This window comes from Electrophorus electricus, chromosome 12, assembly GCF_013358815.1.
Source record: "Electrophorus electricus isolate fEleEle1 chromosome 12, fEleEle1.pri, whole genome shotgun sequence".
Taxonomy (NCBI): Eukaryota; Metazoa; Chordata; class Actinopteri; order Gymnotiformes; family Gymnotidae; genus Electrophorus; species Electrophorus electricus.
Genome location: NC_049546.1, coordinates 14,729,040 through 14,801,128, shown reverse-complemented (window position 1 = coordinate 14,801,128; position 72,089 = coordinate 14,729,040).

Below are 72,089 nucleotides of genomic sequence, written 5' to 3'. Positions count from 1 at the left end.
ATTTCCCATACCACTTGTGTTATTTTCACCAAAATGAACATTTTACCAAGAAAGGTGAGAGGCATGTGTCACAGAACTGGCAACCCTGATCATTGGAAGGTTGATGCAAAATTGTTTATTTAAAAAATAATGGCAATTTCACTGGCCAGAAACTCAGTGCTGCAGTACATGATGTCTGAGATTGTGTTGCTTATGACAGTACTGAAAAATATTGTGTCTGCTATCAGACTTCTTGCTAGTATTATCTAATGAAGTCTACTCATACTAGACCACACAATAAGGCTTGATACACATGGGAAATAGTTAGCTCTTTTAAACAATTATTCAGTCAAGAGAACCATCCGATAAACAGAGGAGCTGGGATCTCCAGGTGGTGGAGATAAAACAAATAGACAATGCAGCACCTGTGGTTGAGCATGAGGAAGTGATCCTGGACTGACAAATAGCATGCTCATTTCCCTAATTAGAAAATTCTCAGTTTGCTAAGTAACTACAAGGCAAATTTCAAGCATCTAGTTTGATGCCTGCACAGTATGATAGGGATCTTCAGATAAAACATAAATAGTGGAGTTTCCTGTGTCAGATTATGCTGAATTTAATCAAATGCCTCCAAATTCTAATCACCTTAAGTGTCTCCATTTAGTCAAAGCTTGGAACAACATCCACATGGAAAATTATGTTCAAGAATGTTAGTGCAGGTTTTTGTTAATTCTCCTTATGTGTCATATCAAAGTTATGTAAATTTAGCAGAGCTTTATCAAAACAACATGAATAAATCTTGAGTTAGGAAAACACAGACCAGAGTAAAGAAGTAAGTTAATACATTCTTAAATACATTGTATAGAAATGCACATTGCAAAAATCTACTGCTTACTCCAACAATGTATCTAAGGTGCAAGTTAGTGTACATTAGGAGTGATTTAAACTACAGCAAAACTAATTCAAGAGAAACATTTACTGTTGTACAGTACCTTGCTTACTAGCATGAATGGAAATTTCACCACTCATAAAACCAATGTTGCACAGGTATCACAGTCTTAAAGGCCTAGTTTTCTCCAGTGGATAATGCTGTAGCATGGCTTTTATTTAGTCATTATTTTTTGCTTTCTCTATAAATTAAATTTTCTTAATATTCTAACCATATTAATATTAGTCATATTTACTTAAGTAGCATTTGCTTTAACTGTGATGAAATAGTAAGATGATTTTGTGGTTTTCTGGAATAAGGTAGGTAATAAAGCAGAACCACAGATCATGGTTTTGAAAAAGCCTTAAATGTCAAAGGTGCAAGCTGTTGGGAATCATTTAAATTTGGAGCCATCAGCAAATAAAACACACAGAGTAGCCAATGTGTTTCTGAAACATTTACTAAACATTTTGCACCACGAGAACTCCAGCAATTGGTCAGCAGGCTGGTTGGCTGAGGATCTGTCCAGTATCTCAGGTGCTTACAACTAGCATACTGCAAACTATCCCATTCTAGTTTCAATGGCTCCAAGCTTCATACATGTTTCAGAGATATTTGATCTGAAGGCTTAACATGAGCCTTTCCATTACAAGGTGTGAGGCTTTATAGATAAATGTTTCATATGCTAAATTTTGTAAACACTGGGTTCAAGGTTAGGATTATAATTATTGTTATAATTGTCTTATTCCACTGAACTCTCCTGACAAAAATCTTTGCACAGGGCTTTACCGCAGATAACCATTTACTGAATGCTCTAAACTATAAATATAGAGGCCTGTATTTCTTTAGATGAATAACACAATGGAGATGGGACAAAATCTAAAATTATACAGCAATAGCACAGATTGGCTGATAACAAGGTTAAGCGTTGATAGGATTTATGGAAAACGTCAAGCTGCTTTTGTGCAAGGGTGACTACAGCATTGCCCTTTGGTGAGGAATAATGACTTTCCTTTCAGGAGAATGTGAAATTGGATTGCTCATACAAAGTGCTTGCAGAGGATAAACCTGTGTTATCCAATTATCCCACCAAACTACATTAAGAAAAGCCTTAGATGGAGAGTCCAGGCAAACCTGTTCCTCTAAAACCTCAACAGCACAGAGAGAATCTGCCAAAGTGGAGGGAAGTGCTTTCAGATATTTTAATAGGAGATCCTCACACTCACAGCTTTCGCAGCATCTAGGCATCACAACATTTATAGTCAAGCACAAGAAAACAATTGAGGTTACAGTACAATTTATATAATTGTACAATTATCCATTCACAATTTTGTTTTACTCAGTGACATTATCATGGGGCGTAATAAGGAAATATCAGCTTTAAACAGTACAATTGCCTATAGCTCTGTGGAAGCTCTATTAAGCTCTAAAAACATAAACACCATATGTACATGTAAAATAACACAACAATAGCTATTGTTGTGATTAGGATTTATTTCTTTATTGATTTTTGTTGCTATTTTCCCCCAACTAATTCAAATGGACATGCCTCAAATGTAGGCTGAATTCCTACCAATAGAGGGCAACAGTCTATTACTTTATACAGATCACACTCACACCTGATGTTTCCTAATGATTCATTATTTTGGAACTACTTGAGCCCTCAACTAGTCATCAACTCTTAGATTTAAACTTTGCTGCAAAGTCTGTTAGTCAACACTTCACTTTTTCCAGACCAGTTGAAACAAATTATTACATCTACCCCCAACATGTCAAACATTCTGTGCTGCCTTACTGATCGCCATGAATAGAAAGCAAGTGCCAATAGATTTACTGATTGCAAATCAGGCTTTTGTAGGAAAAGCCTGTTGGAATGAGGACCTCATATTTATTCAAAGAGTGTCCAGTCAGTTTGTGCTAGATTAGGGGTATTTTATCAACACCATCAATATTATATTGATAATAATACCCTGTTCAACCCTGTCTCTCTTTACTGCCTACAACCTGTCATGAATTTCAACCTCCAGGAACTAAAGGTCTGATTCAAGATAAGATTTGTTCACAAATTAGAGGGAAACAGCTATTTAATCTGTAAGAACATATGTTTATTTTATCATTTTGCAGCCCACACTATAAAAAAAATAAATTAAGACAACAAAGCAACTGGCTGCAAATGCCTTTGGGTCAACTATAGGCCTAATTTTTAGTGTGAAAATGTTTTTTTGAAGTTGTAATATTATTTATTTATTTTATTTTGATATTCAAACTACTAAAAAAAATTAAAACATTGAGAATTATGAATCATTGTGAATATTCATGTGTACTTATCAGAATGTAAATTTAGGGCTTATAAATAAAACACAGCTGCATTTATATTGGTATTTAAATGTCTTCCATGTGCCAGAAAGCAGCATTGGAGTTGGAGTTGGAGTTAATCTTCCTTTTAAACTTTATAATATATCATGTAAATATCTGATTTCTTTTACCTTAATGTTTAGGTAAGACTTCTAAAATAAACTCATCTATAGTATTAGGCCCATTGAATTTGTTTCTTCTTTTTTATGTAGAGCATTTACAGTTAATTTAGAGCATTTACAGTGCATTTAAATTAAACTTATGCATTAAACATCCTTTTACACTTCTATTAGCATCTATGTATTGTAAAATAGTATGCAAAATTTACTTGTTGCTATGATTTCCTTCAAGGGTATTTGATTAGTACATTTTATTTGAAGAATTCTTGAAAAAATAATAAAATTGAATTATTTTAAAAAAATACAACATGCTTTTATAGTTGCTCAATGAGAGAAGTCTGCTCTTTCAAATATGTTCCTTATTTAAAAAAAACTGTGTGCACAATAGTCTTAAAAACGTATAGAAATAAAAAATGTAAGAAATGTCAAGCTTTCTCAGTTTGTTTAGATACTTTGTGCTAATGGCAAGAAACATTAAAGCCGCTTTTATGTGTTAACTCAGCATTTTATCAAAATGGTAATTCAGCTAAAAGGTTTAGAATAACAATTTAGATTACTTTTTTACAGTGCATAAAATCATGCTGAAAAGAATAAATGAATGATATATTATCACTATCAAATCTATTGCAAAGCTAAACCATTTTAATAATAGTTTGCACAGGCACACTTAGAAAGCCTTTGATATTAGATATGTAGCCTGTAGTCTCTATAACAATGGCCTGTGGCTCTTCTCTGGGTTTTTCAGCTTTTGCCAATGGCTATTATTTAAATTATCTTCATATTTCATTTTTGCCATTTTAAACTAGTTCAAAAACCTTATCTGGCATCTTCATGAATCAAATAGATTAGGAAATAAGGTGGGAGAGTGGGCTGGTATGAGTTACACTTACAGAATTTAGCTGACTCTTTTTTCCAAAGCAATTTACAATTATTACTGAAAACTATTTGAGCAATTGAGGGTTAAGGGTCTTGCTCAGGGGCCTACAAGTAATAACATGGCAGGGGAGTTTGAACCAGCAACCTTCTGATTACTAGTCAAGTACCATAACCACTGCCCCATATAAGAAACAGATGTAAGAAACACAGTGATTTACTTATCAAACATTAACTGACTGTCATTACTGTTTTTCTTCAAAAACTAGGGGATTAGAAAATAATAGGATGTCCCCTCACTTTTGAACTGAGGAATGATCTTAAATATAACACTGATCATCTAGGCTGCCATTTTCCATGGCTACATTATGTTAAACTCATTTCACTGAAATGTCAAAACATTAATACAAGCCAACATGATTTTTCAGAGAGCAACATGATGGTGACTTGTTTAATTAGTAGGGCTGAGGAAGTATAATTAGTGAGGATGCCACTTTTTCACAGTCATTTACTGAGTACAAGAGCACTGGGTCTCTCATATATGACCTGGTTCCTCAAAGTTTGCACCCTGGATCCATGCCCTTACACAACCACTCCTTCTAGGGTGTGTAAATTGTTGGTAAAAATGTGCAGCAAGCTCCCAGCTCTGGGAGCAGAGGCGCAGGATAGGGGGCCTGTGAGGAGCTCTTTGAAGGACGCACCACAATGACCTCTCCTTGCTGCACGCCCTCTGAAAACTGCAGGCTGCCTCTGCGATGGTGCTCACAGATTATGACTGCATGCGCCGTGGTAGCAGGGCAATGTCAGAACCACAGGGTCGCCCTTGTTAGTGTGGTGTGTGCTGATCATGCCAAGCCACTGACAGGTATGCCAGTGGAGTCAGCCTTACTGATGGCTTTCTGACAGCCCCTTCAGAAAGCTGCTCAGCTGTTGGTCACTGGCAAGCTTAAATGCTGCCCGAGTGAGATACTGATATGATGTTGCCAACATGTCTCTGGCTGCACATGCATGATCACTCTTGGATCCCTCCAAAATGTGTTCACCCCCTCCTGCTTCATGTTTTTATAGATAATATCTTTTCCTTGCACCTATGTTAAGGATAAATGTAATATGAAAGGCAACAGATTGTAAGAAAATCCACTAAGAAAAAGTGATTCAAAATTAATGAGTTGTTATCATTGTTTTTTCACTGTGGGGGACAGGATATGATATAAAAGCTGGTAATCTACTTTCAGTCTTTTTAGAAAAAATAAACAAACATGAGCATTGTTTAATTCATAAATCTCAGAATTTACAGGCGTCTACTATTTCTTGTTAGCCACTATTGGCTGTCATTTAAATGTAACCATTTTGTAGTAATAGTCACTATATGATGAGTAATTAAACAAAAGAAAGCTCAGTTGCATTACAAATATATGCATGTTTATACTTCTCGCTTAAAACAAGAAATGAAAATGTGTTTTGTGCTGCTAGTCTTTTTAGCCACACATTACAAAATTTAATCATGTAAGTGAAATAGAAAATGCAATAAGTGGCGCTTCTGCATGTGCACCTGTCAGAACAAATAATGGCAATTAAATAATGGATTGGCTTGTTCTATCAAATCAGAAAGGAAATTGCATTTCTAGAGAGTCATTGAGGGTTACTATGCAGAGGGATGTCTTTTTAGCTAAACATTGTCAGTTAAAAAACAGATTCTGCTATTTATTGTGGAGGGCAGTTAATGTATTTGGTTCCTGGTGTTTCAATTAGTGCTGACAGTCCTAGTGGTCTACATTGATGTGAGTCATCAACTCACATGAGCCCAGTGCCTACAAGGAGCAAGGGAGCATTCGTTTAACTGTCAGGTGACTCTTCTAGAATGCTGCTTAGTGTTGAGGGGCAGACTCAGAAGTCTGTACAGTATATCCGTGTCTCCTGATAAACTGAAACACTTGTCAGACTGTGTCTGACCTGGTATAGGAAACAAGATAAGGGTGCATTCTAAATTGTAATCTTGATATTACAGTACTTAGTAATGGGTTTTTTACATTTACAGAAGCTTATGTTGTGATGAAGTAAACAAATAAATAAATAACTACAGTCACAGCATAAAGGGTTTTTAAAATCTTATGCAGTGAGCTGCACCACAATATATTACTGTGTCTATCATTGCTAACACAAACACGGGAATATTTATACATAAAGTATGAACTGATATATTTGGTAATGACTAGAAATATGTTGAAGCAGTGGCAAGAGAACACAAATTAGAGGCTTTTTTTAATCAGGAATGTAAATCTAGTGCAGTAACAGTTTGATAAGGTAAGAGACTACAGCAGAAGGGCAGGAAGGAGTAGATTCTTGTCCTGTGTCATGATTAGTCCTGCCCAGCTTCCGTGTTCTGTGTTTTCCCTATCTTGTGTATTTTAGTTCAATGCCATAGTTTAGTTTTCTCCGCCCCTCGTTTGAGTGCTTACACTAGTCCCTTGTTTCCATCTTGTTAAGTTCATGTATTTGTACCCTGTTGTGTTCCCTGTGTCTTGGCTGTTCATTGTTTATTCGATTGGTTGTGTTTCTTTGTACTCCATGCCTTTATTTTTATCCTAGCCTTTGTTATAGCCTGCTTCCCCTGTTTGCCTTCATGTGTTTTATTTAATCATGTATCCCCATGCTCTCCGTGTTGGCTCTATGACCCTGGACTGCCCTAATGACTGATTTTGGATTTGTCCATAATAAATCTCGCTCTTCTCCGCATATGCATCCGCCTCCTTACCGCTCACCATTACATCTAGTTTTGCCTGCCAAACTGCATGAACTTATTTAATGGTGTCAGCCACACAGATTGTGTGATGTGAATATTGCTTTGTGAAAAAATGCTTTTTTTTCCCTCTTTATGAGTAAGGTTGAAAAAGTCTGCAGCCTTCAGAAGCCATTTGTCCTTTAGAGTTTTATTTAAACAGATTAAAGTTTTGATTAAGTTTTGAAGTTCATGATTAGTTCACAAATCAGGCTATTGGCCAGCTGAAGTCATTCTAAAATCTAAATGTGGTGAAACTGTAAATGTAATATGTGAACTGACATATTTCATAAGCATACTCAGTTGTAAACCTTATCAAATTAAGGCATGTTTTGCTACAGGAAAAATCTCCAATCTCCTTTTGCTTGATTCAATCACTGACACGTAAAGGAATTCAATCACATGAACATGAAAGGAATTTTCTTTGGTCTTAGTCTTCTGTGCTCCTGAACCCAACTCAATAGCTTGTCGGACATATAAGGATGGTCTTTTGTTGCACAGTATTAAAGGTGACCTCTGCCTTTCTTCTAGTGATGGTGCCACTACTAATATTCCTCACTGGAAAGTACTAGAAGATTGCTGTGTGACATCGTAATTCACTGAGCACAAAGAGGGTTACGACCTGTAATTTCCCAAATGCCACTGTGAGTGAAGAATCAAATGTATAGTTAAAATTAAAAAAAAAACAAAAAAAAAAAAACACGCTTTACTGTACCAGTGGCAAAGACTAAAATGTAATTATACCCTTACTTCTTCAGATACTGAAAAACAAAATGCTACCTTGAACATATGCACATGACTGGACACATACATAATTGTACATATCGTTTATTAGATAATGCTACACAATACATCACTTTCATTTATATGTACTATTAATTGCATAAAAAAAACAAAGGTCCCAAGACAATTTGTGTATCAATTGTGTATCAAATCTAAAAGCTGTGTCTTATATCCTTTATGCCCCAAATTACATAGCAGCAAATATTTTACACTTCTAAAATCCAGAAACAACTCTAAAATTGCCCTCCGTGCAGTCTTCCTCACATTCCACCTCTATCTATTTTTGTTGCTTTGTTTGTTCTTACCACAAAAAGCATTTATTGGGGACATGTCTGCCTTCATATAGCTTGATTGCCTTTAGAGGCCTGGAAATACAATAAGTATCCAGGTTTCCACATAATCATTGGAATTCAGTGTATTGTATTTGTTACTGGGCATTCTGAAGTCAACCACAGCTTTGTGCATAAGAAACAGGCAAACAATAAAAGTTCAATTAACAAGATGGAGCAGAGACTGAGGAAAATCTGCCATCCCTTTTTCCTTCATGGATTTATACTCTTCCAAGTCTGTAACTGATATTAGGTTTGACATAGTTTGCTTGCACCTGTGAGAGCACAATTACCAAAGTATCAACATCTTAGAAAATATAATAAGGGAAGTCAACTAATTTTGCTTCCAAGAATAGCTCCAGAAAATTCGCAATGTTTTACATCTACCACTCTCCGCTATCATTAGCACAAACAAATAAATATATATACATTATCACATTCATTCCATTTTCATATAAAGGAAAGTAGGTGAAATGTGCTAAAATAAAATTTGAAAAGACCATGTAACAACTAACAATTCAAATGTCCCATGTTACTGAATATGTGACATAGCTGTAATTTGAGTCATTATGCTGTAATGTGTTATTAATGACTATATCAGTCACAAGTAGAGGGAAAAAGCTCATGGATATTACCTAAATGCAATGAAGCATATCTCCTTAATACTACAATTAAAGTCTATATAGGGAAGGCAAAGATAATGACCTTTAATGCCTTTATAATGACATTTTCTGAGGGTATGTCCTCATAAAGTGTGTAAATCTAGCTTTCATATGTGTGAATCAATACACATATTAATATCTGTAGATATTAATATAAGCAAACTTGAACACGTTTTCTTAAGAAATACTGATCAAAACACATATCTTTCCATGCTAACTTTCCAGTTTCCAGAAACATTATATAGGGTTTTCTTAAACATGTTTAAAATAAAATATTGATTTATTGTTTGGAGTTATTCATACATTACATATGGGTTGCCAGACATAGAAAAAGCTTAGTATTGCACTAATTATAATTTTTGGAGTCTTTAATTGTTTTTATTATTTTTTTGTTTAGAGTCATATCGTAAAATAAATAATTAATTTTATGTCTGGACATGAACAGGGTCAAGAAACTATGACCAAAAACAGTATATTTAAATTCATTAATATTTTTCATATATTCATATTAATGGTAGTAAGTTTCCACTGGATTATTGTCTGCCATATTGCTTATCTATTTGATAGACTCATTCATTCTAGAATCATATGATAATGGTATAACCTGGAGGAACAAAGTTGATGTAGTGTATTTAAGATTTCTTGAATTATTGTACAGTAAAGCACTACACAGAAAATTTCACTTCAAGGCAAAAAGATGTTATCTTTCTGATGAGTAGAATACAAATTATGCTCTCTGTTTGGCCTGGAGGGCCAGAGGATCTTCTGACTCATCAAAACTTCTATTTGAAACATTTCTCTCACTTTTTATAAATAGTTCTTCATATTCACATGGTGGTACATATTAATATGACAAAAACCTTATTAATATTATTTACACATAATCACATGTTTAACCTTTTGATTGTCTTTATAATGGGCTACAAATCAACAGCTACCTTATTTTAATGTCTAAATGTTCTCTTTCACATTCCATGGGTTTCAAGTAAGTGATAAGGTTGTGAATCACCTCCTGGGCACCATCATCAATATATCCGATCAAGCACAATCCTTTAATGCTCTCTTCTTCTATATCCTGACTGTGGTACTGTATTCATCTCTATTTGTTCTGAAGTAGCCATTTAAATGATGTATTCTTTACATTAAAGGGCTGTTTTCACAAAGCAGTTACATGGACAGAAGTAGTTGCAGACATAATTGTATAGCACTCTATACCATAATGGTTCTTAAGCTATAGTTGAAGTCAGTCACTACCACCTACTATCCTGTGTGTGGTGTCAATGTTTTTATTAAGTGCTAAATCCTTTCTCATGTTAGAAATTCTTTGTCCTGCTTTTCCACAATTGGGCCTTTTAATTCAACATGTCACTTATTATAAAATTAATTTATAGTCAGACCTTTTGTGACTTCAGGCTTGTAATCTAGATGTCTCATACTTCTGGCTGATCACACAAACTTAAAAAAGAAAAAGAAATAAAAAGAAACAGTGAATTTCAAACACATATCAGCAATTATAATACTATATCTTGCTTCAACCAATAACTAATTTTTCAAGCAAAGCAATATATCATCCAACAGCCCTATATCAAGTAAGATGACAAGAAATACTGTAAATGTGCATTTATTATTCACTATATCATGGCAATATCAAATAAATTATAGGATATATTATCTGACCGATGTGTTATTTTTCCCTTTTTGTTTATTATTGAACAAATAAAATAACATCTTTACTTGCTTTCCAGGATATCACTATTATATTATCCAGTTTGAGTTGCACCGATACCTAGGATGATCTAATTTCTTTGTGTACAGTTAATAGTTATCTAAAATTAGTCAAGGAGCCAGTGTAAAAGGGCCAGTGATTTTTAAAAGTATCCATTGCACAAAATGCATTGGCACTTTGTACAGGTCTACTTTACACAGGGGACTGAAATTGAGAAGAAGTGCTTGGGTGGCTTTGTAGCTTTTTAAAGGTGTCCTCTTCCCTGCTCCATGCTGGCTCCATTTATGCAGTTATACACCATTTCAGTCGCATGATGTTCATCTTAAGCATCAGCAGTCCTTGACACACTGGTACTTTGAAATGATAGGAATTGTAATACAGAACAAAGGAGGAATGAATGATAATGTTTTCAGTGTTAAAACAACAGACAAATTCAATAAATTTTTGTAATACGTTTAGGTTCTATAATTATATGACCCATAATTACGTTAGTATACATATATGTACAGCATGTATGTTGGTCAAAAGAAAAACAACAACAACAACACCAACAACAAAACAAAAAGAACAAATAACTTGTTATATTTATTTATTTATTTATTTATTACCTGTACTGATTGTATAGAGAAAAACTTGATTTTGCATATAACTGCATGATTTCTGATCAGCAAACCAATTGTCTAATGTGCTGGCAGAAGAATGAATGTAAAGGAACTTTTTGGTTTTCAGGGTATACATACCTAATGGGAGAATAAGAGTAGGTGGTGCAAAATTGAACAGCTGTGATGGTAAATAAGGTTTATGTGACAGAGGAAATGCAGCCTTCTCTCCATCACCAGGGAAACAGTAGAAATTGTTAATCCCTTGAGGAAGCTAGATTGTTGCCTCTTAACACTTGTTTTCCTCTCTACAACCAAAAGCCCACAAATCTAATTATGATTATAAGAAAACTCTCCTTTGCTGATTAAATGTACCTTCTAATGCTCACACATCATACCTCACGCATTTTGGATTTCGAACAATGACCTTTATTACTTTATGAAGACATAGAAAGATGGGGATGACTGCATATCAATGTACACATTGGAAAAATAATTTTTGATGTATTTTTGATGAGTAAAAGACCAGTGAGGCTGCCTGTGGATAATTTCTACATATGATTTCCATCTCTGACAAGTGTAACAGCACATCATATGTACCATTAATAGTGATAGACTTTTTGTTAAAAGCAGTCAGCCTAATATACTTCAATAGCAAATCTCTGGAACACACCAGGCTATTTTTTTCCAGGATTCACTGTTATATAGGTGTGAACTGATCAGATAGACTATGCAAACTTTCCTGGGGCTGAACTTTACCTTGTTGATTTTTTCCAGTTTGAGAAGCCCAAATCTACTTGTACTTTTAGGCTTATTTAAGTTTTTCAGAGATACTTGGATGGATTCCCATAATTGCGCTTGAGTGGATTTATATTCAAATTTTCAATATCAACACGATGAGGTGCCTTTACATATTCACTACCTAATATATGGTGTTAAAACAATACATGGAATCATGTCAAAGTCTAAATTGTAATGGCCCAAGTGCTGCAGGGCAAGGAGCAGGACGTACAGACTCACTCAACGGAGACAAATGTTTATTAACATACAGTACAGACAACGGCATTCACGTATAACACAAACTGTGAACGTGAACATGATCAATAACCAACAATAATGCATACACTGGCAAGGGTTTAAAAACATACAAACGTGACAAGACTAAGCCGATGCGAGTGTATGCTAAACAACATAGGCGTGTTTACTAACAACACAGTCAACGAAGAACTCCAACATCACACGGCGGGCCATACCACATGACCAATGGAAGGGGAGCGTTCCGTGACATAAATGATAAACACAGTTAGTTTATTTAATGTTTCCATATAGATGGTAATGGCCTTTCTATGGCCTGTGATAAGTCTATAATTAACCATTGTAATTAACAATTATACTACTAAAATAGACCCTTGGATGCTTGCTATCTGGCAAGCACTTACTTTATCGTTAACCACTGACTAAAAGCAATACAATTTACTTCCATATTTAACAAAGATTTTACCAGCAAACAACAAGCAAGTAAACAAACAAGCAAACAAACAGTAGAGTCAGTAAACTGCCATCTTTGGGTCATATGGTACTCTCCAGTCCAATCATTCATCAAGGTTTCATCACACTTTTCATGTGATATTGATTTTTTTTCTTTATTTCTTGGTGAACATGGATCAACATGCTTATTTCAAAACATTTCATTTCAAAGAACCAAGACATAATATAGATAACAGTTGGGAGACCTCAAGCATGATTTGGCTACCTTGTGAAGTCATTGAACTCTCCTGGTCCTGCATGCTTGTCTGCCTGTCCACAGGGCAAAGTCTTTGTACCTGCAAACACTCATTAGTCAGCTGTACAAAATCACTGCATTAAGTTGTGTCACATTCAGGTGGCAATAGTTATCACTGCACTACATTAGTTTTTGTACTAACAGATAGGATATGAATATCTTTATAAAAACACAACAAAAGACTTCTATTTATGTGGGTTGCTTTTCTACCACTTACAGGAAATAACTTATTACTTAAGATGTGCTCTATAAAAACATTTGAAGAAAATATGCTGAAAGAAAAATGGCAAAAGAGCATACTTTCTTCTTATTCTTGTTCACTTAACCCTCTTGAACATATTAGTAGTTTTTGTAGACTGTTAACTTATACTTCATATAGAATATCTTTCAAATAAAAAAATAAAAAAATAAAAAATAAACCCTCAAAGAGCATATGGCGTGCCCTTATTCTTGCTCCCATTTAAAGCCATAAGTCAATGCCGTGGTTCCTTTGAGATAATAAGCCAGTGATAAATTATTAATTACTGGTGATGAAGAGAATGTCATGAAAAGAAGAAATCTGTTTACAACGGCCATAACTTCCTGTGCATTTACTGAAGGTAGGGAACATAAAGCAAGAAAGGTATTTGATGCCAGTCACAAATCCTGCCATATAGCCCCAGGCCATATTGTAATGAAAGTCCTGACATTCCACATATGCCATATGAGTGGTTGTGAAAAAGACAGAATAAAATGGATTAATTTTGTTCTTATTGAAAATATTCACTTATCAATAAAGGAGTATTATATGACTAGAGTAGGTGAAACACATAAAAGCTACAAGATATTTGATGTTTAGAGAAAATAAAGTAAAAACTCACAGTTGAGTTTAGTCAAATCATGATTTTCTTGAACAAAACAATTTCTAAATTTTAAAAACCTTCATATTTAATTGTAAGCTGCTATTCTATATTTATGTCTTGACACTCACTGATTTCCAGCTTTTATTATCAAGCTGTAATGTTTTACGGGTTAAGGAGGATGCAGGAACAAGGCACGTTAAACAAAAACATATGTTTCAGTATCAATGTAACATGCACGACTCAACACACACAAACACAATACGTGGGTCAAACACTGACAACTTCAACGATATGACACGAAGTGTATATACACGCAAAACAATTACACATAACAAGGATCAGGTGAACGACACGAGAGGGCATGGCAATACAGACACACACACACACACACACACACACACACACACACACTTGAGGGGAGAGGGGCCGTACCGTGACACAAGCAGGTTGTAAGTTTATCATATATCCAATTTAAAATAGTAACATTGTATATATGAAAAGGGAAGGGAAAACTATCACTAAAACATTACCTTTATCTTAAATTACAGATATTTATATCTCTGACTTTGAAAATTCCCCTTACTTCTAATGGATTCAGATAAAGTCTCATTACATATATGAGTCCATGATGCAGAAACACACCCTTTCACTTCACAAAGATAAACATGGGCAAGTGCATTCCTCTTATGGAAACAAACAGTTGAATCTCAATAGACATAGTATCATTAATTTTCTGATCTGAAAAAGGAAATACATCTTTCAGTAGGTGCCTGCAGTTAACCCTACACTCATTCTAAGAGACACATGCTTCAGGAAGCTATCATTATAAGGCACACCATGAATAGAACTAGGTTTTGCAAAGCCTGCACCTTGGGAATTTTGCACAGAGGGTTCCTAGTGCAGGCAAGTATACAAAGAAAGAGAAGAGAGATTGAAATATCCAGCACATTTGTTACATTTATTAAACCTCATATATGCGTATATACATGCCTATCTTATCCTTCTAGTGGGTGGTCATATCTTTTTTCCTCAGTCTTTTACCGGGTGCTGGGAATTTGAGAGTGTGGTGCAGTATTTTCTTTGTTCCCAGGATTGCACTCTTCTAGACTGATATTGATGTTGTCATACCTGGGATCTGTGAGAGCCACTCCTCTAGCTTATGGGTCACACCCATAGAAGACACAAGACATCAAGAGAGATCATCATATATTCAGTTTTACAAAGGAGAAACCTAGTCTGAATTATTACTGTTATATATTTATGTTTTACTGGGAAAACCTATTCATTCTGTAAGAAATAAATGCCAACACTTTTATACAACTTAGCTGAAGTGATGTTGGAAGATGTCATCTTTTTACTGGTCTGTCAACCAAGCCACCTAGCTAGCGACCCCTTTTCTGACTTGTAAAGCTAGTTATGTCCATCTAGATAAGCAAAAAAAAAATTAACTGGATTCTAAAAGATATCATTTTCAGCCCTGCTTCACCTTCTTAGCTAAATGTTTAATAGTTTTACTTAACAATAGCTTTAAACTATTGTTTTTGTCATGAAGCAAGTATGTTTTCAAACATGCATTGTGGTTTAAAACAATTTTTAGCGTCAGTAGTTATTCATTGTTGTTGTGATGTTTTAAAGCGTTTGTCTGATTTATATCATTGTGGCTGAATTTATCGATAATGTCATGCCTGCAGACCGTAGAGTCCCCCGTTTCCCTGGCAACCTAATCACTGCCTTGTTTTCTCACTTATCTGCTGATCCTCATTTATCTTTCATTAGAGTGTCTATTTAAACGCTGTCTCTTTGTCTTCTGTTTGCTGGTCATTGTTTCGTTATATCCTGCTTGAGCTCTCTTTTTCCTATGTACTTTTTCCTCGTGTTCCAAGTTGTTACCCCTGTCTGTGTTGCTTTTCCTGTTCATGTTCACTAGTTTTCTGCTGTTCACTCGTCTGTTGTACTTTCTCTGTGTTTTCGTCTATGTTGTTTTCCCTGTGTTTTATTCCGCTCTCTTTCTGCATCAGGTACTCTCCCGTCGCTTCGTTTCTGTTTACGTTTTTCTTCCCCTTTTCATATACACAATTGTTGTCTGGTTTCCCTTTCAGTTCTAATTACCTGTGTCTTTTGTCTTGGTTAATGATTGTTTTTTTTTTATGAAGCCCAGTTCTGTGTATTCCCCACTTGTCCTAGTTTCATACCTCATTGTTATTCTCTGTTAGTCTTTCCTAAGTGTTTATTTCCTTTGTTGCCTACTTCTTAAATTTATCCTAGTTATTAAACTTATTATTTATTTATTCTATTCAATCCATCTTGGTCATTTTGACTTCCCTAGTTAGTAGTGTCATCACTTCGCAAGTGTGTTTGCTCTTCACCTCTCCTATGTTACAGATAACAATTGCTAAAGAGGGGGTTGTTTTAAAAGTGAATATTGACTTAAATTAAGTGTTCTAATTGTATGTCTATTATTATTTTAACCATTATCAGATTTTAAAAATCAAGTGTTAAAATGTTACTTTGTTATTTCTGGATTTTTTTTTTCCATGTTATTTACCCAGCTGGAAGTAGTGGAGGGACGATGCCATTTTAAACTATTGGCCTTCGGCATTCCAGCCACTGCATTTTAGCCATCACAAAACGGCCTGCTAAAATAATTTCAGTTATCTTCTAGTTAGCTCAGTAGAAAGAATTAACGAGGTCAAGGCAGCTGATTTAATTCAACCATATATTGAATCATCAAGAACTTCAAGGAGAGAGGTTCAATTGCATTGAAGAAGGCTTCAGAGCAACCAAGAAAGTCAAGCAAGTGCCAGGGCCATCTCCTAAAGAGCAAGTTGCAGCTACAGGATCAGGACACCACCAGTGCAGAGCTTGCTCAGGAATGGCAGAAGGCAGGTGTGAGTGCATCTGCATGCACAGTGAGGTGAAAGCTTTTGGAGGATGGCTTAGTGTCAAAAGGGCAGAAAAGAAACCAGTTCTCTCCAAGAAAAACATCAAGGACAGACTGACATTCTGCAGGAAGTATAGGGATTGGATTGCAGAAGACTGTGGTAAAGTTATTTATGTGCAATTATAAAATTAATTTGTAATTATTGACAATGCATGATAGTTTTCCTCAAATAAACCATAACATTATATATATATATATATATATATATATATATATATATATATATATATATATATATATATATATATATATATATATTTTTTTTTTTTTTAATGGGCCACTGTTCCAAATAGTTTATTTATTATCAACATTGCTTGTTTGTGGTGTTAGATTTGTGGTTCTGCCACTAATTGCTAACTGTGCAGCTCAGTGTTACCAAATGAAGTGATGTTTTGGGATAGTTAGAGATATATTTGTAAATTATTGCCAGAGCCGTTGGCACAAGAGGGTATGGAGTGAATTTCATCCAGAAAATTCAAAGTTAGTTGTGGATAAAAACTCAATGCTGATAATAATAGGGAAAATATTGGTTAGCCATTATGAGACTATGAGATGAGACTTAGATCTCAAAGTCTGGTAGGTAGCCAGACAGTTTCCACTTTGCCCTTAATCACTTGTCTGATTGTCCAGGTCCATCTGTAACTATACCTCCAGTTCTCACCATTTTTCTTTACTTGGATTCAATTGGTCTCATGAATGAGGGAATAGGTGATTCTTGTGTCCAGCACTGCTGATGGCTGCAGTGCAAGAATTACAGGAGGTAAAATGAGCTGTTCTTCTTGTTGAGGCACTGTTTGGACCATGTGTTGGGCTTACAAGTGGGTCTTTTGGCATTTTTCCCTTGGTTGGCTTTGTACAAGTAGTGTCTGGCTTTTAGTTAACATATCTACTTACCCACATTCCCTTTCATGTAGCTTGTGAGTTGGGGATCACAGTTGCTCAGAATAGCTTCTCTCTCAGAAATGCCCCCTTTACTCTCACAAACTCCTCATATCATCTTTTGAAGGTGTCTTCTGCCTTCTGCCTCATAATTGTAGAATATCAAGACCTGGAGGAAGATGTTTTTGAACTTCACCCATGTTTTGACTGATTCTTTTTTTGCCACCAGTCCTTGCCATTTCCGGAAAACACTTCCAGAGACTGTGCATTTTGCAAGCAATAAAATGAAAAGGGACGCACACATCGATCACATAGATTTTTTATGATATAAATGTATATAAATCTAATGTATAATGTATAAAATGTACATAAATATAAATCTAGATAATGTAATTTTCCATTTAAAAAAGTTACAGAATAAAATTAAAAATAAATAAAAAAGTAAAAAACAAAGAAACAAATGTTTATCATGCATTTCATGTATATTGCAAATTGTATGTACTTTTTTTCTTTGTGTTCTTTTATGTTTCCACAGACTGCTGAAGGGAGACAAACAAGGTATAACTGTAATTAGCTGCACAAACCCCATAGTTTGTAACTGTGCAACCCAACCTCTTATGCTGGAAAATCAATCATCTTTGAAGACCCTCTTTCAACTTGAAGCCCACATTTTCCTGGCAAAATTACCTCTTGTTTTCTCAGTTTAAAATCTCAGGAAGAGCAACATTCATGATATGATTTTAAGCATGTGATACACATACTATTAAAATTGGCAGAACTTATTTTCATAAGATTGTGGCATCATTACAGTGTTTAAGTATTTTCGAGTAATCCACTTTGGCTTTGGAAAAAATAAGTGTTCCTTATATTCTGCTATAATATCTCACTCAGAAAAGTAAGATATGCACATTGCATTGAAAGAATGGGAGAATATCCATTTTGTAGCAAGGATACTGGCCATATTGGCCCTGAACAAAAAACTCCAAGGTCTGGTTTACTGAGAGATTTAACAATCTCAATGGATCCTAGAGGAGCAAAAAAGTCAATTAAAAATATGTCCACAATATGCTAATCATATAGTTGACATATTGTCATAGTATTAAGTCATATAATAATCAAAATTAGTAGTTTTTCTCTCACAATCTAGTTTAACAATTTTTGAAAAGGTATAACATGTCAACTGTTTTAATGTACATCCAAAAAGAATAATAAAAAAATAATTTTGTAATATTTTGATCAAAATAAGACCAATTTTGTTAGTATTTACATCTCAGTGACATATTGGAGCATATTGGAGCAGCCCAAAAGAGTCTCCAAAAAATAATAACATGGTTTGTAACATCTCTGGCTGCCAGACATCTTTGATATCTTAGTTTAAGGACAAGGATCATGATAATTGTGACTATAGTGCTCTATAGCATTAAATGCTTAGAGGAGTAGAACACTATCTAACAGGTGACACAACTGTTATTACAACAGCCATAAAATAGCCAAAAAACAAAAAACAAAAAACTGTTTAGAGCTTGGTGTAATGTAAGTAGGCAAAGTAGGCTGTGGAACAAAATTATCACTGTAATGGAAAGTATCAATTTAGCACTGTGGAGATAGTGGGCATAATGTAACACATCACTAGAATCCTGTATTCTCTTATTTGATACACATCAAACCTGTCCATAATTCCCTCCTTGTTTGCAAAAACAAGCTAAATATGTAACAAAATGATTATACAGGCACGTATTAGGTGCTGCATGTGTTTAGAAGTGATTTTAGGTATGAAGATACATTCAACTTTAAAGGTATAATATAATCTTGAATTGATAACATAAATGAACCAGAGAATAATATTCAGCAATAAAGTCTATATATTGCTACTCCAATGTGTCAAAGAAAGGAAAAAAAATGATGCCTTTGGGAAAATATTACTCTCCCAGCGTTCCGTAAAACAAGCTCATAGCACATCAGGATGCAGAAGTGTAGGACATCAATGACTTCTTTTTGTTTTTTCTACCATATACTTTAATTGGTGCAATGAACATTTAAAAAAAGAAAATATTTTTGCTTTTATAGATACTTAAATGGGATCTGATGCTTTCTGCTTTGCCCTTTCTTCTTATGTGTCATATAGTTTTTTTGCATGTAAACAATCTGCAAAATAAATAAATATTTTGCAAAATAAATCTGCAAAATAAAGTTCATGCCAATGACAAATGATGCAATGTCATAACACTTTCTGTATTGTCTGTCTACTGGCAAGATTGGCACACCATCACACAATGCATACCAAATACTGGAGACCATGTGTAGCAAACAAAAAATGATAAATTATTGAAAAAGGGCACCACTCTAAAATAAGGAAAATACATCAACTATCAATGGTGAGGTATCGATGGCTTATTAACATTATATTAGTCTCATACCTAAATTAGTTCATATCTTGTGCAGTGACTGAATACCATTGCTTCAAATATATTTGCCACGACAACCAACTTGTTGAATAAATGTTTATTGAACAATGTATATACAAATTATTGACATTGTGAAACAGGTGCTATAGACTACTATGACTGTCTTGGCTCAGGTATACAGAATACCTACTGAGTGACAACTAAATGAGAAAAGAACGGGGGCAGAGGAGATAAAGAAAATGAATCAAATAATTATAAACCACCAACAAAAACAAGAACTGGGATGAGAAGGAAGAACTTTTGCACAAGCCAGAGAACTGTTTAGCTAGGGTTCTAAATAAGACAAGCCTATCCCAAAAAGTTAACAGAGCTAGCTGTGAAAGTCACTACTCGAGGGATGCCTAAAAGAGCAGGATATTCCTATTCCTATTATTGTATCAACTAACAAGGTGAGAAACCCTGAACAGGATTATATCTAGGAGATGCAACTTACTGTAGACACCCCGAGATAGCATACAAATGGAACAAATATAGCCCTTCTGTCAATTTCCAAGGACACTTGTTAATTTGGCCGGTCCATCTGCACAAAAGGGATCACTGAAGTTTAGCTATGGTAGGATGGAAATACACCTAATCCTTAATATTCCAGTGTTCTGCCAAAGACCTGGTACCAAAAGTTGTCGCAAATTGGCAAGCCTGAGCATCATCAAGAATGTAGAGCTAAGATGGATGATTCCTTGACTTCGCAGGTGTCAATTCGAGAGTGTATCCTAGACATAGTTTGTAGAAAGAAGGATGGCTAATTAGTACCAGTTACTGTTGGCCAAACAGGATTCATTTTATCTTTACCAACGATGCAAAACAAAAATTCAAAAGGTTAGGGTTAGGGTAATCTTGACAGAATAGTGGAAAACAAATTAAATGGTTTAAGACAGACTAACACAATAGACATAAGATGAACATAAAATAGACACGATACTAAGTACTTAATTCTTCTCGCCTTTTCTGGATTCAACTTTCTTCATGTTTAACCACCTAAAAAACTTTTTATTTGTCTGACCCTTTGTTCCTGAGCATTGATGTTTATAACTCTTACTTGGGGAGTGGAATAGATCGTTCTCAGGTTTGCATATGCATATTCATGCCTTTTTCTCATCTCAGGCTTTGGCATGTAAAAAAAAGAATGAAAAAGAAAAGAAAGGGGAATAAAACAAATAGGTAGTGATATTTGGTTATGAGAAATACATGTCATTTAAACTATAACATGTGGGGTGAGTTACTGTCATGTCCACAGACCGGAGCGTTCCCCGTTTCCCGGGCAACCTAGTTACTTCTGGCTTTTATGTCAGTCTATATGGTTCCCTGTCTCCTCCCTCCCCTGATAGGGGAGTCTTTTTGGTATGGCTAATATGGATCCACAAATCTTGCCCCGACACCTTTACAGCTGTAACCTCTAGTACGATCCACACTACCTTAGCTCTACGCAATCCTTTAGTTTAATGTTTACCAACACCCTGTCCACTGGCTCCAGATCATGTCCCCACTTCAGGTTGACCAATGGCTGTGCTTCCTTTACTACAAATGGACAGAATGAGAGACAAACACAATGCCTTTGCATATGTTAATATGCACTATAATGAAGTACAATTTTAAGCATTTCATACGTTTTTAACTTTTTATTGACAACCCATTCTTGCCTATTCAGTGCTTGGAGTTGATCAGAGTTTCTGTGTTTTTGTTTGTCCCCCCTCTTTTTGAGGACTGACCACAGGTTCTCAATGGGATTGAGATCTGGAGAGTTTCCTGGTCATGGACCCAAAAGTTGACACCAAGCTATCCTCCAAAAGCCTTCACTTCACCGTGCATGCAGATGCAATCACACCTGCCTTCTGCCATTCTGGAGCAAGCTCTGCACTGGTGGTGACCCGATGTTGTAGCTGCATGTAGACTTTCTTGGGTGCCCTGAAGCCTTCTTCACTGCAATTGAAGCTCTCTCCTTGAAGATTTGATAAATGGTTGATTTAGGTGCCATCTTACAAGCTGCAATGCCCTTTAGATGCAATGCAATGCAGTGCAATGATGACAGCACATGTTACTTTGGAGGTAAACATGGTTAACAAAAGAAAACTTCAAGCGCCACTACCAGTCTGCTCTTCTAATCAGCATAACAGTGATATCAGCTGCCTTGTCCTTGTTAACACTTTTTACTGAGCTAATAAGATCATCACTGAAATGATGTTAGCAGGCCATTTTGTGGCAGGGCTGAAATGCAGTAATTTTGTGATTAAGTTAATTTTCATGGCAAGGAATGGCTTTGCAATTAATTGCAATTCATCTGATCACTTCACAATCTAGAGTTAATGCAAATTGCCACCATAAAAACTGAAGCAGCAAACTTTGTGAAAACCAAAATTTGTGCTAGTCTCAACTTTTGGCCATGATTGTAGTACTGACATACAGTGTTGACAGAGAACACCAACCCAGTGGGATGCCATCTCAGACCATTCCCTAATTTCATTTGAACTATGCATGAGCCACAATATAGTAATCTCACCTCGCTATCATACAAGATGTATGATCAGGTCAGCCACTGCACCTAGATTTAATGTGAATCTACCAGACTTATCATTTGTGACTAGGATACCCTCAAAACCCACGGAACTTGATCAATTGACTGAATACGTAGAATTGCTATTCTGCTGAACATCCAATGATATTGCCGCACTTAAGAATTAAAAAAAAGAAGATAATTAGGGACACAAAAATTAGTATAATGAATGTGGTATAATGACCACATTCACAATTTAAAACAAAACACTTGAAAAATAGAATGGAAATGGCACCACACTAAGCTTATATGGAAGGAGAGCCTTCTCATGTATAGAAAAGCACTTAACACTCTTTTTTAAGTGCTATTGCTTTGCAAATATTGCAAAGTTAGGGCAGTAGTAGCTCAATGGTTAAGGTACTTGATTAATGTGTAATCAGAAGCTTGCTGGTTCAAGCCCCACCACTGCCAAGTTACCACTGTTGGGCCCCTGAGCAAGACCCTCAAGTTGTACTCAGTCATAATTGTAAATTGCTTTGGAAAAATGCATCAGGTAAATGAAGTTAAACTTGATCTCAAAATCCTCTTGCTTACTAGATTCACTGCCCACACACTTTAAGGAAATTCTACCTGAAGTAATTGAACCTTAGTAAATTTAATAAACTTGAACCTTGGCTACATTCCTAAATCATTCAAATTAGCAGTTATCAGAGACCTGTCAAAAAATATAACCTATAACCATGTCAAACTACCGGCTGATCTCAAACCTTCCATTTATTAGATCCTGTTGTTGGCTTCTCACCAGGGTTATGTCTTGGCTTATATTGCTTGATCTGAGTGCGGCATTTGACACTATAGAGCACAACATTTTACTAGATAGACTCAACAATGTTGGGATTAGGAGAATTGCCATTTCCTGGTTTAAAATCTTAAACTGGTAGCACCCAGCTAGATAACAAATGGAGACTTCTCAGCATACAACAAGGTTAGCTATGGTGTCCCACAAGCATCTGTTCTGGGGCCTTGCTTTTTTCATATATATATAAATAATGTATGTATATGTGCTACCTCTATGAGACATATGTAGACACTGTGGTAGTTTCCACCGCTATGCTGATGATACGCAAACTAAATCATCTGCTCACTTCAATATCACTTCAGTACAAAATTCAGCCATGAGAATCCTCCTTCATATTAGGAAAACAGCCCACATCACCCCTAGTGTACATAAGTTACACTGGCTCCCCATCCCTGAACACATTCAGTTTAAAATACTCCTCCTTACATTCAAAGCTCTGCACGGTCTTGCTCTCCCCATGAAGCTGATACTAATACACTCATACTGCCCTACCCATACACTTCAGTCTTTTGATGTAGATCTCCTTTCCATCCATAAGTTTAGATTGGTCTCTGTAGGAGGCAGATCCTTTAGCATCATGGCCCCAAAATTATGGAACACTTTATGTCAATCTCTCTATCTACGCTCTTCAAATTACAACTTAAAACATACCTTAAGTCTGTGAAAGGTGCTATATAAATAAAACCTCTACAGGTGATTACATATTGCAACATTTGGTGAAAATAGAATCAAATGCAGTACAACCCCTGGGTCAAGGAACATGTCTATCATGATGAGAGGTATGAAAGTTCAGGAGCATTGAAGGGTCCAACACATCCCTTCTGGGGACCCAGCATCTCTCCTTGGGTCCATAACCCTCCCAATCTATGAGATATGGCAACAAGATACTGTCTCCTGGAATCCAGTATCGCTCTTATGGTGCAAGCTGGGGAACCATCAATACTTAGAAGTGGGGGAGCATTCTCAGATACAGGAGCCATTAATGGTTCTGCAACATAGGCTTCAAAAGTGACACATGAAATAGTGAAATGCGATATGAACTGTGTAACTTTAGATGGTAAATAACTTCTCTTCCATTCAACTAAGAAAGGGCCTAGGTTGTTGTAACTTATGGCTACCTTTAAGGCACATATTCCTGATGGATAACCATACTCTGTCTCCTGGTGAATACATCAATGCAGATGCTCTTCTTCAGTTGGCCTGACACTGGAAAGGAAATATGGCTTGGTGGATTTCTTGGTGCATGTTCTCCCATACCTGTTCACTCTCATCCATTCATCCACTGTCAGTGATGGTGAGGGCTCAGGATTCCAAGGCACAAATGGTGGTTGGTAGCCTAGGATGCAATGAAATGGCATTAATCCAGTAGCAAAATGTACGATGGAGTTTTGTTCCATATTTGCCCATATTATATACTTAAACCATTCCTGATCTTTGCAGTATAATCTTAAACTTTCCCAGTTCCTGGTTCACTCATTCTACCTGACCATTTCTTTGTGGGTGATAACTAGAAGTCAAGCTGATATTTACACCCAGCTACTCCATGAAAGCTCTCCATACCTGGGATGTGAATTCAGGTCCTCGGTCTGACAATATTCTCAGATATTTCATAAATCCTGAACACATACCAGAACATGATTTCTGCTGTCTCAAAGGCAAAACAGAGAGAAGATAACGATACAAATCTCACTGCCTTAGAAAAATGGTCTAGCATGGTTAGAACAGTATTCTTGCCTTCTGTCTGTAACAAAAATCTTTTACAGCCTGCAGGAGCCCCATGGTGTCTTGAGTAGAGCAAGACAAAAAAATAGAGCTACTGACTGCAGATGGAGGAAGCATGAATGCACTGGAAATTTCTACCTCGCTGCTAGTTAGTGTAGCCAAATGATGCAGTAACTCTGTTACCATGGGCACCGAGTTGCTGTGTTTGCCTTGTAAGCTCTTCTACCATGTTACTCAAGGTTTCCAGTCACTGATGATGCTGACCTAACAGCTGGCCCTGAGCTATTTGTCCAGACAAAGACCTGTACCCGCTGACTCAATGATTGGCAAAGCCTTCTGTGATGTTTGCTAAACAGGGACAAAATTGAATAAAACAGAGTATTTTAAAATTGAGTAAAACTAAGTATTTTATTCCAATAAGGGCAATCCAAGTTGTAGTAATTAACCAAAGTCAATCCAGTAAGGAAAGCAAAGCCAAAGGGGTACGGGCAAAAAGGGTTATAGGATAGGATTGGATAATGAGATACAGATGAGACTGGGTGGGTGGGTAATGCAATTCTTGGAAGTCAGTGCCCTTGTGGCAGAGTAGCGGAGTCATCCTAATTTAACAGTTCACTAAGTGCTGAGCCTGCCCCCTCCCCCCAATTCACACCTAATGCCAAGGCAAAACTACATCTGCAGTGAATAATTATAGCTAACAGCAAACAAGCAACTAGATTCAGAAAACAAGCCTTGAATTTAACAGAATCTAAGGAAAAAATAAATAAACTCAGAGTCCACCTTAACCAACCAGATGATAATTCAAGAGAAAAAAACAAAACAATGCACACTGAAATCTGAAGATAGAGTGTAGTTGTGCCTAGTTGTAAGCTTTTTTGATGCAACATGCATAAACTTCTCTTTGAAAAATGGTCTTAGTTATGACCAGTTTAGCAAATCTTAGTTAAAACTTATTGGTGCAACCAGCCCCAGTGATGGACGCTGATGTATAGGAAATATATTTTTTGCTTTACCTGAATTATATTGAAGACAAATGCACTAAGCACAATATTGAAAAGGTGAAAGTGCAAAGAAGTTGTTTGCTTTTTATTGTTTGCTACCCTTTTGCCTACATAAACCTATGTGCTTATGATTCACTAAGCACCCCAAATAGTGTAAAGCTTAGATCAATACAAAGAGACCTTTAAGGTCTATATACATCTTAACAGAAATATTTCCTATGCCTGGGTTGCTGGAGTAGTATATGTAATGTGGCGGACAGTAGTAAATATGGATCTGTACATTCTGTAGATTGTGTACATATATACACAACCATATACATTGTACATTATGTATATAATCATAATATACATATATTGTACATACATTTGTTAATATATTTTGTACATATATAGAATATCTATATTTCTCTATGCACACCTGTTTTCTTTTCCTCAGTTTGGACAGAGCACTCTCCACCATTTCATTGCGAGTTATACTGTGTATGACTATGTATGTGACGAATAAACCAAACTTGAAATATAATGCATGAAAAGGATGCCAGACATTGGGGCGGTCAAGTAGTAATTGAGAGTCAGCTTGTACTATTAAGGCAGCACATGCTGCAGACCGACTAGCAAGTCCTGTGCCACAGCGCCAAATCAAAAGCTATAATAAGCACATGGTGTCTGTTTGGCCCCTTGTTCTTGAATTAATATATTGTATGAGAGCAAAACCTCCAGGGAACTTGACTGATATGGCTGTGTCACTGCTTTGCTGATAACAGTAGGTATTTCTATATACCCTATAGGAAGCTGTGGCCAAGTTTTGAGACTAGCACAAATTTTAGTTTTCAGAAAGTTTGCTGCTTCAGTTTTTATGGTGGTAATTTGCATTAACTCTAGATTGTGAAGGGTGATCAGATGAATTGCAATTATTTGCAGTGTTATTGCTTCCTATAAAAATGAACTTAATCCCTGCATTTCAACCCTGCCACAAAATGGCCTGCTAACATCATTTCAGTGATCTCGTTAGCACAAGAGAAAGTGTTAATGAGGACAAGGCAGCTGATATAACTCTGTCATGCTGATTAGAAGAGCAGATTTGTTGCTTTAAAGCCTGGTGGTGCTTGACGTTTTCTGTTGTTAACCTTTACGCACCAGCAGTTTTAAGATCATTTTTGAATGATTTGTACTTGTTCACTTTAAAACTAGGTATCTGAAATTGTATACATTGCACAATGATCATTCAGGATTCAAATTGGAGTAGACACTTGGGATTAGACATCCATTCACATCCAGGCTTATTTGTCCATCATTTAGGTTCCATTTGAGCTCATCTAATACAGAAGAAAATGTCAAAAAAAACATTAAATGCCTTTGGGTTTTTTGGTGTTGCGGAGTTTCAACCCTACTCCAGGTGTTCGTGTATGTGGGGAGAAGAAACACAATCCTCAAACACACTCGGGTACACAATTAATTGCGCCTTTATTACAGAGAGCTCCGGAGAGCCACTACACCACACCAAGCTAGCAGCACCCAAACAACTCCACAAACTTCAGCTAAAATAAGCCTCTTCCTTTCCATGATGTCCAAACGTATTGGTAAAATCATTCTTATGGTTGTATGAATTTCGCCAAACAGCATCAAACCGATGCCCTAGGCTATCTGCTAGGCTAAGGCAGAAAGTTGTAGGGGGTTCTTCCTTCAATGCTCACTGGCTTTCAAGCAGCAGCCATCTTGGTTCCCCACAAAGTGGCGTACATCATCTCCTTTCTGACTGGGCGGGCTCTGGCATGGGCCACCCCATTCTGGGAGCACCAAACTGACATAGGTTCTACTACAACAGAATCGAAAAAGAGCAGTGGCTGATTATGCCATCGAATTCTGCACTGTGGTGGTGGCAGAGTGGATGGAACCTCACAGCTTTCCACCAGGGCCTCAACAAAGCCCTGAAAGTTACTCCCAACTCTCTCAATGACCTGATCGATCTGACAATCGCATGCTGCAGAGGCGCAGAACACAGGGACCAGAGATCAGTTGAGGCTCTTGTGGAGCTCCATGCATCCTTAGCCCTGTTCATGTGCATGGGGGAGTCCCAGCCAATGCAGCTTGGACACACCCACCTTTCCTGAAGTGATCACGACGCTCGGATGTGGGAAGGGAGGTGTCTGTACTGCGGAAGCTCGGGTCATCTCCAGGAAAAAAATGGACCCAACCAGAGCTCAGGGGTTGTTCCTCAGCACCACAATGGCTTGGGGAACAGCTGAAATACGTCTACAGGCATTTGTGGACTCTGGGGAAGTAGGCAATTTTCTCGACACTGGGTTGGCCAACAAGTTAGGTCTGCCACTGGTCCCACTTGGCGAACCCCTACCCATTGCTACCATTGATAGCTGGTCCCTTGAGCCAGGGGTTGTTAGTCATCAGACCCATTCAGTCACATTGCGAGTCGGAGCACACACCAAACATGTTGTACTGTTCATTATCCATGCACCCGTCTTGCAACTCATTTTGGGGTACCACTGGCTTCAGCAACATAATCCTCAGGTAGACCAGCTGAGCCAGTCGGTGCTGTCATGGGGTTCGACATGTCAGACCTCCTGTCTGCAACCACCCAAACCCCAGTCTGGGGCTGGTTACAATCCCGGTGGTCTGGATCTGTCTTGAGCCCCCCAGGAATACTGGGACCTTAGGGAAGCCCAACTATTGCCCCCCAACCGGTCATACGACATGGCCATAAACCTCCTCCCGGGCTCCAGTCCCCCTAGAGGCTGTCCTGAATGTCAGGCAATGGAGAAATATATCCAGGTAACCTTAGCCCTAAGATTCATCTGGCCATCTGCTTCCCTGGCTGGTACAGGGTTTTTTTTGTCAGGAAGAAAGATGGTGAGTTATGCCCCTGTATAGGCTATCGTGGCTTTAACAAGGTGACTGTCAAGGACTGTTATCTGTTGTCCCTCATGACCTCAGCATTTGAGGCACTGTAGCAGGCCTCCATTTTTACCAAATTGGACCTGCACAGTGCCTACATCCTAGTGAGAATCCAAGAGGGAGACGAATGGAAGATGACGTTCCTCACCCCCTCTGGACACTACAAATACCTGGTTATGCTGTTTGGGTTGATGAACACACCTGCCGTCTTCCAGCGGTGCATCAACGAGGTCCTAAGGGAGACCCTTGACAGATACAGGTTTGTCGACTTGGATGACAGATGTCAACCAAGTTAGGTGGGTCCTCCAGCTTCTGCTCGAGAACCACCTCTTTTTCAAGCTGGAGAAGTCTGTTTTCCATGCCCGTACCACCTCCTTTTTGGGATTTGTCATCTCCCACAATAAATTGTGCATGGACCCCGCCAAGGTGTGGGCTGTAGAGAACTTGCCTAGACCCACCTTGGTGCGTCTGGCCCAACGCTTCCTGGGCTTCACGAATTTTTATTGCAGGTTTGTTAAGAACTTTTAGCGCAGTTGTAGCCCCACTGATCGCATTGATCAGGAAGGTGTTGGGTCGGTTCTGTTGATCCACCGAAGCCCAGCATGCGTTTGATTGAACTGAAACACCATCTGATCAAGGGCCATATTCTGCAGCTCCCTGATGCCGAGCTTCCATTTGTCGTTGAGGTGGGTGTTGGTACAGTTCTATCCCAATGGTCTGGAGCGGACAAAAAACTGCATCCCTGTGCCTACTTCTCTCAACGTCTGTCCCCAGCAGAATGGAACTACGATGTGGGCAACTGTGAATTACTGGCAGTCAAGCTTGTACTTGAGGAATGGAGGCACTGACTGGAGGGGGAAAAAACACCCCTGCCTGGTCTGGACACACCACAAGAACTTGTCTTACATACAGCAGGCCAAGTGACTTAATCCGCACCAGGCCAGATGGAGACTGTTCTTTACCCGGTTTGATTTGACCATATCATACTGGCTGGGCACTATGAACATTAAACTGGATGCCCTCTCCCGCCAGTGGGAATCTTCGCTGCCTTCTGCTCCACCCTCGACCGTTATCCTTGGGGACCACATCATAGCACCAATCCAGTGGAGGATTGAGGAGGCAGTACCTCAGGCTCTCCTTACTGGACCAGACCTGGGTGGAGGCCCGCTGGGATGGATGTATGTGCCTAAGGTGGTTAGAGCTCAGGTCCTCAAGTGGGGACATGCATCCCTTATTTCAGCGCACCCAAGAGTCACACGGATGCTTGAGTTTCTCCATTGGCGGTTTTGGTGGCCCCGCATGGAACCCGACATCCGAGTGTTTGTGAACTCCTGTCGCACCTGCACTCAGTGCAAGAACCCCAAGAAAAGGTCTGCTGGCCCCACTGGCTGTGCCTTCTCACCCTTGGTCTCACCTGTCACTTGACTTTATTACACGGTGATTTCCGTGGTTGTGGACAGGTTCTCCAAGGCTGGCCACTTCTTTGCACTGCCTAAACTGCCATCTGCAAAGGAGACAGTTAAGTTATTGCTTACCCAGGTAGTCCATCTTCATGGGCTGCCTAGCGACATCATGTCAGACCGTGGGCCTCAATTCACCAGGCGGTTCTGGGGGGCCTTCTGTCGGTGTGGGGCAGAAGCTAGCTTGTCCTCTGGCTTCCACCCCCCAATCCAATGGCCGGACTGAAAGGGTTAATCAGGACTTGGAGTGCACGCTCTGCTTTTTCCCTCTCAAGTCTGTCTCTTTCCCGAGGCTTCCCTTAGCCATTCAAGTTCCTCCCCATTTTCTGGTTTTGTTTGGGAAGTTTTAGTTTGGTTTTCCCCAGTGCATCGGGGTTGCCATTTCTTCCCATGGTGTCCTTTGTTCTCCCTTTTTCCATGCTTGGCATGGTGTTTAGTTTTTTCCTTTTGTTTTACCCGATCCAACATCTAACTGTTCTGCACATGGGCCTACCATTGTTAGTGTGGTTGCTCACCTGGTAGGCTGTTGGTGTCATTACTTAGCTGTTCTGGGTTTGAGCCCACTTTATAGCTTTTGATCACAGCTGCCCTTGTCCATGTAGTGATTTGTTCTCAAAAGAACCCCCCCCCCCATTAATAAATACATAGTACAAAAATGGCCATTTATGAAGCTTTGTGAGTGCAAAGACTAAAAACTCATAATAATACTAAACATACCTGATTTTATCAGAATGTCAAGACAAGGAAAAGAGACAATTGACAGCTATTATTATCATCCACCAAACAATCGAGGTGACAGTAACGCACATTTCTAGCACTACCTACTCTTAGGACTTGGGGAAATTTGTCTGCAACAGTGAAATCACTTGACAAGTCATTTGTTGTAGTGTGCGCACTACACAATTTTCCCCCAATTTTGCTGTCACGGAAAATGGTTCAGCAATGCAATTTTCCCGTTCTGCAAGGTGTTGCAGACCCTACAACATGTTCAAACATTTGAAATTCATTTGAAATGAATCATGCCCAAGCTTGGCCTGACTAGCGCCACAACAAGAAATAAAAGCAGCAATGAGTAACAGCCAATGAGAACGTGAGAGAAAACTTTTGCCAAGCAACTTGCACCAATGCTACTTCTGTTTATACAGTTATTCTGATTACATGAATTTTGTGTTTGTGTATGTTACAAAATACTCAAATTAACAGATTTTTAACTGCAAATATAGTTTTTGATATTGCTATTTGGGAACTGTCTTAGTAAGAAGTCATAGGTTTATGCACAGACATAAGTATTTGTTAGTGAGTGAATATAATTAGCTTTAAACTGAGCTTTCAGATCCCATAAAATAAGTAACATATCATGTTTCAAGTCAGAACACATGTAAAACCTGGGTTTCAAAACATTTTATCTGATCGGAGCAATTGAGTCAATTTTGTTTGAACGGTTCACGTTTAATTGCATCTAGGCTCCATCTTGACATGATGATATATAAATAGCAGCAATTGCTACATGAGTACATACAAGTAGATAATTTAATGATTGTTAACAGCAATAAACTGGAACATTTTCATGATAACTTTACAAGGTGATGGATAGGCTCATTGGTAGATAAAGACAGACTTGTCTAAAATTGACAATTTTAATGCTAAAAAAGAATGTAAACTCATTAACTTCAGTTGACACTAATTCAGGGGCCATTTGTATTCACAAATTCTAGTAAATTGTTCTTTCCTCCAAAATCTATGACTCATGTCTTACATACTGCAGGTTGGACACATTTACAGTAGCAGATATGTACTCTGTGTTTTCTATTTCTGATAAGCACTGGAATGGAAGAGATAACTGGCATGCTGCTTCCAAGTTTCCTTTCAAAAATATGTACTGCTGACATCATCTCTGTACTCTGGAGGGTTTGGTGGGACTCTTGTTGGTGATGGGGTAGAGAGTGAAGCTGTCTTTCCAGTGGTTGAGGAGCTTGTATCTTTCTTTGAGCTACAGAAGGTGGAGGAACTTGATGCTTAGTAAGTTATGGTCTGGGGGATTGCAGTAGACCATCAAACATTTGTAAAGCTGCTTTGTGACATCTGTTGTAAAAAGCGCTATATAAGTAAATTAATTTGATGAGGGGACAGGAGGAGCTGGGCTGATTTTACACTGTAGATGAGAGCTGGCTGACATGTAAATTGACAGCCTCATCCTAGCTGATAGCAGCTTCTTCATTGTTGCTGAGAGGTTCAGGTGGGGTGAGGCTGGAGTGGACAGTATAGAGTCCTCACATGGTTGTGGTGTCCCTGGAAGCTCCTAAGCAGCCATCATCATGGCTCTCATTCAAGGTCTGCAGCTCTGTCAGGACACCCACAATCAAGATGTGGAAGATGTTGTGGCTCTGGAGTGAGAAAATCCATTGATGCAAAGGAGTCCTTGGGTGTTTGTGCCAATGCTTCACCACTAATGAAGGTGGATAAATTGTGCATTGAGAAAATTAAGTTCTCTGTCAGAGTTTTGCTACCCTTTTTGTTTGCGTGCAGTCCATCTTGTCTAAAAAATTCTCTCTTCCCCAAAAAAAGGTTAAAGTTGTCAATAGAGTTGGGGCTGGTTGAGCTAAATCTTTTGTCTCACCAAATATTTGATCCAAGTAGCCCTGGGAATATATTTGTTCTCCATGTAGGCAAAGGACCACTGAAAAATGTTTGAACATTGAGCTTGTTAATTGTGTTGAAGAGGTATTTTTGAAGAATGTATTTTTAACTCCTGGTTTCTCATGTCATTCTTGCCGACATGCACAATAATCCGATTCACTGTTGTGTAGTCAGCCAGCATTTTTGGCAGCTTTTCATTTAACTCAGAGACTGTAATGTCCTACATGGAACTATGAATTTCTTATATTTTATGCCATTGAGTCATCCAGCATAATGAGGGTGCCTGCTATGTCCACAGACTGAGGCCCTAATAATTTGCTGGGGCGCTGAGGCTGGCTGGCATTTACTGTTCTTTCAGGGTTAATTTCAATGCCTTTGTGAGGATCCACACTAAGACTTTGCAGTGGTTCAAATCTGTTCTGCAAATGGAGTGATCTTGTTTTGTACTGCAGTCTCTGAGTAGTGGTGTTTGCTTGAGCATTTGCATTAGCAGTTGATGAAGGGGTCATGCTGGGGGGTGGAAGGCAAGACTGCAGGAACATATGTAGCATGGCATTTGGGTTTAGCTCCAACCTGGATCCACTGCTCATTTTTGTCATCTGTACACATGTTAGAAGCTCCGTTCATGTGTTCCACTGGCCTTGCTCAGTGCGTCTCCGCTGCTCACTGCTCCACTGAGCTCCCGGTCAGTGGTCTGCTGCCAGCACTCCCAGCCTCTGATGCTACTCACACAACATAGGCATGCCAGCTCTTAAACTCAGATAACACACTCCTAAAACTCATTTCCAGTCATTTTCTGTAGAACAATTTTGACAGCATATGTGTTCTAAAACCTGAGGAGCTATTTTCTCATCTGTGTCTTTTGGTTGCCAACAGGAACTTTCCCTATTCTTGAATATGTAGCACTAATCTTAAAAATATGAACATCACAAAGAAAAAATGGAACTTTTGTTCTTCTGACTTGTCTGTAAATAATGAGCTCAGACACTGTTGCTTGAAAAATTACTTCTGAAAATAGGAAAATATGGAGAAAAACACAGCAAGGAAGCAGGAAGCGCAACTAAGGGGCTGGACTTTAACAAGAACCTTGCTGGTGTGCTCTACTTCTGAAAGACATTGCTTGACATTACAGCAGATATATGATATGTGTTCCAGTTCTGTTGTTAATGAGGAAGACATATATATATTTCTGTGATTTCAAGACAATGATTTCAGTACAGAGGTAGTAGACTACTGCATATGAGTTCATGCTATTGGCAATAGGCACTCACCTGCAGTGGCAATATTTATGCTCACAAAGGCAGCTAAAGAAGCAAAAAAGCAGTATTGGATGGATACATTCATAGAAATTAATATCTACACTGATGTTCTACTGAGGCTGAGGACATTGATGTCTTATAAAGACCTCAAAACATGCTTGCTATGTCCAATATAGGGCTTCACAAGATTACTTCCAAAAAGGAAGAGGTAATTAATGCCTTTCCCATTGAAGATTGGGCAAATGACATGAAAGACATAGACATAGATCTTTCAACAGGTGAACTTCCAGTTAAATGGAACTGAATGGAGCTGGAACATCAGACTGGACACCTTCCCTTTCCAAGTCCCTCAAAGGCAGAAGCCCTTTACAAGTTATGGGGTGCTATTCAGTAAAAAAAAATGTTATGCTTCCTTGTGCCTGTGATGATCTAATGAATATTTTTCCTAGCAATAATCTTGACTGGGACAGCCCCTTGCCCCAGGAAATGTATGATAACTGGAGAAGATGGCAAGATTCTTTGCAATATCTGAGAGAACTGTAGGTGCCATGCTCATGTGTCTTATTCCATATCACAGGTGTTTTCTCTGTTAAAAGTAGGATTCATGTCAGGCAAGGCCAAGCTAGCTCCAGCTTCAGGGCTCACAATTACTGAATATGAGCTTTGTGCTGCAGTGCTCACCATGGAGATGTCAGAGATGTCTGTCCAAGAGATGGATATGAAAATAGACAAGATCACATTTCATACTGACAGCAATGTTGTATTGGGGTACATACACAATCAAAAGTGATTCTATATGTACGTCAGTAATTGTGTCCAAAGAATCAAGCAGTTCCTGCATCCAGATCAATGGAAATATGTACACACAACCCTGGCTGTTGATTAGTGACAGCAGTTAATAAAAACTGGCTGTCTGGTCCTGTATTTCTGTTGCAACCCAAAAATGTTATTTCTGAGGAAGAGGCAAAATCTGAGCTCATTAACCCAGAATCAGATGATGATATGCACACTGAAGTGACTATACTAGCTTACATATTGGCGGCATGCTTTGAGCTTTGTTCTCAGTGGAATTCTTTTATCAAAGCTATAACTCACCTTTGTCATATTACTCACAGCTGTGTTGGATCCAGAGAATAGAGCTGCTGTACTTGATGGCAAATCTGTAAAAAATTGTCTCTCAGAAAAACCAAGCATTTATCAATAAAATTTGTACAGCAGTAAAAGGAAATCAAAGGAAATCATGTGTATTCAGGCAAATAAAACTTACCATCTAACAGTCCACTCCTAAAACTTCATCCTGTCATAGATGTTGGGAGACGTTGCTCCACAACCCACATTATAAAGACCTGTTGTAAATACTTTTATCATTCCAGAAAGACATCATGTTGCAACGTTAGTTATTCATCAGTGTCATGTAGTGGTAAAGCATCAAGAAAGACATAAGGAACAATAACATCAAATGGATTGTAGGGGCAAAAAGATACATCAACAGTATTACACAAAATGTGTGACATGTAGGATAGAGCAGTACAGTTATGAATTTGTAAAGCGTGGGGTTTTAGTAACCCATGAGAACAAGACCAATGTTGCTATGAATTAAACTTCTTAACTAGATCAACAGCAGCCTAACAAAGAGATTGGCTCCACATGACTGTCAAAGTTCAAAATTTAGGATACATTATTTTAAAAGATAATTAACTAATACAGGCTCTGTATCTTTAATATATTTGCATAGTATGAAGAGAACTGATCAGGGTATACATGAATAATAGTATATTTATAAATCTGTAGGCAATGTTGAAAATTTTTATTTCCACTTTGCATATAAAAACCTGCATTTTTTATTGCGTATAAACACACATAACTACCAATCCCAAAACACACTTTATACAGTTATTTATCAATTCTGACTGGGATACCCTCAAACCCTGCAGAACAAATTACTGCATGCTTAGAGGCAATGTTTCATTCTGTCTCAATCAGTCCCTCCTGGGTTCCATGTTCTGTGTTTTCCCTGTCTTGTGTTTTTTGGTTCCATTCCATGGTTTCGTTTTCTCCTCCCCTCGTTTGATTTTCCACACCTGTCCCTCATTTCTAGTATTAAGTTCATGTATTTAAACCCTGTCTGGATCCCAGTGATTTGGCTGTTCATTGTTAGGCTTCATTGTGTTTATGTGAATTTGAATTTGAATTTGAATTTGAATTTGAATTTGAATTTGAATTTGAATGTGTTAGGCTTCATTGTGTTTGTTTGGTTGTTTTGATGTTTTTGCAAAGCTTGTAAGTTTGTATTCCATGCCTTTGTGTTATCTTAGCCTCCGTGTTCCCTAGTCTGTTATAGCCTGCTTTCCGTTTGCCTTCGTGTACTTTTTTGCTTTGTGTTTCCTAGCTTTCATGTATCCTAGCCCTTGTCTTGTTGTTCATGTATCCCCATCCTCTCCGTGTTGGCCCTTTGACCCTGGACTGCCTTAATGACTCTGATTCTGGATTTGCCCCTATTAAATCTCATTCTTCTCTGCACATGCGTCCGCTTCCTTACTGCTCAATGTTACACACTCTATACTCAATGATGTTGCTCCATGTAAAAATAAATAAATTATAGAAAAAATAAGAACCATGGTGTAATGATCATTCTTGCACTTTAAAACAGAACACTCATGAGATGGAATGCAAATGGAGCTAGACTAAACTTGTGTGGAAGAAGATCCTTCTTAATTATAGAAAAGAATACTACCTGTTTCTTAAAGGAATACTACCTGTAGTAATTGAACCTCTGTCAAATATAAGTCCTCCCTCAACATCAGCTATGTACCTGAAAATCACTCAAAATGGCAGTTTTCTGCTGATCAAGAAAGCTAGCATTGCCTCATATCAGTTGTCAAACTATAGGACAATTTCAAACCCTTTATTTCTAAGTTCCAAGAAAAAGCTGCAGCTCAGCAATTAAGATCATACTTGCATCATAATTAGATGAAGTTTTTCACTCAGGGCTTAAGCCTTATCATAATACTGAGGAAGCACTGGTTAAAAGTTTATGCTATAGGTCACATCTATTGCATATTTCATTCCTGTTGTTGTATCCAGTGTCAACCAGGGGAGGATGGACTCCCTCTTTGAGTCTTGCTTCTTCTCAAGGGTTTTTCCTCATAAGGAGTTTTTTCTTGACACTGGTGCCTTTTGGGTTTCTCATTTGGGGCTTGGAATTGGACATTATTAAAGCTGCTTGTGACAGTGGCTGTTGTAAAAAGAACTATATAAATACATTTGACCTTGAGTTTGACTTCAGTCCATAATTGGTGGTTTAATTGGCTGCATCAACCATTATCTGCAAAGTCACTGTTAGCATGGTACAATTTTGTTTTCTTTAGACCACTGATCTGGTCTGGACATAATTACGATCGCTGAACTTTCCAAGGCATATACAGTTATGTCAGTGAAATGGTTCTCAGCTGGGTTCATGTCCACCCAGTGTACTAGCAGCAATCCGTGAACATGACTATTAGGCTAAAGCCGTCTTGCATGCCCAGCCACAAGTGCATTAATGAAAATCAACATTAAATAAAAGTCCCTTTACGTCTAGGACTATTATGCATCCTTTGATTTTGCCAATAAGTTTTCTTCAAAATTTTGTGGAGGTGATGCATAATCCACTGCAATATCCAAAGCTGCCACTTTACTTCTGAAGTTTAATTAAAAAAGTCTTAATGCCTTGTTAGCCAATTATACAATTTAAGTAAATATGTACAATTTTTGCATTCATCAACAGCCATCCTTATGAGATGCTGTAATCTGAAAGCATGTACTTTAGTTAGTAACATTAGAAAATGATTGGTGCTCTATTTTTATTTACAATTTAGACAGCATAGCTCTTTACTAATCTAAAGAGAAACTGGTAAATTACAGGACAGGAGGCATTGCTTCCTCTCAGATTTCCATTCATTTGTAATATGGAATCCATGCTATCAAGGACGCATTACATTGTAACGCTGAATAACACTGTCCAAGGACCACCTAAACTAAAAGGAGGCAATAAGCTTTCACTACACAACTGCCATTCTGAATAGGTATCTGTGATGAGGTCATACTGTAAACCTGCCCCATCACGTTGCCACGCGCTGGACATTAGTGATACCTGCTACAACATGTAATGAACTAAAAAGAGATTTACATGGGATCCTCATTCCAAAAGATTGGGAACACTTCCTTATACAGTTCAGAAAGGCCCATGACCACACAAGGGTAGAGGGAGCTGCAAAAGAGCAACACCTGGTGAGAGAAAAGGACTGAATCAATAAATATTATTTATACTTAACAGTAAATGTACTGACATGATGGCCATTGAACTGTGCACAGGACTGACATTGAGACATTGCATGAATTGTATTGTTCTTCTTTAGACTCACCTGCCTGAGCGATTGTTTTAGCCTGGGGTGGGGCTTCCTGCATTTAAGGGGTGTAGAAGGTGGAGATCAGTGAGTTGGCAGCTTTATTTAGTGATTGTCTGCTGACAGAGCAACATCCAACTTTATTTTAGACTGGTACTGAAGTCTAGTCCAGCATTAATTGATAGGACTGCTGATTAATGTTTGAGAAGTCCTGCTGAACCTTTGTTGTACTTTTAAAACCATTTATACAGCATTGCAGTGTTCATTTTTCTGTTCTACCAGTTGTGTGTGAAGATGAGTTTGTGTTGCGGAGTCCCTGCCTTCCTCTGCCTCTGCTGAGGCATTTTGGTGAGGGAACTGTGATGTTGCACCCCCAGTAGTGGCCTCCTGTCATAGAGTGGTGGCTTTGCATGTGCTGTTTGTTTGTTTGTTTGTTTGTTTGTATGTATGTAAATAATTAAAAAAAAATACATTTTTTACCCTCAATAACGAGAATCTGCTTTGAAATTATCATTTGGGTTATACATTTCTTGAATTGATGTTTAATTTAATACTTCCTAAACATCTATCTACGTTGGCATGTTCACTTTACCATGTATTTTTATGTGTGTGTGTGTGTGTGTGTGTGTGTGTGTGTGTGTGTGTGTGAGTGAGTGAGTGAGTGAGTGAGTGAGTGAATGATACATGGCAAATACTCTAACAAAAAATTGCATTGAATAAGTCTATAAAACATGAATAAATCTAATGAATACTCTGGATTGGCAACCTGTCCAGGGTTGGTTCCTGTCTTGTGCCCTATGCAGCAGGGGGTAGGCACCAGGCCCCTGAATGGAATTAAGCGTTTAAATCAGTCAGCATACTCGTTGGCTGTGGGGGACCTTCTAACCTTGTTCAAGCTTCTCGGAACAATGCCATACCTATATTAGCTAATATATCTGTGAAACCATAATTGGATCTTTTGAACAAGACCTGCATTAGTCCACTTACTCCTATGTGGCAGTGGAACAGGCACCAACTCTGGCTCTAGACTAAAATCAGTAGTTACTTCTACTGTATCTTCTTCCATACTGTGTTCAGGTTCCAATGACATCCTTACTGTCATATCCAGATTAGGACCCACTGAGCCAAATGGATCCATACGACAATTCATTGCTGGAGGACCTCTTCATGCATCCCTACCCAAAAACACCTACAGTATAATAGTTACAGTGTCCTCTCTATGCCTTGATGACCCACAGAGTCATGTACACTCTCAAGGATTGTGATTTCCAGCAGTCAGGCACTAAGAACTGTAGACACTCTCCATGCCTCGCATCCTCCACTACTCAGTACAGTAAACCACCACACTGCCTAATCCTTTCCCAATGCTTCAGCAATGACCATACAGGTTTAGATAATCCTTGCCTTTCTAGGCCTGTAGGCTTCTTTCCCTATTTCCATAACACACTTAGCACCGGATCCTGTTGTTGAAAAACCACCAACTCATCCTTGGTACACCTAGGTAAAGGGGAAATATTGCCCTGGTCTGAACTTACATTTGAGGGGCTCTCTTCCTTCACCTACAACTTCACACCTCTCATCCCAACAATAGCCAATTCTGGGTCCAGAGTAGTCCCTCTACTCATTAAATTGCAACTAGCCATGCCGTTGTTATGTTCAATATCATCTGGCTTAACCCTGACCTCCCATGCCAGTGGGTGCCTAGAGAGGGCATCGCTACAGTATTGTACTGACTTGGACAATATTGGACATCAAAGTGAAATGCTGCTAGTTGTGTAACCCACCTTTGTTCAATTTCTCCTAACTTTGCAGTATTCAGATGACACAGCGGGTTATTGTCGGTAACCACCAAGAACTTAGCGCCTAGCAGATAACTCCTAAATTTCTCTGTTATGGCCCATTTCAAGGCAAGGAGTTCCATCTTCATACTGCTATAGTACTTATCATTTTTTCTCAGCATTACTTAACTTTGGATTTGCATAGGCTATCACCCTTCTAAGTCCATCTTGCTGTTGATACAAAACAGCTCCCAAGCCCTAACCATTTGCTTTGCTCTCGATTATAAACAGACTCGCAAAATCAGCAAATCCAAGCACAGATGCACTAATCAGCTTCTCCTTTAAAAGATCACAGGAAACCTGACACTCAGTGTTCCACAGGCTTGCAATCAGCTCACTCACTCTGGCTGAGGGGCCATTTTCAGACAAAAACCTAGTTAATCATGTAGTGGACCTGCAATCTGGGAAAACCCTTTGACACATTCCCTGTAATAACTGCAGAGCCCCAAGAATGATCACAGTGCTTTGAGCATATTGGGCACAAGCCATTGCGCAACAGCAGACACCTTTCCAAGGTCTGTCGCTATACCTTGAGCTGAAATTTGATGTCCTAAAAAGATAACATTTTCCTGGAGAAAATGGCATTTCTCCATTTTGCTGTCTTATGCAGCCATCTCAACACCGTATCGAACCTCTCCAAATACTCTGGAAATGTTCTGGAAAATGCCAAAATATCATCCAAATATACAAGCATTATTTGGAAAAGTCAGTCAGTCATGGTCACCTGCATCAACAGCTGGCTCATTGCAGACTCCCATAGGCATGCATACATGTTTATATAAAACCAAAAGGAGTGGTGAATGCAGTTTTATGCCGATCCTTTTCGTCCACTGCCATCTGATGATAACCACTAGCGAGATCAATAGTGGAGAAAAGCCTCACTCCACGCAAACACACCAAAACTCTCATTTATTTGTGGCAGAGGAAATGCATCTCTTTTGGTCTTCTCATTCAACTTGCGGTAATCGACACAAGCAAATGCTACCATCAGCCTTCCATACACCACTACCAGCGAGGAATATGAGGTAGAGCTCTCTTTAATAACCCCTTTTTTCAATAACTGAGAGAGATGATCCATGACCTTTTTATACTGAGTAGGTGAAATTCTATGGTATGGGAGGTTCACTGGTATATCATCCACCATCTTAATTTTATGTTTCACTGTTTGCATACCCTAGATCGTCATCTCCTACAGCAAAAACACCAGCAGATTTTTCCAGTAACACTCTTAACTCTTTACTCCACTGTACCTGTACCTTAATTTTTTTTCCCCCTTAATAATAAAAACCTTCATTTAAAAGCTGCATTTTGTGTTTACTTGTCTTATCTTTGTCTAATATTTAAATTTGTTTGATCTGAAACATTTAAGTGTGACAAACATGCAAAAAATAAGATATCAGGAAGGGGGCAAACACTTTTTCACACCACTGTATGATTTCAGATGTCTTTAGCAAAAGCCAAATCTAACTAGCAAGATGAAATTACATAGCTCAAGTAGATCACCAGGTGACTTATTTAGATGCAATAAATATTCCACACTTCCCTGTTGACATCCAGTTGTTTCTAAAATCACTTCAGTACAGCATGATCTGTCCAAAATGGACTTCATACATAAAAACATCTATTTATTTGTTTGCTTGATTATGAAAGTTGTGGTTTCTTTTATCATGATTCAGTTAAATTGCAGATTCTAAAAATCTCAAATAAAATCTTAATTTGGAGGGACAACTACAATGTAAAAACCTCTATAAAAACAGGTAAACATAACATAAACCAAATAAAAATTAACCATTTTGTTAATGGGAAACCCTGATTAGTTTTATTTGAGAATTTAATGAATTTACAATCCTGCAGTGTAGAAGCAAATGTAGCCTACTTACTAAATTAGTAAATGCTTATGTATTCCTACGTGTCATTGATAAATGGTATTAAATTAAATCTATTTCTAGTTCAGTGTCTAGTAAATGCTCCATGATTTATTATATCATTAATGTTATGTTTTGTATGTAAAATTGATTGATTGACGGATTTATAAATTTGTTTTACATGCTTTCTATTTTTTTCTGTTTCTTCTTTTATTATTTTTGCTTTTTGTATAATTAATTGTTTAGGGAACAGAAGCAGCAGATAGAAAAAAAAAAGAGTAAAAGAAGCTTCTTATGCTACATACTGTGTCCTCTCCTTCCTATGGGCACACAACCATAATCTCATTCCCATCTTATTAAGTTGTGGCTATGACTTAACGACCTTGTTCTCTTATGAAGTCAGAGTCATGACGTACTGATTTCTTTCTCTTACTAAATGAGGGCCATGACTTACTGATCTTGTTTCCACCCATTACTAAGCCAAGGCAAAGACTAAACTATCTTGCTCCCATCATTGCTAGGTCATATTTTTGCATTAACATGAATTATTTAGCAATTAGATAGGCTTAAAATGAAGAATGAAGAATTATTATACAAGAGAAGTTTTTGTTTATCTGTATTAACATATAGTGCATCAGTTAGAAAAATCTCTTTATACATTGCACCAAGTTTACTTAATTCTTTTAGTTATACAGTTGCAAAATCACTGAATTTGAAACAATGTCTAGAAATATTGGAGTTTTATATGGCTGGACATCTGTGTACTGACACTACAAATTTTTGTAAATTTTCTGTGCACCAGATTTTTATAATGGAAGTGACAGCCAATGTAAGGTGGTTAGGATTACAAAAGGGCTTGCATTAGCATCCATGTTTATCCACTGTGTTTAACTAAAACATTTTAATTTGAAGAATATGAGATTTTTAAGTATTCCAAGTCATGTTTTATACATCTAAGCATGTCTGTGCATAACTTATAACTATAAACCACTGAGATCAAATGCATTATAAATGAACATTCAGTGAGATCTTGGTTAATTCCTCTATAGGCAAGCTTTGAGTAGTCCCTTACACTGTCACTATTAGAGGATGTCCAGGATATATATATATATATATATATATATATATATATATATATATATATATATATATATACACACACACACACACACACACACACACACACACACACACACACACACACACACACACACACACAAGGTTCCCAAACAGGGTGTTTCAGACAGACGTCCTTAATCAGCTACGCAAGCAAAGTGTTTCTGAATTAATAGGAGGAGGAACCAGTTTGTGTATAAAAAAGTAGATGTTTAAATCATGATATTCATTTCATGGGGTCATAAAGTTTGAAGAGATCAGTCCATTTTCTTTGAGTTTACTAATTCCATTGCTGCCATAGAAACAACTGGCAATGCAAACAAATATGTCGTTAATGCAATGTCCATTAGTATTAAAATGTCAAGAATTTCCAAACTTTTGGAAATTCTTGTTTAAATACCACCATCCTTTATAAACCTATGAACGCGCATTCCTATCAGCAATACAGTCCTTCACATTCCAAGGTCTGCAAAAACTCCATCGCTTACTCACAGCTACTTAGTCATAAGCACATTTACAATGAGAATGAAGGCTTATAATTACATTTACAGCATTTAGCTGACACTTTTATCCAATTCAACAATTATGACTGAGTATAACTTGAGCGGTGGAATTGAGGGATAAGGGCCTTGCTCAGGGGCCTAACAGTGGCAACTTGTCAGTGGTGGGGCCTGAACCAGCAACCTTCCGAAATACCTTAACCACTGATCTTTTAATTAATTTCTGCACTTCCCCCCCCCCCCCCCCTTTATATCAGTATGCAAAAGTATGAAACTGCATGTCTGAAGAAACATAAGATTATACTCAACTTTTTTTATTTTTATTTATTTTTTTTTTTTTTGTGGAAAGTGTCTAAAAATGTCTAAAAATTTCCAGATCTTACTTTTATCAAACAATAAGACTGTCACGGTTGCCCCTGTTCCCATGATTGTCTGATTTTGTGTTCTTTGTTTTGGTTTTGCTCATGGGTTTGACCCTCAAGTAATTTTCTATGCCCTTTATTTGTCTCAGCTGTTCTTAATTTTGTTGTAATTCCTTTTTGCATTTAAACTCTGTGTTTCCTGGTTCTCATTACTGCTTCCTGCCTCTAATCCAGGGGTTGTCAAAATCTGGTCCTGGACGGCTAGAGTCCGGCAAGTTTTAGAGATTGTTCTGCTCAGACACACTAAACCTTGCATTTGATTTATGAATCAGATGCATTTAAACAGGTCAGTCCCCAAACTGCCAGAGGTTCTCTGGCCCTCTCAGATCAAGTTTACACTACATTGCTACCTTAACTAATATTAATTAAACATACCTTATTCAACTCATCAATCAATGAGGTCTTGGACTGACTGCCCTGCATTACAAAGAGCACAAACTTATTTTTGCCTAGTATATTTTTAATTATTATTTTTTATTTTAATGTTTTGCTTTAAAAGAGATTAATGTTAGCAACATATATATTTTCAATTTAAAATCAGGCAAAAGTGTTTACCCCCATCCTGCTATCTTATTTTTTTGCATGTTTGTCACACTTAAATGTTGCAGATCATCAAACTTATTTAAATATTAGACAAAGATAACACAAGTAAACACAAAATGTAATTTTTAAATTAAGGTTTTTATTATTAAGGGGAAAAAAATCCAAACCTACATGGCCCTGTGTGAAAAAGTGATTGCCCCCTAAACCTAATAACTTGTTGGGCCAACCTTAGCAACAACAACTCCAATCAAGCATTTGCGATAAATGGCAATGAGTTTTTTACAGCGCTGTGGAGGAATTTTGGCCCACTCATCTTAGCAGAATTGTTGTAATTTGGCCACATTGGAGACTACTGGTACTGAGGGAAAGGTCAGCAGGGTTAATAGGGTAACTGGTAAAGACAATGATATGTATTAAATTCCACCTACAATTTCTCCTGGCTTTGTCATTTTAACCAAAGCTGTCAGGTGTCAAAGGAATTCCCCCTACACCCAAACCGAACATTATGAAAGGTTAAAGGACAGCACACAAGACGGTAATATAGCATTGTCAAGTGGCTCAGCATGCCCGAAGGAGACTATTAAATGCTGAGCTTTCCATGTCACCATGTGGTATATTCATTATGCATTAATTATTATGTACAGATAAGATAGAGAGGGATCTTCCTGGTCAACACTGCTAATGTGAATGACCTGAACTGCATTCTGGCTGGACAGATAGCAGTGTTTTATTTCCGGTCTATCTTCAAAGTTCTATTTCTATTCTAACAACCTTTAATTCTATATAAAGTCTAACATTTCTCAGTTTTTTCCCCCTTTATACTAAGCTCCTAGTGCCAAAATAATATCCTATATTGTAAGACAACAGGGCAATTTATAAGGGAAGCCAAAGGAGGCTTACCCCAAATTTGTGGCTTCACCCTCCTAAATGCTTACCTGTTCCTTGCAACCAAGTTAAGGACAAAATTAATAACTTCATTCATATTATATGGAAACTGATGACATCTGGATATTTTGCAATGTGTATTGTTCTACAAATTTATGATTGGTGAGTTAGGCCAAAGAAACCTCCCATTAATGAAATTAGATCTACTATAATTTTAGACTTGGCAGTGGTTTTCATCTTAATATGCAAACATAAGGGAAAATTATGCATTATAACCTAACAACCCAGCTATATCGGTCTAAATATTAATCTAAGCATTTAGGTCTTTATCTGCCTTATCAGTCTGGAGAAATGCACAGGTTATGTGCATATGTCAAACATTTAAAAACATTCAGCATTTCACTCTTAGTGAACAATAGACACACTTAATAATGATAGACACATATTTGGAATTCCACACCATAGGATGTTAATTATTTTTATAGACAGTATTAAAAACAATATTTGACTGATATCAAGACAAGCAACTTTTTGTGAATAAATGAAATATTCACCTGCAAAACCTATGACAAATGAAAAGAGGTGAATTGATAATTACATAACTATAATTTTGTATGTATGCATGTGTGTGTACTGAAGAAAAATCATGTTTATGAATTCTTGCATATTAATGAAGGGCTGGATATGCTTTCTGATCCAGAGTATTAGTCTTTCACTGCTAACAAAAGGAAAATCAGTGCTAGGTTTTAAATGACTCAGGGGGAATGCACTATGATCTATAAATTATTCTAATTTCTTTTCTTAGTTTTGCAATCTTTTCTTAGTTTTGCAAGTCAAAAATTACCAATAGTGTCTGTTTGAGTTAGTAAAGGAGTGATCATATGCAAAGAGGAAGGCGGTCACTACATGCACAGGTCTTTAGATGGTTATCTAAAGAAATAAATTGCCAGGTTTGCAATAACCAAAGGACAAAATGCATATAACCTTGTAAATGTATTAAGCTGTATACAGTTGACACAGTTTACTGTCACATATTGGATGGTTGCCCATATTGGAGATATGTCAATTGTGCTTGATGAATTTCTTGTTACAGTTTTCTCGATTGAAGGATCTGCTGGCTTGTGAAACGGGAAGATTGAAATTCAATATCAGTCCAGATAATTATTTGATAATTTTGACTTCTATTTAATCCAGGACTGAAGGAGGCACTCTGTCACCTCATTTATACAAGAGACTTTGGCTGCAATGACCTAATTTTAGTTGACTGCAAAAAATAAATTATACATGATTTTTATATGTTTCTGGTTATGGCTGTTGATTTACTTTTACTTTCTGTGCATGTAAGATACAGGTAGAGCTTGCTGGTAATCCCTGCTCATGGGATTTGACACAATACACATACCAAGAAAAAAGTGTCATGGTGGCCAGAACTAACAGGACATCATAAAGTAACTTGTTTTGTTTTGTTTTGATTTTTGCTGGATAGATGCTATACATTCTAAAGTTATATTATGTTCAAAGTTGCATTTGACAACTTCAAGGTCAAAATTTAAGAAAATGCAATGAATAACATTGGCAATGCTGTCAGAGCCTTCTTTAAAAGATTTCTTCCATTACTCCAAAACAACAATCATATGCTAATATCAAATGAAAATGCAGCGGCGCACAATCAAAAGAAAACTGATAAATAAGGTAGGTTAATGTAATCTTATTTACAGATGCAGCACAAAAACAGCTGTAGGTATGTCTTTAAATTGTAATGAAATACAAAAAATGTGGATTCTCTGGAACAATACAACATCTGCTAAAACCATTGAATTTTTCACTGATGAGAAGGCTATTGCAGTTTTAATTATCCCCATTTCTATCTTTCAGGGATTGCATCATTAGTTACTCTGGTCATTTATCTCCATTGTTAAATCTTTAATTCTTTTTATTTTCAGTTTAACGTCTCATTTCTGAATCAGTCTTTTTTTCTTTAAGGTGGAATTTGAATATGAAATATCATTTACATCCTCTTATCTATTATTTACTGATCTTTTCTCAAGGTCATCTCTTTATTAACAATATAAATTGATCACTTATTCAAATCAATATTAACTGACTTTTTCTCTTTCTATCATTAAATTTGGATTGTCTTAACTGACAATATTTAGGGCATTCTGAAATGTAACATAAATGGCTAATTATAAACAAACTATAATTTATTTGGTGATGATTTTGGGGGCAATTATAATCACTAATGACCCTCCTGTTTGTTCCATATGGATTGATAACAATTTGTATACTTTTATATGGATAAAGAAAGTGTAAACCTTATGTAGCTTCTTGGATTAGGTTCCACAAAACCACTAATTTCTAGGGTTTCTTTGGAACAGCAGAGCTGTACAGTGCTAGAGCCCATTTTTAACTTAAAAAATTAACAGCCATTAAAAATATATATTAAAATATATTATGTAATATATTAAAATATATTAATACTAAATTCAAAAAGTGAAATTATTTGACAGGTGGGTAACTTATGTAAATATAAATGAGAGACACGAAAGCACTTTGGCAAGCTGCCTTGGATAAGAGCATCTGCAAAATGCTCTAATTATAAGTGAAAATGAAAGTCACATAATAATTTTTGGCTTTTAAAGTGATATGCTATCAGATCGCATGTTGACTAAAATTTCATTATATTTATGTTTGTCATTTGAAACAGTCTAATGCATTATATGTGAAGTATAGCACTTCAGCTTTAGCTATAAAGAACATTGTCATTCCACATCAGTGGGTGGCTTATTATATGATAACATAAAGAATAACCAATAAGGCAGTTGCTGGCTTATCTATAATTGTGGCATGTCCATAAGGCATGTCCATAATTGTGCTGCCATGTAAAAGAAAAAAGAAAAAAACAAAACATTCCATTTGGTTATCTAGTGGAACTGTTGTTTTATTTGTCAGGACACCATATATTTGACAGTGAGGGCAAAGACAATGGCATGTGGATTCTGATAAACACAGCTATAAAAACCTTTGTGGTTGGGAAAAAGGACAAAAAATACAAGAGGGAAAAGGGGGTTTAAAATAAAATAAGTAATTGCTTGCTCAGTATTTCAGCTGATTGCTAGATGGAAGTAAACAAATCAAAAAACACTCTCAGGATCATGCTTTTAGTCAGCTCGTGCTTTTAGTGATATCTTTCTCTGGCTTGCTCTGATTTAAAAAATGTCTTTCTTTCTCTCTGGCTCTGGCCACCTACTGAAAGAAAAATATCCATGCACAGGTATACATTATTTTTAAATTACCCAGCAATTCCCCCAGACAACCTCGCCAATCCAATCTTGACCACACTTTGGTGCCACTGTGGCCTTGTTCATAACTGATGGTAGGGCTGACTATTTTGATGGACAAATTCTTTGAGAGAATGTTTAAATCCAAAGCCAAAAAAGGTATAGCAGTATTATATTGAGTTCACATATCCTTAGTCCACTGAAAATGCAACTGAAAATCTTTTGGTGCCACAGTGCTTAGTAAACAATGACAAAAACACAGTAACACAGCTCATACATAAAGAGCCATGTTTATGAAATAAGTGATGACTGCATACAGTTTACTGCATAAAATAAACCAACAAAAGAAAGCCTTATAGATTGCATTAGATATTGAAAATATCTATAAGTATGTACAGGACAAAACTAACAACAGTAGCCTGTAACCAAGTAAAGATAAGTAACGTAGAGCACAGTGAGCAAAGGGCATGTTAGAGATGTCATGGGATAAGATATAGCACAGCTGACTGTAAATATAAATAAAGTGTCATGAGTGCTAGAGCATGTCATAAAATATGACAAGATAGCAACACCAGGCAGTAAACATAGTCGGCAGCGCTGACAAAATGTGCAAGAAGAGGCAAACAAGTATGCTGACAAGGTGACTGTACTAGTGTGCCAGGAAACAACAAATAAAACAAAGGTTAATCCATTCAAAGTGTACAGAGATACAAAAACACACTTAAATCATATATAGGAGAAAGAAAATGTAGGTATAGCAGGAAAAACTCAGAATACATTGCCTCTTATAGCAATAACAGCTGTGGGGCCTAGTTTGTTTGGAAGAAGTTGGCTGGAGAAATTAACACGGGAGTAAAATAAAACATTTAAAAGTTAAATAGTGGCTTTGGAAGATATACTAGACAAACAAGCATAAGTGTTCATTAATAGTTCTGTACCAGAAATGTGGCTGAGAATCATTATGAGTCATGTGAATCATTCAAATCATTCAAATCCATCCTTTTTTATTTACATTATTGAACTAAAATGTTCTGACTGACAAAATGACAACCCATTGTTTTATCAGGATAATGTCCATGTAAGCAGACATAGACTATTTTGCAAAATATTCAGTGATCCAGGCACTTAACCAGGTCAACAGGGTAAATCTTGTGTTCATCAGCATGTCATATCTGTAAGAAATAAGAGACTTAGACAGAAGGTATGTAAACTTTAATAGAAGCATAAACAGTAGAATGTTTAGGAATTGAGACATTTGAAGCTTTCCTGCAAGTTCAAACAAATAAGTAAGCAAGCATGTATAAATAAACAAAATAAATACTGTACAAGCTGGAAAGACAGAGGCTTCAAATGATTCAAGATTAATTTCTAATAGATCCAATATGGATTTTAATCACCATTCTTGTTATCAAACATGGAATTAACCTAGGGTGGCACAACTTGCAAATCACATGGTGAGAAGCAGATGACGTCTATCTTATCGTATAGTTTAACCTCTATATCTAACATCTCATAGGCTCTTTATTCTTACTATCAACAATATTTAAAGGGCAAGTTGCATAGAAATGTTTGAACCATATTTATGGCATGTGCATCAACCACCAAGGGTTAAAAGAGGTGAGTTGGGCCTTTACTACTCCAGTTATGAATAATCTTTGGCAGATCAATGAAATTCAAAAAGGTGAATATTGTTCCCATGGACAGAATTAAAGATACCAACCAAAAGTTGATAAGTAATCATGCTCACCAAACGAATATTATGACTGTCGAAACTCTGTGCTGTCAGTCTTAATATGATTTTCATAGGAAAATGAAACTGTAGTTAACTGACATTCCCAGCACTTGGGAGTTTAATCAAAAGCAAGACTTTCTATATACTTAACACTGTACATCAGCAACAATCCATCCACCTCTCTTGACAAGCAAAATAAGCCATGTTTCTCATGCAAGCAGTTTTTGAGCATTCCATATTTGTCAACACTTGACCTTTGGACAGACTTCTCAGCAATTAGCAAACCAGATTTGGGAAATACCAAATACCATCACTAATTAGAGATGATTTGCATTAGTAGTCCAAAATGTTACAAAAAGTTTGTTCCATACTTACTTGGTTAGTTTTTGCCTGGTCTCCTGTATTGAAGTAGGATGCATAAGGATACATGATGTAACACTTGCACATGTTTGTCTGTGTCATATTCAGTACTGTCTATGCTGCAAAACCATTTCAGTGTACTATAAATTAAAAGGAAGTTGACTCAGAGATGCTTTACCAGGACCACAGGGGAGACACAGGAGAATCGTGAGACAAATGCTGGTAAATAACTGAAATGACAGATCCAATCCTACATGTATTCTATAAATAGAGATGGATTGTCATTGAAGCAAATCAAATATTAATAAATAGATGTGGTGCTTAGACGTGAGGACAGCTGCAGCATTAAACCCATTTATCTTCCATTTTGCTTTGCCTCCATGCTGTAATACTTCTCATCAATCAGCAAGTGCAGTGTCAGCTAATGCTAGTTCAGCACCAGGAGAATGGTAATCCCATCTGAGCTAGTTTTGCAACCACTTTGTCAATCAATGACAATCTTGAGCTAATGAATGTATAACAGTCCTTTAAAGTGGTGAGTAATTGAATATTTAGTTTATAGAAAAACCCAACAACAGATTATGCTTATGATAAATCTGTGCATGTTTCTGTTCATCAGCTTTGGTAGCCTACTTTGGTACCTCATTATAAAACAAATGAACTCTTAAGACAGAGAAATCTTAAATTGAATTTCAGGGAAGGAAAGCATTATAAACCACCAGCACATAAGCTTTAATAACTTAAGCTCATTAAGACTTATATGATGAACAGAAAGATCATATGCTCCCCAGCTTTACACTACTATAACAAATCCAACAAAATACCTTCATACCTATTAAGACTGTAATAGTATAGAATGTTATACTTGAGCATTTTTAATTGGGTTTTAATGGTTGTAATTAGCACTTAAGAAAAGACAGCAACATTCGATTTTCATATACAAGACATAACCTTCTGAATAACACAAATGGTTGTATTATCATCAAAAAAATCTAAATTTATTTATATAACACTTTTTACAACAGATGTCACAAAGTAGCTTTGCAAATGTTCAAGTCCAAGCCCCCAGTGAGCAAGCCAAGGGTGACAGTGGCAAGGAAAAACTCCCTAGAGCATGAAGATGAAACCTTGAGAGGAACCCAGACTCAAAGGGGGCACCCATCCTCCTCTGGCCAGCAACAGACACCACAGTAGTAACAATTTTAAGAGAAAAATAAATAAATATTAATAGAATGAAAAATAGCAGTTATTGTCTAGGTCAGTTTTCTAGAAGTCCTAGTCTTGTCCCAATGGTGTGCACGTATCGGAAACCCATCTCAAAAGAGAACGTCCATCAAGGACAACCGAGAAGTAGTTGGCTTGAGTGGTGCTGTGGTGGGCTACAGCAGGGGACATCAGGGGGTGGTGGGAGTAGCCATGGCAGCTGAGCCGGGCTCAGTAACACCATGACATCAGGGGTAGGTGTACCTCGGCAGAAAGAGAGAATTGATTATTAGGCATATCCAGGTACGAGGGTATATAAATTAGGGAATTATAATGTGCAAATATGGACTCTGGCAGATCTAGTTATTGCAGCACAGCTAAAAGGATAGAGCAAGGAGGAAACAAAGTCCTCCCTGGAATATCAGCTCTCTGCCGCTCTCAGTCAACAAACTTGAGTGACAAAAGAGAGGTGAAGTGACGGCATCATTACATCCCAGTTTACCAAAGTTCAAAGTTTATTTGTCACATATGTAGTCATACTATGTAGGAGAGATACAGGGAAATGGATGCAGATTAATGAATGAATAAATATGTCACGATGAATGAAGAGGGAATGTATAATATGCATATACACAATGTGCAATTTCCAGTTTTTACAATTTTACAGTTTTTACAGTTTTTTCATGATGTTATTGTGGACATCATACACAGAGTAGTCCCATCAGTTCAATCAGTTGGCCTGATTCAGAGCCCGGATGGCCTGCAGGAAGAAGCTCCTCTTCAGTCTCTCTGTGTTGGTCTTCAGGGAGCAAAAACTCTTCCCTGACCTCAGCAGAGAAAAGAGCCTATTGTTGGTATGGGTGGGGTCCTTCACAATCCTCCTAGCCTTGGTCTGGCACTGCTTGTAATATATGGTCTGCAGGTCAGGAAGTTTCGTATAAATTATGCGCTCTGCTGAACGCACCACCCTCTGGAGTGCTTGTCTGTCCTGCTTGGTGCTGTTCCCAAACCAGACTGTGATGTTTCCCTTCAGGATGCTCTCAATATTGCAAGTGAAGAAGTTCCGCAGCACCTTGGAGGGCAGTCTGAAGTCTCTTAGGCATCTGAGGTGGTAAAGACGCTGACGAGCCTTCTTTGCCAGGGAGTTGGTGTGGCGGGACCAGGACAGGTCCTGTGAGATGTGAACTCCAAGGTACCTGAAACTGTCTGCTCTCTCCACCGTGGTTCCATTGATCCTCACAGATTGGTAGTGCCGCTCCTGCTTCTTGCTGCAGTCCACCATAACTCTCAATGCCCATGGACCCCCAGATCTTTACCTTTCATCTTTACCTAAGATAGAAGTAGTCAATAAACCATACAGATAGGTTTTCAGCCTAGCCTTAACTATTGAGACTGTGTGTGCCTCAAACATTTACAAGAAGTTTATTCCATAGTTTCGGAGCTTTATAGGAAAAGGCTCGGCCCTTGCAGTCTTTTTTCTTATTCTTGGTACTAGTAAAGAGCCTGCACATTTTGATTTAAGCAGACATGGTGGATCATAATGCACTAGGAGTTCTCTAACTATTTAGGCACTTAATGGTACAGCCAGATAGGCATTACAGTAGTCCAATCTTGAACTACTTGATAAATGCATGGACTAGCTTTTCTGCATTTATAGCAAAAAACTAACTATTAACTATTTATAGCATATTTGTCATTCACCAGCTAGCTAGAAGTCTAAAATACACCACATACTTGCCTGAGCTTTTTCTTTTTTCTTATTCTTGGTACTAGTAAAGAGCCTGCATATTTTGATTTAAGCAGACATGGTGGATCATAATGCACTAGGAGTTCTCCAAGGTACTGTGGGGCAAGACCATTCAGTGCTTTGTAGGCCATTAGGAGTATTTTAGAATCAATACAAACTTTTATTGGGAGCTAGTGTAAAGTATCTAGGATAGGAGTGATTTTCTAGTTCTAGTAAGAACTCTGGCTGCTGCATTTTGAACTATCTGGAGTTTGTTTAGGCACTTAATGGTACAGCCAGATAGGCATTACAGTAGTCCAATCTTGAACTACTTGATAAATGCATGGACTAGCTTTTCTGCATTTATAGCAAAAAACTATCTATTACCTATTTATAGCATGTTTGTCATTCACCAGCTAGCTAGAAGTCTAAAATACACCACGTACTTGCCTGAGCTAGTTTTTGTTTTGCTTTGTTTGTTTTGTGGTGTAAATGATTCTGTCCATAGTGCCTCACCAACCATTCACAGAAAGGAGTGTCTTCTTAAGCTCCAATCTGGGTTCAGTGCCTGCAAGTTGAAATCCTCCTTTACATTTTCTGGCTTGAACTCTTTGAAAGCACATGAATGCTTATCTGTATCTCTATAGGTGTGGTTTCTAAGAAGTGCTGGTAAGCAGTTAACTTCTTACTTTTTTCAGTGTGTTTCAGCCTTTGATGGAACTGACTTTACATCCTGAACATCCTTTAAAACAGAATTTGGTATACTGAAATTATTCATAGTAGGTGCATAAAGAATTTTATAAAAATAAATAATTTAAATTTTTAAGAAGTGTTCAACTTTGTCTTTTTATACAAATAAAATAATTACTATCAAATTATTGGAAGTTCAGTTCATGGCAAGAGGAGAGACAGAAGAGGGTGGGATGGGCAGGGAACATGAAGCCTGTGAGTCAGGAGGCAGGAGGCATATTAATATCTTAATATCTGACATTTGTTGTCACCAGATACAACCTCTGTCTCATATACACTTGCCTTTTACAGGCACCTGCACTTTCCTGCCTTTGCCCTTTTTATACAGTTGCCCAGTGTTTAACTAAGTAATCACACAATAGGATAGGACTGTGGAATTAACAAACTAATGACCGGAGCATTCCCCTCAGCTCCATGAAAGATGACCCTGTTAAGACCTTGTTTAAGTCAAAGCAACCTGTCACTCATCTAGGATTGTCCCACTGCTAACACACTGCTTGATAAAACATCACTACAGTAGCAGAGATTTTAATATTAATGAACCTCTTTTGACTTCTTGCTCAGAAGTTGATGCACAAAAGTTAGTTTTGAACACAGGCTATTTAAAAAAATTAATGTTTAAAACAGAGAGAGAGAGAGAGAGAGAGAGAGAGAACACAAAAATACAGTACCCCATGCACTCCAACCCAAGCATTCAGAAACACAAGCAAAGCAATTGTTTTTATCATTTTTTTTATTAAATTATGTATAACAAAGCTTCTGTTTCTGTTCTGTTCCAGCACAATGTTTCAAACTGTGTATTAGTCGATTCCTCCCTTTTTCCACTAATTCAAACCAACATAGAACATAGAACTGAGCTCTCAGGACTGTGCTCATTCTCAGGCCCCCACTTTTAGCTATACTCTTAGGCATATCACAGGCATATCTACTGTAAATGGACTATTCATGTGGTTTACAGATTTGTCCTACATTTTTTGTTTTATTTGCATGTTATTTCAGGGATGATGCCAACACTAGACTAGTCAGCTGTTCATCAGCAACAAATCATGTAAGAAAATGTCCCATTCTCACCAGTAGATGAATAGAAGCTGCCATCTGATGAACCAAATGTGCCAGTAGACGAACTGATGCTCCCAGTAGATGAACTGATGCTTCCATGTAGGAAACAGCTTGCCCACCCTAGACCCACTGGAGTAACTGATGCTCCCACATACACCCCCCCCCCCCCAAAAAAAAATCACTTTGACAAGAAACACAATAAAAAAGGGTAAACTTTTTAAAGTTTTCTTCAAAGTCTTCAAATTTCAAAGTCGGATGGATTAGTGACGTTCCTTCTGGACAAGTATGTGAACTGTATGGTGCAGTGAACTGCTTGAGTGACAGACTTCACTTCATATAAGAAATTGATTAGATAAATGTAAAGTATTGCTTTTTGTTAACCACATTCAGAAAAATATATGTAATGTTGGTCAACTGCATTAAACTCCCTTGCAGCTAACGATGCCATCTAGCTAACAGGGAGTGAGCGATAACTCATGGCAACTTATTACAAAGAAGTACTGGACAACAGATTATGATCACGGCAGCAAATCATTCTCTCAACCATCAAAATAGCAAATCATTATCAACAATTTCTACGTGTTTATAGATTTAGAATTTCACTAGCAAGAAGTTAGGCAAAATTTTATAGTGGACAACATCACATATCAGATTAAAATGCTAACACGATCATACTCCCCAGATATGTTGCCAAATGCTACTGCTATAACAAAAAGAATCCTAAGGAAGCTGATGTGGGCATACACCATTCGGAGGCTGACATCGATGTACACCTCACTCCATTCATACTCCATGTAGCTCTCCCGGTAGTCCCAATATGTATAATAGGACCCTGAGGAGTCCAAACCTGGGTACCGGTCATCATCATACCAGTTCTGGTAGTACATCGAGGGCCTGTAGGACCCTGTCTGTCCCTGTACTACCCTCAGCACCCCCCCCCCCCCCCCCCCCGAGGAAAAAACAATCAAAAACAGACCAAAAACAGGACTAGGACAAGACACAAACAGGAAGGGGCATGACAAGGAGCAGAAATAGGATCAGACCCAAGGGCAAGAACAGGAGCATGAAGGACACAGGTAGACAAAGGAACCAAAGACAAAGGAGCAGAAGAGACAGAAGACACAGAAACAGGAGACTCAACAGGAGCAGACAGGGGAACAGACACAGGTTTAATGAACACTAAACAAGACACAGGTGCAAAGACACAAAGGTGGAGGAAATGAAACTAAGGAATAGAACCACAACAAGGAAGCAAAGCAAAACAAAGACACGAAACAGGGTAACCATGGAGACATGGATGCCAGGAGGGTGGCCAATTATGACACTCCATATGCTTTGCAGTGCTTTTGCAGTGTCTATTCTTATTTATAAGTCTCCCACTGGTAATTTAGCCATTGCAGGAGCATTTATATGTGCTTATCTCATAATTAGAAGATATCTCACACGACTTGAAGGCAGAGGAAGTCTGTAATGTGGGGAGAAATGCACTGTAGTGTGTAAGATAAACAGCTCAGTATCTCTAAAACTCTAAAGTAAAATATCACTTACCACAAGAGCATTTGATTGAGTGTCATGTTCCCTTTATCATGGGTTACATTTCTAATGTTTCACCATGTTGTTTTCATAAATACATCTACTCATTAAAATTGGCCAATGTGTATGCATTCTGTGATTGTCTGGACAAGACAGTTGTATGCAATTGTAAGATATCACTGGCAGTCTTACCAAGACAACACTCAAAAATCCCTGAACATCACTGTTCCATGCAAGACATTGCCAATGGCCAACACATAGATTATAGACTGACAGTTCTGTAGAAAGAGAAGAAAAAAAGTATGGTGTGCATACAGCAAATTGAGTCTAGAACACTAGGATGAGATGCATAGTACACCTGGCTTCTTGCACGTCATTTCCATTTTTGGCAGACACTAAGATATACTTATTAGCATGACAGCATGTGTGCTCTCTTGGAATTGAACCCATGACCTTGGTGCTGCTGGCATCTTTGTTTGCTAGCTCAACAAGGTGAGCTACAATAGAAGAACTCAGTAAAAGACCACAAAAGTGATGTCTTGGAGGACACCAGGTGTAATGAGACCAAATCATACTGCAAAAACTCATTCATGAAACTTTTTCTAGTCTACCAATGTTTCTGCAGATTAGAATATGTTTGCAGAAGACTAATAATTAAAAAAAAAAAGTAATGTAACCTGTGTAGAGCAGGTAAACTTCTAAGTAAATTATTAAATAGTAATCAGACATTTTCAATTTTTGCTTAGTATAACACTTTTGGTATAACACTATAACACTGTAAAGCTATCAAAATATGCATTCAGTCTTGCTCAGGCACTGTATTCCATGTGAAAGATCATTTCGTGGTTGTCAGAGTCTTGGCATGATGGTTTCACCCATCACTCTAAAAGAACTATGGGATAAGGCTGTGAGGCAGCCCTGCACCTTTAGTGCTGTCACTCCCTTTTCACTATTGCCTCATGAAAATGAGTGAAAACAAATAGATACACTCAGGAGAAAGAGACCAATGTTGATTTCAGAATGCCACTCAACGTAGGAAAAGAAAGGAAATCTGCTCCTTATTGTCAAGTTCCATGTCCATCAACAAGAAAATTACAGTGATGCACACCCCTTCTCAGCCTACAAAAAGAACAGAACCACCTTTGTAACACCCCTTGATACAACATGACAGACTTAGAGCAAACTTGTGAAAGAAAAAGTTACCTTTAAGGTTTACATACATTTTAATTGATTTTCACCCCCCGTTAATCTTCTTTGAAACAGTTAATGGAAATTTTGCTGTCACATTGCAAATAGGCAAAGTGTGCCTTGTGGGATTTTGGTTTAAAAATGGCATCAATGTCAGCACAATTACATTACTTACAACTCCATACATCTAAGAGTTTCATGCAGCAACACACAGATCAAGAGCGAATCCACTTCTGATTTTCTGATTGTTATGTAGACAGTTATGTTGTTAGAAAACACCTGCACATGGTTTATTGTTGTAATGTCTGTATGTATTTTACCGCTATTGGGGTGTGACTTTTTGTCGGTCTTTGTCTCTGGCTGTTTGTGATGCACGTCAAGTTCCTGTTTTTGAGTCTGTGTTGGATGTTGCTTGTGTTCACCCTGCCTGTTCTGCATGAGTGCCACTGTGTCCTTCGTTTATGTTGTATCTAATAAATGTTTGTTCACGTCAAGGGAGTCCAGTGCATCCTGCTCCTTGCCCTGCAACACTTGGGCCATTACAAAATGTTTCGTGTGTCCCCCAGCTTTTCATGCCATGCACTTCTGATGCCAGTCCCAACTATGTTCTAATGATCACTGTTAAGAGACTGGCCCATGGTCACTACCTAAATAATTAAGCCGTTTCTATAAGCAGGTCTCTTTCAAAAAATAAAGGAGGATATTTATCATAAAAGGATTGGGGAAATACGCCCTTGCCATATTACAGAAATGTTTTAGAACTGAACATCTCTGAATGAGATCTCCTTAAGAAAATGGCAAACTTCAGATATTTTGTTTGTTTGTTTTTGCTTTTACTAGTAAGAGTAAAGACCAGCCAGTGCTTGGCGCACAGCAGCAGTGATGTGTCTATAAATAATGTTATCAGTTATATCAGTTCTATCTCCAGTGGCTCACTTAATTACTACAGCCTTGTGTTCTTAATTATGTGCAGATGTTCATAATTTCAATTTATTTATTTTTTATAATTTCAGAAGTCATCAGGCATAAGTTAAATGCTACTTATCTTACTAGTAAAATAGAACTTGTTTGTAAAAAATGCATTTAGTCTTCATCAGAACACATTTAAATACATGCTTAATGGTACAAATATTAATATGACATTTCATAACAATAAGGTTATCTCTAATTAGATTTTAGGAATTATAGGGAATCCTGCTGACTCTGAGATTCCTTAATCAATTTAATTGATTGAACAATAGCACAGTGTAATAATTTTTCATATATATATATATTTTTATATATTTCATAAATATATATTTTTACATACCACGAGGTATGCTTTATGTTTATGGCTTAGTGGTTTGCTTCATTTATTCTTTATTCTTTGTGGACTACACCTGTGGAAATTAATTAAGCAGTAGAACATTACTTTAAAAGTATTAAGGCATCTATGTTTACCAAAACAAATTCTTGCGAATTCATATATGGGAGAGCATATTCCACTTTTCTTATTACATTATTAGAGATGCATTAGCATGTCTTATTCCCTGCCATTCCCTGTGCATTAGCCTGTGATCGCGTGTGTGTGTGTGTTTGTGTTGGAGAGGCCGTATTTCTCAGGGGTAATGTGGTTGATTGTTCAATCACGTCACATGCTCCACTTAGGAGGCTGGTGAGGCAATCATGTGCATCTGGAGGCAGAAAGATCGATGGTCTGGTCTTTTCCCTCTGCTGAGTTCCTCCCCAAGCTGTGTCCACCTGACATGTTGGCAGACATACAACCTGTTCATAGCAGATGCAGCTTCAAGACTGAGATTTTGCCTCATGGATGACCTTCAGACATGGGACTTTTGTCCCTGGTCTTGGCTTTACATACTCACCAGTACAAATGTAATGGTAATCAATTTACGATTTAACTAATCACTAATAATTAAGACATATCCAACTGAATAAAATAAAAATGGCAAATATATATTAGGAACCATATTTTTTTTATTTCATCATATAACATACTGTTTAATATTAAAATATTAATAAAATAATTTCTTATAAATTCTGTCTGTTTGGCAGAACAGGTGCCACTGTTCACAGGTGCCATAAGGTGCCACTGCATCTGTCTGACCAGAATGTAAACACTGAAAAACACATCACAAGTCATTGTCTATAACTGACTAATGGTCTTGTAATTAAAGCATGTTGAGAGATCATTTCCCTTTATGCAAAAGAGATCTCAAATCTTATTCCCATCTCATTAATCCCACACAGTCATGAATACAAGTTACTAACTCATAAGTAAGCCTAACACCGCATACATGAATATTAGCAACCTGCACAACCTCTAAAATGGCTTTTATCAAATCTCAGTAGCAGTTTAAGGCGTATCTAGAACTACAAAGTTATACTCCTCTTCCAAAGAGAAAGCTCTGAAGAAATCTAATTTAATATGCATTACAAGGCCTTTGGTTCATATTGAAGGCAATAGCTGCTCTGTTTGTTCATTCTCAGCTTTAATCTAATGATCATGGTGAGCTTGTTGGAGAATAACCTAAAGAGATTTGCATAACCCAGAGACAAAGGAAGTGCCCAATGCATCCAGGCTACATTCTTGTAAGGAATATAACAACCTGACAAAGAAAAATGAAGGGTGCCTCAGTAGAGTGGCAGCACTTGATTCAACACTTAGATTCCCCTCCATCCCAGCAGAATTCACGTTCATAGCGGGTGTATCAGTGCATAAAGTTTTCCCTGTTGGAGACCTGACAGCCTCAGATGCCAAAAATTCATCTTCCAATGCAATTTAGCACACAGGGAGCAGGGGAGATGGGAAAATTATACAGGACTCCATTCTGCCTTTTAAGAGGTAGCAGAGTAGACCCTGTAGACAAATTTGAAAGAATGACAGGTTGCAGGAAACTGACAAGTCAAAAAATGGTCAACCTAAAATAAAATTCCCATAATCTCTGAGCCCTGTTTGGCGGAGGTGGGCACTGGTGCTGCGCCCTTTGTCTAAGCTGGCGAAAAAGGTGTCATCTCTATCACTTGATCTGTTGCTCTGCTATGACAGGTGAACAGTCACATGAATAGTAATATTCACCTTTCTGTATAGTGGTGGTTCTCAACTCTGTTGCTATCAGGCCACTCAGAAATACACAAATACACAATACACAATACACAAACTTACACAATCAATGTAGTGCAGTTCAGGAAGTCCATTTAGCTGACTGGCAAAAAACCCCAAATAATGCAGCATATAGCTGACATTGATTTGAATGGAACAATCCAGCTTCCATAGATTTACACTGATACCACAAACAAGTAATGACAGACAAAACCTACTTGCAAATAATTGTTATTTTCTAAAGCGCAAGTTACATATAAAGTTATATTGTTAAGATTTACTTCAGAGTCAAGCATAAGAGTTAGCAAATGATTCTGTAGCAAATGAAAGTCTCAGAAAAATAGATCAATATCATAGGATATCAGGCCATGAAAAAACAGACCTTCAGTATTTATTATATACTGCTAATTTATTCAAGAACTAGATATTTATGAAATCATGACAAAAAAATGTAAAGATTGAAATAATACTAGAAATGGAATTAACTAAACCACTGTCTGCAGATCACCATATAGGACACTAAAGCTATAGAGTTTAACTTCTTCGTTACAGGGAGCAAAATATAAAAACTGATGTCTGAAACACAAAATAATTTCTGCTTGTTAAGAATAGGCAACTGTTCATATCCCATTTAACCAGAGTCACACAGTCATTACATTCATATAATGATATAATGATTTTGCATAATCTCCTCTGGTGCGGGATTCTGTAAACTAGCCAAGTGCTTGGTGGAAATGTATGCTATTAAAATATATTGAAATATAGCCAAATTGTGATATGAATTAATGGAGAATCAAGTTGTGGCAGTATACAACAGAATAGGGGCATCACAAGACCCAATTTAGTGGGGCACATCCCACAGTAAAATGTTTCTATGCCCCACTATAATCTGAGGGTAAAAACTCAATACAAAAGGGATAATACTTTATGTATTAGATTGGACTGATGAGCAGTAATACTCAACACAAAAAGTAGCACCACATGGATTCACTATAGGTACTACATTTCCCATAATAACCCAGCAAATTTCCATGCTTGAGAGACTAACACTTTCAGTCAGAGCTAGGTTCTTTCATTTCTCTGTTAAGTCTATGGAGCTAGCAGTAGAAATTGTATTTAAAAACAAATTTATGTTTTGTCATGAATGAAGTGAGAGAGCACTCAGAAAATGATCAAGGAGCAGAGTGTGAGAAAAGAAAAACCAGAGAAAGTGTGAACACAGATGCAGAACAGGTAGAAGCAGTAAGAGAGAGAGTAAAACAGAGAGAAGAGAAATGAACAAGAGAACAAGGAGGAGTGAGCCTTTTAAAAAAGCAAATGCCCAAATCTGCTCCTACAACTGATTGGCAAACAAAAGGGTTTGGCTCTGCTCCCTTAATTCTGTGTGTGCTCTAGTAGAACAGGTAGTCTACAAATGCCCATGATACAGCATAGAGTCTTAATTAGGTTCCTTTTTTATTTAACAAAAACAGAAAAAGAAAAAAAAACACTTACTCAGAAAGAACTAGATCTTTCAACTGGATTATTTTAGTTGGTTGTTTTTTCTACCTTTAGTATGTTCATTACTAAATGTGTTAATCACATGTTTAAGGTGTAACAAAATAATCAATGCCTGAAAAATATCAGAGACAGATATACTTTCTACTAGCTTCTTTACAAAAAAGAGATTCAACTAGATTAATCAATACCTGACTACTGTAGATGTAAAGGCAAACAGGTATAACTTAAACGAAAGTGATCTCTCTCATCCATGCATAAACTAATTAGTAACCTCCTACATTTTTCTTTTTCTTTCTTTCTTTCTTTCTTTCTTTCTTTCTTTCTTTCTTTCTTTCTTTCTTTCTTTCTTTCTTTCTTTCTTTCCATCTTGTACCAGTGCAACACTTATTATAATGCCACTACCATTTCCAATAGCATTTACAGTTGACAGAGTTAGGTACAGCAGGGCAGAAATGCCACAAACTGGCTTGTGGAAAAGGTAGTATCTTATGCCACATATAAACTCATGAAGCTATTCAGTTGAACCTTTTCTACTGCACATGTTTGTCTATGGTCGATTGCATGGATAGTTTGAATGAAACACCTGAACTCAATAACTAGAAGGGGTGTACTTTTAGCTATATAGTATAAATGTAGTACTTACACAATATGTGTCATGCTTTCATCACTGGAATGTCATCTACTAATGAAATGTTACCCAGATGCCTAATTTTATTCCAGCAATTTATTGCTCTGTAAACTGTCTATTTTAAATTAATTATATATTACTATATTACACACATTCCCCCAAACCTGCTCCCCACACCTACCAATATACAAACAATACTTTGATTCATGTATACCAGCAGGAACCAAGAACTGTCTAAACCAAGCTGATTGTCAGCTATCCTTTATTTGTAGTATGTTCCCTGTCTTTGCGGTATAACATTAAGCAATCATGAATTACAGAGTCTGCTCACCTCACTCAGAATCTGCAAGCCAAGATAATAAACAAATGAATAAATGAAGCTGGTGATAGCTAGCTTGATTAAATTCTGAACCAAATGATGTCAGTGACTAGCAAGTCTTCTCTGCAGTAATGTGCCTGCAATCTATTATTATAAATGGATAGGCTGAGAGTCTGTAGTCCTGGCTGATAAAGCTAATACTGTCATATCCATGACTTAAAGATTAAGGATCTAAATAAATGCACTGTACACATTTATAAAACAGATGCTAAATATTGTGTGAAACTTAACAATGCCTTTTACATGGATTCATTTTTTTTGTGTCCTTACAGGCACAAAGTTTGACGTAAGCAATTAGGATCTTCATGACGGCATTCCAAACAAATGTGTGGCAGTATCTATTAAAGTTGGAGCATAGTTTGGAGCAGTCATTCTTGTCTTTATGGCGTATGACATTTAATACAACTTATTGAAGATACAAACAAACTATTTTCACATAAGATTTTTTAAACACTTTGAATTGGGAACACTCCAATGCTTCATGAAAGTAAAAACTAGAGAACTATTTGCTGAACAAGTTATTATTGAGTAAGAATGTAGGCTTGTTCAGCAAATGAAAAAATCTAAGCAATCTATTTTTTTTCTTATTTTCTTTAAGATGCACATATTGACTTTTAATTGTATAATCACTACAAAAGCCACAGAAATAGTGGGCCTACTTCAAATTTCAGTTGTACTAAACTGGGTTGCTTCATCCATTCAAAAACACATGGGACAAAAAGAGAGCAGTGTTGATGTTCTGAGAGATACATGCACAGTTTTGTAAAGATGAGTGACATGCAAGTGCCCTTCAACCTAATGAGCCTTCAACGATCACAGTCCAGACTGACACACTTCTTGTGTGCCAGTTATAAATAATTAATCTAAACAAGTATGCCAGCCTGTCAAGAGAAATGTCATGTCTCATTTGGATACAGAGAGCAGCAGCGTCTGGTCTGCAACGTGTAGCTTAAAATGCAATATTTGAAGCCAATTCTGGATCCTGCAATATCTCCAAAGTGATGGTTTGTCAGTGAATCTCACACAGTAAACATTTCATCAAAGAGACTCTTGTAAAAGATGTGCTATTTTTGTGAGGATGCCTGTGCTCTAAGTGTTAAATTATTTAGGTATATTCTCTCCTCCCTTAGTCTCAGGATACATCTCATGGGGGTTCTATAATTTATTGTAAGCATCCGTATATAGCATAATTTATAGAACTATGTTCATACTATCGCAAAAAGCTGAGATTTATGCTGATTGTCTCTAGGAAAAAGAAATAAGGATGGAGAGCTGACTAGCTTCTATAATGCAATACCTGCATGCACATCTGATGTAGCCAATTATTTCTGTGAGACAGTGAGAGGAAGAAAAGTATAAGCAAACCAATACATCAGGGTTCTATCCCTGTGGGCAAAGTGCACAGAGTTTATCAGCAGGATTCATATTAATGCTTAAAGCAGCTAAAGGGAGAAATACAAATGGGGAGAAAAGAGAATAACCCTTAAATATGAATGAATAAAGTGAAAAGGGATGTTGAAGAGATGAAGAAGCACAATATAGTCGTAAGGCTGTCTGATAGCAAATACAGAAAAGTTGGAAACCCTCAGAAAGACAATATTTACATTTAAATGTACACAATATCTCACCTAAGAGACCTGCACCATAGGGTCATCGGACTCAACAAACTTGAAATACTCCCTTCGTAATATATATATATATATATATTTTATCCAGAGAAAGGTTCCTCTCTTTTTGTAAAAAACAGCTAAAAATACCACTTTACAGTATCTTGTTTCTGCTGTCTTGCTTCAGTAACATTGCAATTATTGAAAAATTGCTATGCTCCAGGTCCTTCATTTCACAAATCTAAAAATAAACTCTGGCGACTACAGTTTACAAAACAAGCATCACAGTAGTGCAATAAATGCCACAAAATCTTGCACAAACTTCGATCGATCCAATTGACTAGATTGACCCAAATGTTATATGTTCAAACAGTCTGACCAATATTGTGCTGGACCATAAGTTTTACTATTCCTATTGGACTAATACTTCAGTCAGAGTAGTGGTGGCATGTTACTTACATGGTAATTTTAGTATAACTAACATTGCTAACCAGATTAATATTGGATCATTTATGTGCATGTTAATGTAGGTGCTGTTCATAAGCAGGTTGCACTATGGGCCACCAATTGAGATGCTTGGGAAGATGCAGTGTTTCAGAACAAAAACATAACTTATTAATGCTATGAGTTAAAAATACATTTCAATAGATGTAGGAGACTGCATAAATTATCCATTGGTTGCTGCAAAAAAATTCAAGTGACATTTCAATCCTATGGTAATCCTATGGCCCCTTCCTCCTAGACTCCTCCTTATGTTTATGTGACATCATCTGTGTGTGCATCATCTGACCCATGCATCACACCTGTTCCTTATTTTACGTTGTTAATGTGTATTTAAGTTCCTATTTAGTCAGTAGTCTTTGTCGGTCTTTAACCTGTGTAAACTGTGCTTAATGCTAACTTTTTAGTTAGTACAGTTCCCAGAAGCTGTTATTTGCTTGCATTGTTTCAACTTGCTCACATTTGGTGTTTTTCTTATCGTGCTTTAGTTTCATTTTTGTGTGTCATTTTAATAATCATTTTCCTCATCACGACACACCTCTGCAGGCTGCAACGCCTACCGTTACACCTATAAAAATTATTTAAATGTATAATTAATTACAATGCACTCTGTTTACATTAATTAAACTTTTCTTTTCTTTTGAAATAATTATTTTTATATCTTCAAAATTGTGACCTGCTAAATCTAATTCCATTTAAAACTGACATCACTGCCACCAGACAAAAAATATTTAAATAATCATTTAGTAATTGAGCTTGCAGCTTCCATTTAAATAGTCATAGTATTTTAAACATGTCTAAGTGATTACAGAGAACAGGGCAGACCAATGAACAATGGAATACAATCAGCATCCTCACTGCTACATATTTACACCTCTACATAAGAGGCCATTTTAGCTCAATTCCTCTGCATTTCCTCCACACATTTTTTACCTTGTCAATGTACCACCAAAATCACTGCAGCACAACTGAACTGGTTACATGCCACCATTAATAAATAATGCCTCTGATCCAATTAGGAGTCTGCAAAGGGAGGAATCCAGGCAACCTTAGAGAGCATGATGGCCTGTAAATAATCAGACCTAAAGGCATGCTACCCCTAGAGACCAGGAGACGCTTACTGCATCAACAGCCTGGCACAGCATTGTCACTGCATATCAGTGCTGAGGCCTTCATGGGTGGATAACTGATTGGAGCTCCCTCCTGATCATGAGCACCCAATCCCCAAGGCAAAGAAAGCATTTCTGCCACAGTAGATTGGGTAGACATTCTTTCCAAAGCCTGCCTCTTTTCAATAATTAGTTCCTTCTGGACAGTACAGTAAGTAAAAACATAGTATAAGCAATATGGGGTTAAATTATAATATAAAGGACTACACTATATAGTGGAAGCTGCAGCCCCTGCTCCTGCGGTTGCAATTTATCCTAAGGTAACTCCAACACCTCTCACATAAGGTCTTCTTATTAAGATGCTCTTGAATACCTGTCTCTGCCCTAGTGAACGACCAGACATTCAAGGACAACTCATAACACCCACTCTAAGAGGCCTAATTTACAAATACCAGAACTCTTTTGGTTTGGATAAACGGGCACTCCCTCTCCTTATCAGGTCTCCAAACCACTGTAAGGAAGGTTTATTACCCCACCAAGACACATGGCACAAACTTTACGACCTCAAACCTGGGCTGAGGAACCAAAAAGGCCATAAAATATCCCACTTGGAATTTCAGGATGACTTCAAAACCTGGAATACTTAGATAAAGAAAAAGTTATATAGACCATATCCTTGAAGGACTACTGTCATTTGACCTCTCCCTTTCAAAAGGCCTTCTCATGAGCATCTCAAGACCAGATTCATGTACATACTATAACTTTATACATTTTTTTAAAATAATATATAACAAGAATTTGTATTCCATACTGATTGTGCAGACAATGGATCCACAGTGCCCCTAAGTGACTATAACAGAGTCCTCTATCAGGATTTGTTAACCATGTATGAGTGAAGTCTGTCTAGTTATCATCACTGAACTGTTATGTAATCTGCTTTCTCTAAATTGTTAACTTTTCTTATGTCTTGTTATTTCGGTCAGTCATGAAATTATTATATCTATGCATTATACCTATTATTCTAGTGTTTGCATATATACATGTATTACTACCTCCTCATCTCAAGTATAATAGATAGAGGAAGATTATTTGAATTATTAATACTAGTAAAGTACCATACATTTGTAATAATCATACTCTCTACTGTTCTCTATATATTTCTTCTATGCTCCACTATTTCTCTAAGTTATCAACTCTGTCTCTAAGGAGTGTGTTTCTTGATGATCCAATCATCAAGTGTGCTTTCTTATATATAATTGAGTGTTTTATATGTCTTATAAGAAAATTGGCACTCTATCTTTAAATATGTGGAACAAATGGCTCAGGAGAATTAAATGTGTTTGTCATATACAATTTAATTTGTTTTCCACTATTCTGTCAACATAGTCAAATTTTTGTTTTGCATCACTTGTAAAGTTAGAATTAATCCTGTTTGGCCAACAGTAATTAGTACTAATTAGCCAACCTTAGATTTCTACAGAACCATGTCTAGGATATGCTCTTGCACTGACACCTGTGAAGTCAAGGAATCGTCCATCTCAGCTCTACACTCTCTGTGAAGATCAGGCTCACTGATTCGGGACAGCCTTTGGTATGGGGTCGTGAGCTGCACACAGGAGGTTCAGGAAAAAGTGTTATTCCCAGCTGACCATGGACACATCCTAAACTTCAGTGACCCCCTTGCGTGGATGGACCAGCCAAATTGACAACTGTCCCTGGAAACTGATGTAGGAACTATATTTATTGCATTCATATGCAATCTCGGGGAGTCTATAGCAAGTTGCATTTCCTACAGATAATTCTGTCAAAGTCAATATTTCCTCCCCTCAGTAGTCTATATAAAAATAGGAATAGGAATCTCCTCCCCTTTTTACCCTCTGATAGTGATGCTAAATTCTAGCTCCATTAGCTTTTTGGGATAGGCTAGTCTTAGCTGAGTTAGCCCCATAGCTAAACAGTTCTCTGGCTTGTACAAAAATTTCCCCTTCTGATCCCAGTTCTTTTATTTGTTGTTTGTTTATTATTATTATTTAATTTATTTCTTTTATCTCCTCAGCCCTTTTCTTTTTTCCTTCAATTGTCACTCATTGGGTATTCTGTACACCTGAGACCACCATGGTAGTCTATAACACCTGTTCCACAACATTAATAATTTGTTTATTCATTAATCAATAATAACCAAGTTGATCATTGTGACCAATATATTTGAAGCAATGGTATTCGGTCACTGCACTAAACATGAGCTCATTTAGGAATGAGACTGATATAATGTTAATAAACCTTTGGTACTTCACAATTGTTTATTTACTTATTTTCCCTATATTTTAAAGTGGTGCCACTTTTCAGTAATTCATAAAATTATGCTTTTTTGTTGTTTTGTTTTGACCCATTATTCTGAACCTAAACTATTAGAGATAAAAAAGTTAATGATGGATCCCTTTCTCTTCCAACATGAGTCCTTCCACCAGTTCATCACTAATGTGGTCTCTATTATCAGTTTACCACTTCCCCTAAAACATACACTGTAGCATCTGCCACCAAACTTTATTTTCTTTTTAGTTTAACTGGAGTGTTGTAAATGCTCTGCTCTCCTTGTGTTGTATTTGCCTTCTAGTGACCAGTCCCGCAGTTTTCATTTCTCATTTCTTGTTCTTTTTAAACACTGTGCTGTTGAATAAAGGACTTTTTTTAAAATCTAAAAATGACATTCATTGGTCGTTTTTCTTATGACTTATGTTGGGCTATGAAGTAGAATTTGGACTTTCTAACACATTTCGAAATTATAATTTGGAGTTGGATTTAATCTTGGAGTTGGATTTAACACCTTGGAGCTGGATTTAACACCCAACACCCATTTTTGTCATTTGTTGTGTAGGTATGCGGGGCAGGGGTAAATAACAAACTCACCTACATGAGCATGCTACCACCATCATGTTTAGCTGAAGAATATGTGAGCTTCAAACAATCATAATTATGTTACTCAAGATCTAACGCTGATGTAACCTAAATTAAATGTTTATTTTACACATTTGTTATTAAATTTATGTTTAATTGACACATTTGAAACTACAGCTATAGCAATATAGTCAAAGAGACCCATTGCTGTGTACTTATTGATTGATTGATTGATTGATAATCAACAATCAACACTTGCAGAATATTTCCATTTTAATTATTGGTTTTCAAAGAATGACAGCAGGATCTTTACATGCCAAATATTCAAGGATACATAAAATTCTGGAAACTGACTATAAAAATTAAAACATCACCTTAACTCAAGCATAAATGTTTTTGCAATGTTGTACTGCCACAAAGCTATTATGCAGTTCTTGTTTTAGATAGGGGGATGGGGATGTGATATGACAGAACAGTAGGAACCATGATGATGGAACATGAGTTTACATGATGATCAATCTTTTTCATTCATTTTGCTCTGGTGGAAAGCAGGTCCTTGATCTAACATGATGTTTCAAGCAAGAAAGAAAGAAACAGAAATTAACATAAATGAATAAATATGGCAAAACTATATAGGTCCTCTGATCTGACAAACATTTAGATGCTATTACACAGTTCTACTGAATGACTACCACCCAGCCACCTAATCCCAGTGGAAAGCAGAGGCACACATCAAGCTAAACCAATAAATTAATATCAGTTGCCACAAAAATCTACTACTTCGCTAGTAGTTTTATGGATGTCCCAGGTATACTTTCCTGAAGATGAATCTGTTTTACATACAAAAATGACATTTTAACAAGGCAGATGTGGGAAACTAGTACAGGAATTACAGATTTCCTCACAAACTCTGGCCACTTCACATCTATAAGTCTGTTAGATTAGGTTTTTTTAGTTCTATTTTATGAGACTTGCAAGCCTAAAAAAATATTTAATCAGAGGTCATAGGTGGTGTAGGTGGTAGATTGTGGGCATAAGTAGACAGATTTATGTCTGTTTATTTTGTCGCATGCTGGACAACATGGACATTGCAAAAAAACAAACAAAAACAAAAAAAAACGAGGCTAAAGACAATGCTTCAGACAGAGCATTACAAGTCAAATCCCACTCATTTTTGGCATTTAAGAAATTCTGGCTAGGAGGATTTGTTTTTCTATGGGAAAAAGAGGACATATGATCATCCAAATTAATAAGACCAAGGCTGTGGGCTCCTTTCACAGGATGTAATGAACTGTGTGATATTGCTAAATATGTAAGTTGCTCTGGATATGAGCATCTGGCAAATGCTGCACAAGTATTTCTGAGATATATACAGCTAAAAATGCATTTGAAGAGCTCTAACTGTTTATTTCTCCCTTCTCCACATTATTTTTCCTTATTTTCTTTTTCTTTAAGTTTCCTAATTTCATTGCTGCCATAGCAACAATTGGCAATGGAAACATACGTTATTCACGCAATGTCATTAAAATGTCTTTCCACTGGAAATGTCAAATTCTTAACTCTGAAAATTTAAAGGTGATCAGCAAGCTTTGTCTTGGTTTTTCTG